This window comes from Nicotiana tabacum, chromosome 17 (genome assembly GCF_000715075.1).
Source record: "Nicotiana tabacum cultivar K326 chromosome 17, ASM71507v2, whole genome shotgun sequence".
In the NCBI taxonomy this organism is placed as follows: Eukaryota; Viridiplantae; Streptophyta; class Magnoliopsida; order Solanales; family Solanaceae; genus Nicotiana; species Nicotiana tabacum.
Window position 1 is genome coordinate 49,448,969 of NC_134096.1, and position 72,089 is coordinate 49,521,057.

Below are 72,089 nucleotides of genomic sequence, written 5' to 3' on the forward strand. Positions count from 1 at the left end.
TACCAGATGGGTGTTCAGAAATAAGTTGGATGAGCAAGGAAATATCACAAGGAACAAGGCCAGACTTATGGTTCGGGGATACAATCTAGAATAAGGCATTGACTATGATGAGACATTTGTACCTGTAGCTAGAATGGAAGCTATAAGAATGCTAATACCTTTTGCTACACACATGGAGTTCACCCTGTATCAGATCGACGTAACAAGTACATTATTTAATGGTTACCTGGAGGAGGAAGTGTTTGTTAAAAAACCTCCTGGGTGTGAGAGTGATGAATTTCTTGACTATGTGTTCATATTAGAGAAAGCCATGTATGGACTGAAACAAGCTCCAAGAGCTTGGTATGAGAGGCTCTCAAAATTCGTCTTAATCAAAAAGATTATAAGAGGAAAAGTTGACAACACACTATTTTTGAATAGTAAAAGGAAAAATATTCTCATTGTACAAGTATATATGGATGATATTATCTTTGGGGCTACTAGTGAAGCAATGTGCAAGGAATTTGCTGAGATGATGGGGAATGAATTTGAAATGAGCATTGTGGGAGAAGTGATTTTCTTCTTGGCGTTGTAAACCAAGTAAACACCTACTGGAACCATGATACATCAACAAAAATACAACAAGGAACTGCTGAGGAAATTTAACATGGACTCTTCTAAGTCCATAGACACTCCTATTGCCATTGTCCACAAAGTTGGACCTTGATGAAGAAGGAAAAAGTGTGGAACATAAGCTATATAGAGGAATGATTGGGTCACTGTTGTATCTCATAACAAGCAGGCTTGATACTGTGTGCAAGATTTCAAAGAAAGCAGGCAAGATTGTGTACAGGATTTCAGGAAAATCCCAAAGAGTCTTATCTGAAGGTTGTCAAAAGGATACTCAGATATCTTAAAGGGACTTTTGATCTGTGTCTGTGGTATCCTAGAGGGTACAATTTTGATCTAGTTGGTTATGCTAATGCTGACTATGTAGATTTTTATGTAGATAGGAAAAACACTTCAGGAACAACATACTTTCTTGGTTCTTTCCTGGTGTCTTGGGGAACAAAGAAGCAAAACTCAATGGCTTTGTCTACAGCTGAAGCAGAATATGTGGTAGCAACATCTTGTTGTGCTCAATTGTTGTGGATACGACAATAGCTAAGAGACTATAATATTTTTATTGATTGTGTTCCTATTTTTTGTGATAACACTAGTGCCATAAACATTGCTAAAAGTCCCTGCCAACACAAGATAACCAAGCACATTAACATTAGACATCACTTTCTCAGAGACAATGCTGAAAAGGAAAATATCTCTATTAACTTTCTGTAAAACTGAAGACCAAATTGCTGATATTTTTACTAAAACTCTAAGTAGGAATCACTTTGAAAAGAACAAACTAGAGCTGGGTCTAATTAATACTTCCAACTAGGTAGAACCCAAATGATTGGCTAGAAAACTTTATGATTAGATGTAGATAGTTGAGTATAGTGTGTTTGATTCAGTCTCGTGCTTGTCCTGAGTACATACATAGTGTGTTTGATTCAGTCTCATTCTTATCTTGAGCACATACACTCGCCAAGAAAAGCCTAGTTGATAACTATTACTTATGATACTAATCTATTGTGTTGAAGCTTTATTGCAGAAATGAGTAAGGAGTTTCTAAGGAGCTGGTTCTTTGACTCAGGTAAGTGCCATCTTGTCTTAATTTATTGGGGCTTAATATCTGAAATTACTGCTATACTCAAACTCTCTAATCATGTTAGCATCACTCATATTTGTCATCTAGTCAAAGATTAATGGGGAATCCTAGAGCAATTAGAGTCTAATTACTCCTAAAAGTTTAATAGTCAAAAGTAACTATTATTAGAATCCCGTTAGAACTCAAATTTAGTTCCTCTCTTCTTCCAGTCAAATCAGGATTATCCTCTTTAAAAGCTCTCGTGTGATCCATTTCACATACCTCATTGTTCCTCTCAAACCCTAAGCAAGAATCAAGAAAAATTTCTCTCGTTCCTTAATCAATTTCACTCTCTCATCACCATGCATAAATCAAGCCAAAAATTTTCATACAATATTGAAGCCAAACCCAAGAACATGAAGCCCAAATCAAAGAAAAACGCAAAACCAACAGGTGAACCTGCACCCACACCTGTTCCTTCTCCACCTTTACCCTCTACTATACCCACACCATCATCCCTTGTTCTTGTTGAAACCACTATTCCCACCTCTACTAGACCTTCACTCCCAAAATCACCTTCTCATGCACCTGTGTTTGCTTTGAAAAACACTTCTAATCCCACTAAGATCCAATCTATATCAAGAAAATGTGCTACGATTGACAAGGTGGCGATTGATGATGCTGCTAAGGAGTACACAATGGTTAAGGAAGTTATGGCTCAGGGGGCATTAGTAGGCATTTCATCAAGTAGAGGTGCTTAAATGGGAAACTCCTAAGTTCATTTACATGATTGACAATTGGGTGCAAGTTTAGGTGGCCCGGAGGCTATTTTGCCAACAACATTTTCTGCGCAAGTTTTTACTAGGAAACTTTTGTGAGCTATTATAATAAAATTCTAAGCTGCAATCTTTTATTGAAAGCAAGAAAATATCGGGAATGGCGTACCCTGGAAAAAAATCATGATTCGTCGTGGACAATGTACCCTTATTGTCAAAATGATGCCTCAACTAAGGACTGATGTACCTTAAATTGGGCAAAATACGGTGTCGCAACCCACAATCCAGCCATTCGTGATGGAACCTAACCCAATCCAATAGGTAAGCTAAATGATAGACAACCCAACTCAAAAAGGATAACAAAAATATACAAAATCCTAAGGATTGGTAGTACAAGTCATGAGCTTCTAAGACTAAGAATTTACAAAGTCGGTACGAAATAAATACATCATCTATTCGAAATATACACAAGCAGATTTATAAATGTAAAGCTACCAAGAACAAGAGGCATCTATAACCGAAATGCAGGTACATCTTCAATGTCAGCTCCCGCCGTACACAGCAACATCAGCTCCAAAATCTGCACGCAAGGTGCGGAAGTGTAGTATGAGTACAACCGACCCCATTACTCAATAAGTAACAAGCCTAACCTTAGGTTGAAAGCAGTGATGAGCTCGGAAGAAGGTCACTGTCCCACACCAATAGCCAATATTAACTCATAATAATATAATAGAGGCGGTAAAAGTGATAGCTCAAAAGATATTATTCTCAGCTCATTCACAGTTATAGAAAAGTAGACATGTTTTCCAGGTATAACAGTCAAGCCCAGATATTACAACTGAAAAGCAACTAAACATGAGTTTATCAATAGAACTATATTTCCAATTCACAACACCAGATAAGAATTTTCATTTACCAATTAGCAAGAGGAAAATACGTCTCTATGCCTACATGTCAATATACATGTCAAGTCATCAATTACCATATACCGTCTAGCATGAGAAATATACATCTCTATGCCTACGTGTTAAATGTACATGTCAAATCATAAATGTCACAGTACCATCTAGCATGAGGAAAGATACATCTCTATGCCTACATGCCAAGCATGCATGTCAAATGAATGATTTCACGGTGAAATTCTCAGGTACTGTCACCCTCAACATACTCAAGTTGTTTGTTTCAAATTCCCACTTCATCACACACACACACACATACACAATCACTCAGCATTGTATGGGTGCCTAGCTCATAAGCCCCTCACCAAAGCACGTGTATATATATCATTGGGCCTGCTCTCTCTGCTGGTATGTCATACTTCTGAGGGACAGATCCTGCCCAACCGCTAATCAAAAGCCTATAAGGCCTCCTGCGGCGTGCAACCCGATCCATAATAATAAATAAGCCAATAAGGCATACTGCGGCATGCAACCCGATCCACAATAACACTCACAACAAGGCTCTTAGGCCCACCTCAGTCATCAATCTCTCAAGTCCCTAGGGCTCACAATCTCGTACCACTTAGCCCAAAGAAGATAACATGTGATGTAATAGTGAATAATGAACAGAGACTGAGATATGATATGAAAATAAAGAATCATGACTGAATATATAATTACAATTAGAGCAGAAAACTCAAAATAATAGAAATAGCCTCTTTAGGTCTCAATCAAATAAGCACATAGCCTAAACATGATTTCTAACATGAATCACAACTCAATTACTCTAACAAGTAGGAATTACATAGATAGAACAAGATATAACATCAAAACAAGTTTGATCATAGTTTAATAGTTAACTTGAATCATGATTACCTCGGTGCACGCCCATACGCTTATCACCTAGCATGTGCGTCACCCCAATACATCTCTTATAACATAGTTCCCAGGGTTAAATACTATCAAGTCCAAGTTTAGATATGTTACTCACCTCGAACCAGTCAAATCCAATACCAAGCAAGCCAAACAATACTCTAGAAACTCCATATCGTGCGTATCAACCTCCGTACGATTCGAAACTAGCCAAAAAGAAACTCTAAAACATCAAATAATGAATAAGGAAACAATCCCAAATGATAAAGGTCGAATCTTTACGCATTTACTCAAAGTCAAAAAAGAGTCAAATGGGGGCCCGCACCTCGAAACCCGATAAAACTCACAAAATTCGACGACCCATTCATTTACGAGTCCAACCATACAAATCTCACTCAAATCCAACTCCTAATTGACGTTCAAAACGCAAAAATTCACTTTAGGAAAGTTTAGACAAAACCCCCTAATTCCTCTTTTGAAATCATCAATCAAATGCCAAAAACGAAGATGAAATCATGAAATATAATCAAAATCGAGTAGAAAATACTTACCCCAATCCATGTGGCGAAAATCGCCTAAACTTCACCCAAATTCGAGCTCTATATCTCAAAATATAATAAAATGTCTAAAACCTTCGAAATAGAGTACTTATAATCACTGAATAGTAATAACCATCGCGATCGCGGGATTTCCTTCGCGATCGTGAAGAACAAATGCAACTGCCACCAAAAATGCTCTATGCGTCCGTGATACTGTCCACATGAACTCAATGACCATGGACACCAACGCTCTAGGAATGCGACCTAGCTTACGCTAACGTGTTGAAGAAATCCCCAGTTCTCAGCTATGCTCTATGCGAACGCGATGCCACATACGCGAACGCGAACAATAACCAATACAAACCTACGCGAACACGTTCTTGATGTCACGAACGTGAAGAAGAAAAATAACCAGCTCCAGAATTCCTCTACGCAATCGCGAGCCTAGCTCCGTGATCGCGATGCTCTGTAGACGTACTAGCAATCAGCAATAATAAAACCATCCGAAATTATCTGAACCACGCCTAAAAGTCACTCGAGCCCCTCGGAATCCCGTCCGAACATACCAACAAGTCCCAAAACATAACACGGACCTACTCAAGGCCTCAAATCACACATAAAAACATCAAAACCACGAATTGCACTACAAATCAAACTTAATGAACTTTCAACTTTCAAAACTTGTGCTGAACCAAATCAAATCAAGTCAGAATGACCTCAAATTATGCACACAAGTTCCAAATAACATAGAGAACCTATTCCATCTCGCGGAACAACAATCCGAACCTGATATCATCAAGGTCAACTCCCGGTCAAACTTATGAATTTTTCAAACCCTCAAATTGCCAATTTTCGCCAAATAGTGTCGAAACCTTCTAGAGACATCCAAATGCATATCCCAATATACGCCCAAGTCCAACATCACCATATGGACCTAACATAACCATCAAAACTTCGATCCTAGGTCAAGTAAACAAAAGTCAATCTTGGTCAACTCTTTCAACTTAAAGCTTTCTAGTTGAGAAGCATTCTTCCAAATCAATCTCGAATCACTTGAAAACCAAAATCGATGATTTAAACAAGTCATAATACATCAAATGAAGCTACTCAAGACTTCAAACAACTGAACGGAAGGCAAATGCTCAAAACGACCGATTAGGTTGACAAACCACATGTGGAGAAACCTACTGTAGAAACAGATACTGTAACTCAGGAGAAAAGGGTAGATACCACAAAGGTTATACCTATGGTTGAGGGGGAAGGTGAGAAATAACCAGTGAATAAAGAGGCTTTTGATGGTCTCTTTTTTAGCTGGACTGAGGATGAGGGTGATGATGAAGGTGAGGAAGAAGGAGGAATGATGGCTAGTCATAAGGACCATCAGGCTCAGGACATGGCTCTTGATATTGATGAGAAAAAAATGAGACTGAGGAGAAAACTGGAGAGGAAAGGGAAAGTGAGGCAGAAGATAAGTTAGATGACCAAGTGGGGGACTCTAGAGAGGAAGAAAAAGAAAGAGAGAGAGAGAGAGGAAGAAGGTGACTCTGAGAGTGAAGGTGAGGAAGAATAAAAGAGAAGTGTAAGTTAGAGTACTGAACGAGAGAGAGAGAAAGAGAATGAAAGTGGGGAATCTAGAGGCTCCATAGATATTGGGAACACTGTCATAGACCCTTTAGAAGAAGCAAGTGGAGAGAAACATGCTCAAGAAACTGGGCCTTTGTTAACTCCTTTTACTGGAGATGAGGAGGTCAGCAGTGATGAGGATGATTTACCCATGTCTGCAGTAAGGAAGAAGAGCAAGAAGGCCCATGTGAAAGAGACAAAGTCAGTTGTCCCTGCAAGAAAAGAAGCGGCTCCTCTCACAAGGAGTAAAAGAAAGGTTGTAGATGAACAGATCATTAAGGAGTCCAGAGGTGCCAAGAAGGCAAGAAAGCAAGTACTAGTTGTTGAACTTGTAGTTGAGTTAGATGAAGAGGATGAGTCCGACTCTACTCTGCATGAAAAGATATCAACACAAAAGAGGAAGGTTGTTAAACCTACCAGGGCATCTACCACATCTAAGAAAGCCAATAAAGGAAAGAGAAAGAAGGTTATGCCTCTTGTGGTTGATAACCTTACTGAATTAAGGAACATGAAAGTGCTGAAGGGAAGATTCTTACAATCGATGATGAGAAAGGTATGGGTCAGTTAGTTGAAAAACTTGAGCTACAGGTATGGAGACACATGTTTTCTAAGGCATTCCCTTCTTTGTGTGTGCCTGCTGTGGTGGAGTTCTATGCAAACTTCTAATTTGATGGCAAAGTGGTCAAGCGTTCAGTAAGGGGGTTTGAGATGGAGTTTGATGCTGAAGAGTTTGGTATGCTACTAAATATTCCCTCCTTAGATTTGGAAAATTACTTGAAGAAAAAATGGCCAGTCATAGACAATGATGTGGACACAAGAATTGTGGTCACAAGGAAGTTCTCTCAAAAGTTTGAGTTAGATGCTCCCCAAAAGGTGTACAAGACTGATATGACTCTCTTTCACAAGCTGTTATTTCACTTTGTGAACTCCTGCATATGGCAGAGATCTGAGAGGAGGCACTACGTTACCCTGCTAGACATGGATGTGATGGAACTACTTGATACTGATAAAGTTATCAATCTCCCTAGCTTGATGATTCAGCACATGGCAAGGGTTGCAGACACTTCCAAGCCTAAGCATCCTATGCCTTATGGCTTTATGTTAACTGAGTTGTTTGATAAGCTCAATATTGCCTTGCCTAAGCTTAAGTTCGAAAACCACAATGACGTTTTGGATGCTTTTACCTTCCAGTGTAGCTATGAGGAGATCAAGGTTAGGGGACCAATAGGTTATGCTATTCTACCTGGTAGCAACAGGGTAGCATAGCTCACTAAAAGGTTGGAGTTAGCTTTTGAGGAGAATGCCAAGCTTAGAAAAGACAATGATGAGTTGAAAAAAGAAACCAGACAGCTTAGGAAGGAGTTTAGAAGGGACAGAGAAGCTCATTCCAAACAGATTGCCACCATGGTAAACACCTTGATCCCCTCTTCCTCTCACCCTTGACCCTAGTCCTTCACCCTATGGCTTCAACTTATTTTGTTAACCCGGTGATGCTTTAGTTCTTGTTCTTTTGTTCTAGTTCTAAGTAGGTTTGCAGGATTTTACTTTATTTTGCTCTAATATTTTGAGACAAGGCCCTGGGCTTAATTTGGCACTGCTAAATGAATTCTCTTCTGATATTTTACTACTTCGCACATGGTTATATCGTCAACATAGTTTATTTGCATTGATAATTCTTGAGCTTGTGTTGTAGCCTAAATGGCCAGGAATCTTTCATAATATGTGCTTAATCTGTCTAACATTTTTTTTTTCGATGATGCCAAAACGGGAAAGATAGAGTTAGGGGTTGATGTTGATGTGCCTGATAGAGTTTGGGGTTGGTGTTGATGTGCCTGTTTTTGTGCTTGTTGCGCTTACTCTGGTCATAGTGTGGTGATATGAGGAGATTACTTAGTTTAAATATGCACAAAGTTTGTCATCATCAAAAATGGGGAATTTGTTGAGTATTGAGGTTTTGATGATTAATCTAATGACCCAACAGGTTGTTTTGAGCATTTGCATTTTGTTAGCTGCTTGAAGTCTTGAGTAGCTTCATATGATTTACTATGACTTGCGTTTATTGTCATTTTTGTTTTTCGGGTGATTCAGAATTGATTTGGAAGCATAATTCTCACTTCAAAAGCTTTAAGATGGAAGAGTTGACCAAGTTTGTCTTTTGAGTATTTGACCTCAAATCGGAGTTTTGATGGTTCGGTTAGCTCTGAATGATGATTTTGGACTTAGTTGTATGCACGAATTTGCGTTTGGAGGTTTCTAGAAGGTTTCGTCATTATTTGGCGAAAGTTAAAAATTTGAAGGTTTGGAAAGTTCATAAGTTTGACCGGGAGTTGACTTTGATGATATCGAGTTCAGATTGTTATTCTGGGAGTTGGAATATATTTTTTATGTTATTTGAATCTTGTGTGCAAAATTTGAGGTTATTCCGAGGTTATTTGATATGGTTAGACACGAGTTTTAGAAGTTGAAAGTTCAAAAGTTCATTAAGTTTGATTTGAGGTGCGATTCGTGGTTTTGATGTTGTTATATGGGATTTGAGGCCTCAATAATGTTTGTATTATGTTTTGTGACTTATTGGGATCTCGAGTGGCTCGGGTGAGTTTCGGATTGGTTTGGGTTGTGCCGCGCTTGTTTTTTATGTTTCGATGTCGTTTCTTCAAGCATAAACGGTACCATATTAAGAAAATGAGATCTAAGTGCTGTTTTGATTGAAGCATTATATCCGTATCATAATTGAGGAGCCATAGCAAAATAAATCATCAAATTCGGATATCATATGAGGGAGTTATGCCCATTTTAGTGTTGGGGAAGAAAGCCGGTGTCGGTGCTTCGCAAATGCGAAGTTGGGTCCGCATCTGCGACCCCACAAGTGCGAAAAATAATCCGCAAATGCGGAAATTACAGATGGCAGAATGCAGGTGCAGATATTTGGGCGCAGAAGCGAAATTCCTTGTGCATTAAAAATCAGACTGCGTTTATTTAGTATTTTGAGTATATCTGGAGTTCTAGAGCTCCGTTTAAGATGATTTTCGCGGCATTATTCTCGTTTTTCATGACGGGTAGTATATAACCTCAACGTTTGTATTTTAACATTATTATGCTAGTTCATTTATGAATTAATCCATATTTTTATTGGGGATTTGTGGGTTCCACCACCCCTAAAACTTAAGAGGATGAAATTTATGAATTTAGATGTCGATTTGAAGTCGGAATTGAATTGAGATAATTATTTTTGACTAGGTTTTAATTATTTTATATGATTCCATCTTTGATTTTGGTATTTAAATGATGAATCTAAAAGTGAAAGGGGGGATTGTCTAAACTTTTCTAAAGTGAATTTTTGAGTTCTGAACATCGATTCAGAGTCGGATTTGAGTTAAATTAGTATGGTTGGACTCATATTCAAATGGTTTATCGAAATTTGTGAGTTTCGTCGGGTTCCAAGGTGCGGGCTCGGGTTTGACGTTTTGGTTGACTTGAGTAATTGAGTAAAGATTCGACCTTTATCATTTGAGTTTGTTTCATTTGGCATCATTGGAAGTATTTAAGTTCCTTTTGGATAGTGTCGAGCCATTTGGAGGTTGATTTACGCGGGATAAAATTTCTAGAGTGTTGTTTGGCTTGCTCGGTATTTATTTTGGCATGTTTGAGGTAAGCATCTTATCTAAACTTGGTTAAAGCACTAGTTACTTGAATTATTTATGATAGCTACATACTATGGGTGCGCACATGTGTGGGATTGGAGCGATGTGCTAACATCGAGGATATTTATCCATGCTCGGGTTGTGCTTGGGCTATGATAAGCCTAGAATTGACTGTTAAGCTTTAAGCTATGATATTTCTCATATTAGTAATATTGTGTGAACTATTTGAGCCATGTTTGAGGCTACATAGAGGTTTAATCCCTGAATGAACGTGATAAATTCTATTCTGTGATGAAAATGCTGATTTGATCTATGATAGCATACTTTTCACATGCCTACACTTTATACTAGTCCAAGAGTATGAGATTTGTTATTCATTCATCATATACATATATTCTTGTTTATTTTCTCATGTGTGATATGATTGGACTGGATGCATGTGACCACGCCGGCGAATTGTGTTGTTATGCCTGTGACCATGCCAGGCAGATTGTGTTGTTATGCATGTGATCACACGCGGACAAATTATGTTGTTATGCTTGTGACCATGCGCGGGCGGATTGTGTTGTTATGCATGTGACCATGCCAGGCGAATTATGATGATATGTCTGTGACTACACCGAGCGGATTGTGATATAGCCTGTGACCACGCTAGGCGGATCCATCACATTGAGCTTGTGACCACGCCGAGCAGATTATGATATGGAGTCTGTGACCACGTCGGGATGGTAGCACGTTGAATTGGGCATGCTTGCGTGTGGATAAGGATCCATCCCCCTAGGGTCACCCTCTCATGTTTCTCTCTTGATGGTGTACATGTGGATTGTAAGAAACCGACGAGTTTCTGGTTGATGTGAGATCTTGGAGAGCTGGTTGTTGTTATTTTGATCCAGTTGCACGCCGTAATAAGCCTTATTGGCTTATTATTAGTTGGATTAGGTTGCGTGCCACAACAGACTGATATTTAGTTATTGCATTACATCTTTAACTTATAATTTCCTTGACTGTTTACCTGATTTATTTGCATACCTTTCTTAAATATTGGACTGTTGATTGAGTAGTTTTACCTGTATTTTCTTGATTTAATCATATATCTTTTCTATACCTGTTGGATTTAAGTACTTGTACAGGTGACTGGTGAGTATCATTTATAATTCTAACTACTATTACCTCGCCGAGGTTAGTTTGGATACTTATTGAGTACATGGGATCGATTGAACTCATACTACACTTCTGCACCTTGCGTGCACATCTTGGAGCTGACGTTGCGGTGTACGGCAGAAGCTGGCATTAAAGATGTATCGGCATTCCGGTTATAGCTGCCACTTGTCCCTGGGTAGCTTTAGATTTGCAAATCGATTTATATATATTCTAAATAGATGATGTACTTATTTCGTACTAGCTATTTAAATTCTAAATTTTCGAAGCTCATGATTTGTACTACCAGTCCTTAGGAGTTATGTAGAAATTCAGTTATTTTACTCATTTACTCTTATTATTCTCATTTGAGTTGTGTTGAATGTTACTTGGCTTACCTAGCGGGTTGGATCGGGTGCCATCACGACTAGATGGCTTTTGGGTTATGAAAATTAACAAAATTTGTTCAGAGGAAATGCTCTAAGAACCAGGTCCTTAACGTCGCTGCTTAACTGCTCTAAGAACCAGCTCCTCGTGGTTGATGATTGCACGCTTTTGCAAGACAGTAACTTTATCTCAAAGTTACCCAAGTCTGAGTTTGTTGGAAGAGGACTGTTAAACATGTTAAGGGTGTTGCCCAAGAAGATATGTTTGCATAAGTGAGAGACAAGAGTCTCAAGAATTGTGGAGTCCTTGGAAAAGTAGGAGTCCTATCAAACGAGAAGCTGACTACGCATAGGACTCCTAAAAGATCGCGGAGTCGAGAAAATTTAAATACTATCTTTTTGGGACTGCTGAGATTATCCTTTTACACATCAATTGAAGAACTGCATTTTATATACTCAAGTCGAGTACCAGTGGTGTGTTCTTCTTGTATCAGTCTAGTAAATGTGTTTTAGGAAATCGAGTTGTAATCAAAGTGTTATATACAATTAGTGAGTTGGAGTGAGTGTTTGATTTTGCAAGTTAGAGTAACTTGTAAGTCAAATAGTTGAAGTAGGAGAACTGGAGAGTATTGATTTATAGATTTGTAATCGATACATTTGGCTCATTGTTCTAGTGAAGTTGAAGCTAAATTCCTGCGAGGTCGTGGTTTTTGCACCTTTTGAGCCGGGTAATTTTCCATGTAAAAATGAATGTGGCTACTTTACTGTTTATATTTGCTTACGCTTAAGGAGTAAGGTAACAAACCAAGTTCTTTAGTAATCCATTAAGGCACTCAAATTGACATTTTCAATTCCATCTGCCTTGAGTTAATAATTTTCAGCAGCCGTACTAATCAGAAGCTAAGCTGGAGGGGAGAAGCAACGGCAGCAGCAGAAAATGTTGCCCCTGTTAGTTGTTCAGGCCATGGAAGGGCTTATTTGGATGGTTTAGTAACTCAAAATGGCATAAAAACATATTTGTGAGTGCACTGCATGCTTTATAGGCCCTGATTGCTCACTCTTTATACCCAATTGTTCCGTTGATGCAGACATGTAATTAAATTCTACAGCACTTGATCCCAATGTCACCAACTTCACCAGAAATTAAGACTACATACTGTAGGGTGACGACTCCTACGTTACTTAGGAATCACCAATATGTTGCACTTCTACTAAAACCCGTTTAAATTGGGGTGCAACACGTACAGTTAGTCATAATTAAATGGCACAAATGCTTTACAGGCCCTTGTTGCTCACTCTTAATTTCTATTTTATTTGTTTTTATTTTTTTTATTTTTTGCAGTGGGAATCCAATGTTTTTAGAGCCATTCTAGAAGCAAAATGATGTTTACCGGGTGGCATAGTAAGGGATATGCGAATTTGAGGATAGTTCTCTCATCTCTAAGCAGTTGTAGAATTAATGAAATCCACAAGTAGGAAATGCAAACACATCCAATATATATAGAGAGAGGGAGTATTTGCCTATTTGGTCCTGGCTCAACTCAGCTTCTTAATGCAGCGATTTACGCTCTTTCATAATCCTATTTATCTTCAAGATTACTTAGCGAAGTTGTTTCTTCGGCTTCTTACTACCCTGTTTACAAATCATAAACGGAGCTTTTGGCGATACATCCGCATGGAAAAACAAAACAAGCAAGAAATGTGGGAACTTCATTGAGTTTGTAACTTCTCCAAACAATCCAGATAGACAACTAAAGTCACGGACGGATCTACGTACTAAATTTGGGTGTTGAACCTTATCACATGGTCTGTATTAGCTATATAGAAAATTTGAAGCGTTTGAACCAGGAAGCACCCAAGAAACAAAAAGGTTGATGGGTGCTTTGGTAGTGTGAGGGGGTGGGAGTTCGAAACTCACTCATAACATGCTCAATTTTACTTTATTACTTCACCTCATTTACGTCTCCTTTTTAAATTTTTATCCAGCAGCTTATTTTTTATCCAATACTACTACTTTATTTATTTCCAATCCAGACTACTCTTTCCCTGAATTTTATTTTATCTCCCCCTTTTTTATAAAATTTCTCCTTTTGTATTTTACCTAGTAATTCTCTATAACAAAGAAAGAAAGAAACTCCAAAGTTCGACCCTTCTAAAAATAAATAGTTCCTCTAAAGTTACAAAAATTCTCGCCAATTGCATATTTTGTTACACGCGTTTATAATATTAATACGAGCTTTTATTAACTTTTTTGACCGTCATATTCAAATAGTTATGCACTTATATTATGTGATTGATAGTAACTGTACGTCAAGAAAAGTTAAGCGCCCACGAATCCAAAATCCTGAATCCTTCGATGCAAATTGGCAAGGCATGTTTATGATTTAGCTTACTGTTGGCCACATTACACGACAATTCCGGCCCCTTTAAATGAAGACCTCATGTTATTTACACTTTGTAAGCTCACTGGTCATGCCGGTAGCAGATTTGGGTAACAACATAACAAATTATATCACTCATGTTTATGTTCTAATAATGGTTTAATCCTCCAAGCCATGAAGAAACAGAGGCCTCACAATCATAGTTTCTGGTGTCTCTCCGACACCGCTAACTGGAGCCAGGGGTGGAGTTAGAGAGCGAGTTACGGGTTCGGCCGAACCAAATAACTTTAGTTCAAACTTAGTATTTATTTGATGAAATTCATTAAACATGTACAAATTATTAATATAAAATCCAGTAACTTAAAAATAATTAGAATCCTGAACCCATAAGTTTCAAATATTGGCTCCGCCGCTGAGTCAAAGACGAAGTTGTCTATGAAAGAATGGTGGAATACATAGATTTAAACACTTATGGTATTCCGGGTGAAACTCAGTTGAGAGCTTTAAGGCTCTTAAACGGTGCAATAGAAGAGAAATGTTCCGATTTGCACATACAACGATGAAGTCTCGATGGGAAAAGCTAACTGAAATCTTGTCCACGTCAAAACGCTTCTCAATGGAACAACGTAACTCCCCTCGCAATATTGTGCATTTTCAAAACAAGTTGGGCCACCTTCTCCAGGTAATTTAAATTCTCTACCGCCTACTTTGTCAAGTCAATCAATAAGTTCACTACAAACTAAATCCAACTTACCAATTTTTTCATCTTTTTTCGCAGCTTTTGCGTGTTTAAAATGTGAAGCGAAAGAAGATAAGGACCAGCAACAGCAACAGCAGCAACAACAACAACAACACAGTATAATCCCACTAGTGGAGTTTGGGGAGGGTAGTGCGTATGCAGACCTTACCCCTACCCTAGGGTAGAGAGGTTGTTTCCGATAGACCATCGGCTTCCTCCATCCAAAAACTCTACCTTGCTGACTCACAAACTCTTGGTTGGAAGTGGAGGGTGCTTACCACTAGATCAACCCACTCTTATCTATAATATAATGTGATGCGGGCAGCAAATATCATTGGTCGAAAAGGTGCTGCATTTGGAGTTGAAAATCGCTATGTTCAGCTTAGCGTTGTGAATAGCCTAGATGATTTCGATTTAATATTGCAGCAACGACTACAACATTTAGTGTTATTTTGTTACTTAATTATTTCCTTGTATTTTTAAAAAATTCATAATTCCTATAGGTTTAGGAAAACTCATTGTCCTAATAAATTTGAGAAAGTAAAACCTATAGTCCTTGTCAAATTAGGAAACCTTTCTCTTATAGGTTTGGGACTATTTGAGATCTATATATAGGGGTTGTAGTTGGGGATTCTATAGATAGTAGTATGTTTTTCTTCTCATTCATAGTGAAAATTCCGAGGATTAGGCTTAACCGAACCTCGTTAAATCCTTGCAGATATGTTATCTCATTTTTTATTTTCAGTTATATATCAAACCTCTCGGGCTATTAATTAAATGGTTTATTGTAAAAATAAGTCGTTAAAAATTATTTTATAATCTAATTAAACAGAAAATTCATGTAAATATATATAGCCTTCAACAAAACATACAATCATAAGGTAGCACCAGCTTTTATTCAGACATTTTCATAAATAGCATGACTTTTCGTTTATTGAAATTGGATTAATTAATAGGTGGTTCAAATTTTGCAGGACGTGGTAACGCTATTTCCTAGGGGCGCATATTAGACTTATTTTTCAATTTACCGTATGCCTTTTTTCTAATATATTTTAAATAATTTAACTTTTTTTTGTATGTGTTTTTGATTGATTTTTCTTCTCTATTTCCTTAGTGTGTGATTGTGTGCTTATTAACCTACGATCTTCAGCAACAATTGGTATCAGAACAAGGTTCGGATTTCTATATATAATCTAGGGTTAAGATGTCTTCATCATCTTCAACAAAGTACGAATTAGAGAAATTTGACGGGTGTTCTAGTTACAGTCTATGGAAGATTAGGATGAAATCGTCCCTGATGTTACAAGGGTTGTGGAAGGCAATTGATGAGGATTTTTCTGAAGAGATGACAGAGACAAAGAAGCCAGACCTGAAGGAGAGGGCTTTGAGTGCGATTTTCATGAGCGTTACAGATAGCGTTCTTCGGAAAATTGCTGAAGAAACTTTTGCAGCAACAACATAGAAGAAGCTGGAAGATTTGTATTCTAAGAAATCGCTAACAAACCGCCTCTACTTGAAAAAGAGGTTATATAATCTTTGTATGAACAAAGGTACACCTGTTAAAACTCACATTGATGAGTTTAATTCAATTATAATAGACCTGAAGAACGTGAATATCAAAATTGAGAGTGGGGATCACGCATTGATTGTGTTATGTTCTTTACCACCGTTTTATTATACTTTTGCCAATACGCTACTATATGGGAAAGACAGCATTTCATTGGAAGATGTTAGTAATGCACTAAAATTTAAAGAGTTGAAAAAAAGCTTTCCAAACAGCAGATTTGAGGGCGAGGGTCTTGTGATTAGAGGAAGAACACAACAAAAGGATTTTAACAAGAAAAAGTCAACTGCCAGATCAAAGTCTACCGCAAGGAAGCAAAACTATTATGAGTGCGGGGAGCAAGGTAGAGAGACGTTAACAAAGAGAATTCAAGCTAAGAGGAAGATTTGTTATTTTGTGGCTTGAATTATTTTCTTGTATTTTTAGAAATCCTACACAGTACTCTGGCCAAGCTGTCAAAAACCAGTGAGCTATTGTGAGATGTTGGTTAAATAAGTTATCCGTTGTTTGTCTTACGGAATCAGGGATGCCTTTGAGTTAAACAGTTTGTTATCCTAGTTCACGTGTTCAAACCTTGTAAGATTATTCCAAACAACCATAAATCTCAAATGGGTGTCAAAAGTTGTTGAAATAACTGCAATGCAGAAGCCGATTATAAATGAATGCTAGATAGTAAGTAATGCATAAATACAGAGCATATAATGCCTTTGACTAATATATTACCGTTAGAGCATAAAACTTACACTCTTTTCTATTTCTTCTAGCTAAAACTAAAAGGACCAAAGATCACCCAACTTATAATGCCCGCCACAATAAGATACAAAAACCCCAGCGCTCCACCTACTCAAACAAGAGAAAAGCCTGTTAAATTCAAGTCTTTCTAGGAATCATGGCCTTCAACCAGCCCAACCTTTTCTCCAGTTTCATTGTCACAAAATTTTTCCTCCAGATTGGATTTTCTAACAAGTCCACAGCAGCTTTATATAGACTCCCAATTAACTCCTGGCGTGTTGTTCAGAGCCACAACAGAATTAGCTGTTGAATATGGATCATCATCATTCAGTGTTGCCTTCTTTTGAATTATCAGGACCAACACTATTGTCACCTGAGTTGCTTGTGTCTGTTCCAGGATTGGTGTTGTGGAGCCTGTATCCAGTAGAAGAAACAGCAAATTCCCCAGTAGCTTTTCTATATGGTATTTATTTGCAATAAATTCAGAGAAAAATAAAACTGCAATCACAAACAACAATAAAAAAAAAAGATTTTATTGATAAACATTGCGGGTTACAACTCTGTATATCCTTTGATTCTTCCTTCTGATTTGTTCTACATGATTCGAGGGCCTTAGCGGCATATTTCTCGAACGTAGGACTTTGAGCAAGACATATTTGACATGAATATTCCAAGAGTTTCATGGAATTTCAGAGATCTCTTATTTGATCTTTTTATGCATATTTCGGAAGTTTATGGAATTGCTGAGATCGTCTTTGAAGGGCGTATGTACCCTTATTTATATGCATGAATTAGAGTTTGGATGGAGTAGCCACCAAGTAACTCTAATAGACTCCTAATATTTCAATAGTCGTCTTGAATTTAGGATTGATAAAATTACAGTGTCTACAATGTCATCTGAGGATGTACCTACAAAAAGATTATTTCACTAGGAAACTGATATAAAATATTGGATGAAGCAGTGATAAAATGGAACTCAAAAGGCAAAACCTCAATGTACTCAGCCCACACGCGATCATCAACGTCAACCATATTTCTCCGATTATCCAAACCAAATCCACCATGTTTGTAAAGTGGTTTCACAGTCTGATAACGTTTTCGCAAAATAGACAGATGTTTCTTCAACTCTGTCTTATCAAAATTCAAACCACTGCATTGATTGAAGTCACTGACAACTTTATTCCATGTGTGATCATTGAAACTAGTTGGATCACATCCAGTTGGTATTTCATTTCCTCAATCAATGAATCAACAAATATTTTTTTCTACATGTGGAGGCCAATTTGGTATTGACCATACATCTTCAGCTGGATCTTGGCTGCAACCGCCCATCTAAATTATGCAGAACAAAAAATTCAATTTCAAGAATTAAATAAAAGGACAGAAGCGGCCAGTTACAAGAAAATCGAATGTACATTGTGTATTCCCACGTACGATCGAGTTCAAGTGGTAAGAAGTCGGAGTGGGATTTTGGGAGTGAGCTCTGAAATCAGTACTAACGAGTTTCGAGTCCGAAGGCTGCTCGAGGAGTCAGCTCGATAACCTTATCGAGCCTGTGACCGAATCGATCCGCAAGGCATTGCTTCGAGGTCGGAAATGCACGACGCCCATCTCGAAGGTCGAACTCGAGCCAAGACCGAAGGGCTCGACCCAGTAACGAGTTCGAGCCAATATCGAGCTCACAGACAAGAGTCGTTGCAACCGCACCAAGAGAGAGAATCTTGTCGGGAATCGAGCAAGAGACAAATCATCATGGGTCCTCCACTATATGCTTTATTTTATTATATTTTGCAATGACCCTCTACTATAAAAGGGGGAATCCTTGTAAGCTACAGAGAGACGGAATACACGGAATAGAGGGGAACAAAAAGATCTTTTCTCATATACAAAGATATCTCCTTGTGCTGGTTTTACTTCATCTTATTCATTCTTTCTATTCATCATTCTCATTCTCATAATCAAAATACTTGCATTGTTATCTTTATATTAAAGGGTATTACGTATCCTTAGAACCATACATAAATTTAACATTATCCGATTTTTCGAGTAAATAGTTTGGCGCCCACCGTGGGGCTAAGGATAACAGTGATTGTTTGGTATAAATCCACAGTACACACCAGCTTACAACTTCAAATCAGCAATGGCTTTACCTATTGACCATGAAGCCGACCTTCAAGATGAAACCAACAACTTGGCACCCGGGGCCGGAAGGCCACTTGACGATGGCACTGAGGCTCGAATCGAAGTACCCGAAATTCGAGCAGAAGTACCATTGGATGTCAATTCACAAATAGCTCTGGAGGCGAATCAGCGTTCCGAACTGGAAAGACGCATTCAGGGCGGTACTCGTTTCGTAGCCCGAGACACCCATAACGCGGGGGAAATCGGGTCCAGCTTGCGTATGATCTTCGAGATGCTACAAGCCCAACAAATAGCGATAGCTCAGTTACAGAGCCAAACTCATATACAAAGCAGGCCGGATTCCAATCCGTTTCGAGAAATCACCCCCAGAACGGAGCCTGCCATAGTGAAATCAAACGAGCAAGAATCGGGGACCACTCCCGAAATTACTAAATTGCTCGAGGAACTCACAAAACGAGTCGAAGCCAACGACAAAAGAGTGGAAACATACAATGCTAGGGTCTATCAAATCCCGTGGGCTCCACCAATGATAAAAGGGCTTGATTCGAAAAAATTCATACAAAAGCCTTTTCCCTCGAGTGCGCCCCCAAAACCAATCCCCAAAAAATTATGTATGCCCAAAATTCCCAAATATAACGGTACGATCGATCCTAACGAACATGTTACCTCTTACACATGTGCCATCAAAGGTAACGATTTGGAGGACGATGAGATCGAATCCGTATTGTTGAAAATGTTCGGGGAGACCCTCTCGAAGGGAGTAATGATCTGGTATCACAATTTATCACCAAATTCCATCGATTCTTCTGCCATGTTAGCAGATTCGTTCGTAACGGCACATGCTGGTACCATAAAGATTGCGACAAGGAAGTCAGACCTCTTCAAAGTAAAACAAAGGGGTAATGAAATGCTGAGGGAATTCGTATCCCTATTTCAAATGGAATGCATGGAATTGCCACCAGTCACAGACGATTGGGCCGTACAAGCTTTCACCCAAGGGTTGAATGAGTTATGTTCGACAGCATCACGTCGGCTGAAACAAAATTTGATCGAGTATCCAGCAATAACTTGGGCAGATATACACAACCGATATCAATCAAAAATTAGGGTCGAGGATGATCAGTTGGGAGCTCTGTATGGACCCGTGCATCAGAACAAGATAGCTACTAAAAATCAAAGGGAGATCGACAGAGAACAAAGGTCGAACATAGACCGATATCAACCGTACGTCGCAGATCGGATGAACAACGGTTCAGCACGCAATACAGTTCGGAACAATTGAAGGATTAATCGAGGGCAAAATTCTCGGGGACTTATGAGCAAGAGCGGCTTTGATAAATATGCTGATCCTATAGAAGCACCTCGATTATCAGAATATAATTTCAGCGTTGGTGCATCAACCATCGTGTCGGCTATCAGATGCATCAAAGACTCTAAATGGCCTCGACCCATGTAGACCGATCCTGCCCAAAGGAATCCCAATCAAATGTGCGAATATCATGGCACCCATGTCTATAGAGCGGAAGATTGCAGGCAACTAAGAGAGGAAGTAGCCCTCTTATTTAACAAAGGGCACCTTCAAGAATTTATGAGTGATAGAGCGAAGAACCATTTTAGAAACAGATATTTCAACAAGCAAAACGAGCAAGAAGAACCGCAGCACATCATTCACCTGATCATCGGCGGCGTCGATACCCCTCAGGGACCGGTGCTTAAACGCACTAAAACATCGATTGTGAGGGAAAAACGATCTCGGACTCAAGATTACGCACCCATAGGATCTTTGTCCTTCGATGATAAAGATGCAGAAGGAGTCATCCAACCTCATAACGATGCATTGGTAATATCCTTACTCATGAATAAAACTAAAATTAAGCGTGTGTTAATCGATCCAGGTAGCTCGGCCAACATCATCAGATTGAAGGTCGTAGAACAGCTCTGCCTGCAGGACCAGATCGTACCCGCAACTCTGGTTCTAAATGGATTCAATATGGCATGTGAAACCACCAAAGGCGATATAATCCTACCAATAAACGTGGCCGGAACCATCCAGGAAACAAAGTTTCATGTGATCGAAGGCGATATGAGATACAACGCCCTTTTCGGAAGGACAAGGATCCACAACAAGCGAGTTGTACCTTCGACCCTACACCAGGTCCTCAAATTCCCAACATCGAAAGGTGTCAAAATAGTGTACGGAGAACAACCGGCCGCAAAGGAAATGTTCGTCGTCGAGGAATAAAAATCAATATCCTCACCTTCGCCGATAAAGGGATCAGGCTCAGAAGGAGAACAGAACACCAAATAGCAATCACAGATGTCGGCTTCGACCCAGCCAGATAACCAGAAGATCGAAGAAGATGATGATTAGAGGATCCCTCGATCCTTCGTGATCCCCGATGATTCCGACGCCACCAAATCAAGAATTGAGGAACTGGAGAAAGTCATACTAATCGAGCACTGGCCCGAACGAAAGGTATACCTGGGAACGGGGTTGAGCCCCGAACTCAGGAAGAAACTTGTTCGATTTCTTATCGATAACATTGATTGTTTTGCCTGGTCCCATTTAGATATAACAGGGATCCCACCGGACATAACGATGCATCGGCTAAACCTGGACCCTAGGTTCAGACCGGTAAAGCAAAAAAGGAGACCCCAGTCCGAGAAAAAGCACGCATTCATAAAGGACGAGGTAACCAAACTTCTAAAGATAGGGTCCATTCGGGAGGTAAAATATCCTGAATGGTTAGGCAATGTGGTTGTAGTGCCTAAAAAGGGAACAAACTTAGAATGTGTGTGGACTATAAGGATTTGAACAAAGAATGCCCCAAAGATTCCTTTCCGCTGCCCAACATCAATCGCATGATCGATGCCACGGCCGGCCACGAGATCCTCACTTTTCTCGATGCCTATTCCGGGTATAATCAAATCCAGATGAACCCGGAGGACCAGGAAAGACTTCATTTGTCACCAAATATGAAACATATTGTTATAATGTGATGCCCTTCGGGCTAAAAAATGCAGGGGCTACTTACCAATGCCTAGTAAATAAAATATTCGAAGAACAAATTGGTAAATCAATGGAAGTTTATATTGATGACATACTAGTTAAGTCCCTGCGTGCAGAGGACCATTTGGCCCATTTGCAGAAAACATTCAAGATTTTGTGAAAGTACAACATGAAGCTCAACCCCGAAAAATATGCTTACGGGTCAGTTCGGGCAAGTTCCTCGGCTTCATGGTGTCAAATCGGGGAATCGAGATTAATCCCGACAAAATCAAGGCCATCGAAGACATCACCGTCGTGGACAGCGTGAAAGTTGTACAAAGGCTAACGGGACGGATTGCAGCCTTAGGTCGATTCATTTCGAGATCATCAGATCGAAGTCACAAATTTTTCTCTCTACTCAAAAAGAAGAACGATTTCGCTTGGACACCGGAATGCCAACAAGCATTAGAGGAACTAAAATGATATCTATCGAGCCCACCACTACTTCACATACCAAAAACAGACAAAAAACTTTGCTTGTACTTGGCAGTATCGGAAGTCACCATAAGCAGTGTCCTAGTTCGAGAAGAACAAGGTACGCAATTTCCCGTTTATTACATAAGTCGGACCTTAGGAGAAGCGGAAACTAGGTATCCGCACCTAGAAATATTGGCACTTGCACTGATAAGCACTTCTAGAAAGTTAAGATTGTACTTTTAATGTCACCCCATATGCGTATTAACCACCTACCCACTTCGAAATATTTTGCACAAGCCCAAACTATCAGGTCGATTGACCAAATGGGCCGTCAAACTCAGTAGATACGATATCGAATATCAACCCCGTACGGCCATCAAGTCTCAAATTTTAGCAAACTCCGTGGCCGATTTCGCGCCAACCCTCGTACCCAAAGTCGAAAAAGAACTCCTGTTGAAATTGGGTACATCATCGGGGGTATGGATCATTTTTATGAACGGGGATTCGAACGTGAAGGGGTCCGGGCTAGGCATAGTTTTGAAACCACCCACGGGTAACACTATTAGGCAATCTATTAAAACTCTCAGGTTGATTAACAATGAGGCCGAGTATGAATCCATGATTGCAGGTCTCGAGCTAGCTAGAAACTTGGGAGCAGAAGTCATTGAAGCCAATTGTGACTCTTTGCTGATGGTGAGCCAAGTAAACAAAACCTTCAAAGTTCGAGAAGGTAGAATGCAAAGGTATTTAGACAAACTTCATGTCACTTTGCACTATTTAAAACAATAGACTTTACGGCATGTTCCACGAGAACAGAATAATGAGGCCAATGCGCTTACGAATTTGGGATCGTCGGTCGAGGTAGATGAATTGAGCTCAGGGACTGTTGTTCAACTTTCGAGATCGGTAATCGAAGAAGGTCACGCCGAGGTAAATTCTACAAGCTTAACCTGGGATTGGAGAAATAAGTATATTGAATACTTAAAGAGCGAAAAGCTCCCATCGGACCCTAAAGATTCTAGGGCCCTACGGACTAAAGCTACTCGATTCACGTTGGCTTCGGACGGATCGCTATATCGAAGGACATTCGATGGACCGTTGGCAGTATGCTTGGGTCCGGGAGATACCGATTACATCCTACGGGAAGTGCACGAGGGCACTTGCGGGAATCACTCTGATGCCGATACATTAGTTCGAAAAATAATCAGAGCAGGGTATTATTGGATCGATATGGGCAAAGATGCGAAGGAATTTGTTCGTAAATATGACAAATGTCAAATGTTTGCGCCAATGATCCATCAACCCGAAGAGCAAATTCACTCAGTCCTATCCCCATGGCCATTCATGAAATGGGGAATGGACATCGTCGACCCTCTGCCATCGACCCTAGGTAAAGCCAAATTCATTTTATTTATGACTGACTATTTTTCTAATGGGTTGAAGCACAGGCATTCGAGAAAATAAGAGAGAAAGAAGTTATAGACTTTATTTGGGATCATATCGTATGCCGATTTGGGATACCCGCCGAAATAGTATGTGACAATGGGAAACAATTCGTTAACAACAAAGTAATAAAACTCCTCGAAGATCACAAAATAAGAAGGATACTATCAATACCATACCACCACAGTGGGAACGGACAGGCCGAATCAACGAACAAAACTATCATTCAAAACCTAAAGAAGAGGTTGAACTACACTAAAGGAAAATGGAGAGAAATCCTGCCCGAAGTCCTTTGGGCGTATCGAACAATGTCAAAATCCAGTACGGGGGTGACCCCATTCTCCTTAGAATATGGGTCCGAAGAAATGATACCAGTCGAATTCGGTGAACCCAGTACCAGATTTCAATTCACGATGGAAGAATCAAATAACGAGGCTATGAATACCAACCTCGAATTATCGGACAAAAGAAGAAAAGCTGCTCTCGTCCGATTGGCCGCCCAAAAGTAGCGAATCGAAAGATATTATAACCGAAGAACCAAGCTCCGCCATTTCAAGTCCAGGGACTTAGTGTTAAGAAAAGTCACCATCAATACTCGAAATCCGAACGAAGGAAAACTAGGACCAAATTGGGAAGGACCATATTAGGTTCTCAAGAACGTCGGAAAAGGATCGTACAGGCTCGGCATTATAAACAGCAAATAGCTATCAAGCAGTTGGAATGTGTTACATCTAAAACGATACTACTGCTAAGGTATGACCATTCCATATTCATTTATATTTTCAAAACTGACCCCTGCAGAAGTCCAAACAAGAGCTAAGATGGACCCATCGCTTGAAAGTACGCGTTGCACTCTTTTTCCCTTAGACCGTTTTTATCCCAAATGGATTTTTCGGTAAGGTTTTTAATGAGGCAACAATGACCGTGCTGCACTTACAACAAGTATCCGAGGCCTCCGTACAATCGACCTCGAATATTGTGGGGGCATTAGCCCTCAAATATATCAAGTTCTGATACAAGAAAGTTATTTCGCAACAACGGAGTTCCAGTAGGAAAAGTTGTAAGAGCCAAAATGGTCAAAACGAACCATGCTCATGTAGTTGTCCCGAACCCAGATGCGAAACATGAACACATGTATAACGACTTATATCCAAGAAAAAATCCTCTATTTGGAGATTTATTATGCAATCAGAATTAAGATAAACTCGACCATTACGCCCTTGGGCTACATTATTTCGAGTTCGAATCATTCACTCGACGACTAAAGCCTACGGGCTACTTTCATTTTGGGTTCGAGCAAGCACTCACTTGACCATTACGCCCACGGGCTATATTACATAGAGTTTGAATCACTCACTCGACAACTAAAGCCTACGGTCTACTTTCATTTCGAGTTTGAGCAAGCACTCACTCGACCATTACGCCCACGGGCTACATTACTTCGAGTTCGAATCATTCACTCGATGACTAAAGCCTACGGTCTACTTCCATTTCGAGTTCAAGGAAACACTCACTCGACCATTATGCCCACGGGCTACGTTACTTCGAGTTCGAATCATTCACTCGACGACTAAAGCCTATGGGCTGCTTTTATTTCGAGTTCGATCAAGCACTCACTCGACCATTATGCGCACGAGCTACATTACTTCGAGTTTGAATCATTCACTCGACGACTAAAGCCTACGGGCTACTTCCATTTCGAGTTCAAGCAAACACTCACTCGACCATTACGCCCATGGGCCACGTTACTTCGAGTTCGAATCATTCACTCGACGACTAAAGCCTACGGGATACTTTTATTTTGAGTTCGAGCAAGCACTCACTCGACCATTACACCCACGGGCTACATTACTTCGAGTTAGAATTATTCACTCGACGACTAAAGCCTACGGGCTACTTCCATTTCAAGTTCAAGCAAGCACTCACTCGAACATTACGCCCACAGGCTACATTACTTCGAGTTCGAATCATTCACTCGACGACTAAAGCCTATGTGCTACTTTTATTTCGAGTTCGAGCAAGCACCCACTCGACCATTACTCCCACAGGCTACATTACTTCGAATTCAAATCATTCACTCGACGACTAAAGCCTACGGGCTACTTTCATTTCGAGTTCAAGCAAGCACTCACTCGACTATTACGCCTACGTATTATATTTCTTCAAGTTCGAATCATTGACTCAACTAGTAAGCCTAAGGGCTACGTCACTTCGAATAATCAATCATAGAGACTATAAAGTCCAAATTTGATTGAATTGTTAGGATCCTTGTGAAAACATTTGTAAGGCACATATACAGTCTTCACAAATCGGCCAAGTTGTCTATATACAAACATTTCTACATGATTGATTACAAACGTAAAAAAATATGAACTAAGCTTCCTGATCATCCTCAAGGGCATTTGGTTCTCTGTCAGGCTCTTCCCTATCCTCGGATCCGCTCTTGCTACCGTCATCATCATCATCATCGCCATCAGAAGCCAAGTCTTCAGCTTCAGCTTCGAGCTCTTTAGACTTTTTTATTTCTTCAGTAAGGTCGAAACCTCGAGCGTGTATCTCCTCGAGGGTCTCCCTCCGAGACCTACATTTAGCAAGTTCGGCAATCCAATGTGCTCGAGTGTCGGCAGTATCCGCCGCCTTTCGTGCCTCTTTCTGAGCAGCCCTAGCATCAGCCCGATACACGACAATGGACTTATCCGCCAAGATTTTTGACTACTCAACCTCCGCTTTGGCTTCAGCAAGCCGAGCTTCAAGATCCTCGATCCTCTTAGCTTTAGCCGAACCCTTTTGCTTAACGTTTCGAAGCTGAACATCGACCGATAATAAGTTGGTCAAAATGATCTCTTTTTCCGCAGCCAGGCGGTCGATAGTCTCTTTCCACCGATTACATTGAGCTTTGATTTGATCGACTTCTTCCCGAAGTGACCTGATCTTTTCAACCTTTTGTTGCAGCTGAGACAACTAAGGGTTAACTTCCGCAGTCGAGTCAAACCCATACTTTAACAGAACGAGGCTCACCTGTTTATCAAGTTCAGCCTCTTCTTCACGAGCCTTAGCCAAATCCGCTTAGAGGTCCTTTATAACCTCGTCCTTTTGGCTGCAAAGAAGCCGCATGGCGTCTCTCTCCCCCGAGACCTTCTGAAGTTCGACCTCACACTGGCTAAGGTCGACTCAAAACCTACTAATGGCCTGCACAGTAGGGAAAGAACATGAGTCAAGTTTGGAAAAGAACAAAGAAACCAAGTATAGTAAAATCATTACCCGAGTAATGAAACGTTGGGCCTCTTCTAGTAGAAGAGAAGCGTCCCCAATATTGGAAGCATCATCGACTCCAGTAAAGCAATCCCAAAAGGGATCCCCTACACTAGAGCTCCGCCCATATCGGGGGGTCTTCAATTCTCGAGCTTACTTTAATGCCTCCTCAGAAAAGGTAGGAAGGGAAGGCGAATGACCCACTGCCATAGCCCCAAGCGAATCACTCGGGGAGTTCCGATCAAGACTCGGGATCCCGGGGCCAACCCTGACCGATATAGTCACTATCGGCTTAGGAGATTTGATGACCTCAATAGCTCTCGCAGATCAGATCACCAAAGTCGAGGCATCGCCTTCTTCTTCTTCTTCTTCTTCTTCTTCTTCTCTCAGTCGTTGGACCGAGTCAATCGGAAGAGCAATTGCCTTCCTCCTCACCCTTCGAGTTTTGGGCTTGGGGCCCTCTGACCGAGAGACAGCTTTTCGCTTCTTGTCTTTCCCCGGTTTCAGGACCGGGGACTTGGTTCCTTCTTCACCGCTCGAAGGCCTCAAAGCGGCATCCTTGGTTACACCTACATGAAAGGAAATAGGTAACGAGTGGAGCAGAAAGAACACTTCGAAGGAAACGAGAAGTAAAACCTTACCGTGGTTCTTGACCTCCCATCTATCTTTTGCCAAATCACGCCAAACGCGTTCGGCATAAGAGGAAGTCGAGGCTAACTTTCGAACCCAATCCTCGAGGTCGGGCACCGCTTGTGGCATCCAAGGGGCAGCTGTATATTTGGAAGAGACATCAGAAAAAATCGGGAAAGAATACGAAAAGCAACGTCTTATGAGAACCACTTACGGTCAAAATTTCATTCATCGGGGAACGGCATCTTCTCTTTAGGAATAAGGTCACGGGTCCTCACTCGAATATAATGCCCCATCCAACCCCGATCCTTGTCTTCATCGATGCTCGACATCAAAGCCTTTGATGCCCGACGATGAAGTCTGATTAATCCTCGAAATATTTGAGGCCGATACAACCGTATGAGGTGATTCAGGGGAAAATCCACCCCCCCCCCCAACTTTGATGGAGAAGAAGCAAAGTAGGATTACTATACGCCATAGAGAGGGATGAATTTGACCGAGGGTGACCTGATATCTTTTGCAAAAATCAATGATCACCGGGTCGACTTGACCCAATGTGAAGAGATAAGTGTAAACACTTAAAAACCCATCCACATGGGTGATGACGCTCTCTTCGAGGGATGGAATTTGCAACACAACCTCGGAACCCCAGTTGCAGTATTTTTTAACGGCCTCGAGATGACCCTATGTTATAGAGCACATGTACATCGACACGTGCTCGCATCGACCCGAGACAGATGAAGGATTCTCAACCTTAAAATCGATCTTCAGAGTTCACGGGCCGGGAACGTAGTCATAGATGAATGGCTTCATCGGCGCCTTATCGTCGGACGACCGCGAAGAAGAAGTTTTCTCTTTCTAAGGTACAGTTTTCGAAGTTTTGGCCATTGATATGAGAGGAAGAAAGACAAAGGAAAGTGAAAAATTGACGACACCAAAACTCTGGTGTAGATGGCTCTACAAGCGACGAGATAGAAAGAAAAGATAAGAAAATTTGGGGGAGTCAATGCGTAAAAGTGGTGAATGTAAGATGGAAGAGTTATTTATAGGCTCGCATCATGACGGTTCAATATCAGAGGTGGTCGACCACCATCTGACAAGCATTAAATACCTTGAAAGGTTAAATCGATGGGACAGCTATCACATATGTCATTATCGATCCTTGTTAAAACGTCAGCTTATAACCCGATCGAACCGCCGAAAATCACATCTATTCTCACCGCATCCTTCGTGAGAAACGAGGGGACTATCTGTATACGGTCGAAATAGATTTCGGTCTTCCCACGTTCGATCGAGTTCAAGTGGTAAGAAGTCGAAGTGGGATTTTGGGAGTGAGCTCCGAAGTCAGTACTAACGAGCCTCGAGTCCGAAGGCTGCTCGAGGAGTCGGCTCGATAACCTTATCGAGCCCGTGACAGAATCGATCTGCAAGGCATTGCTTCGAGGTCAGAAATGCACGACGCCCATCCCGAAGGTCGAACTTGAGCCAAGACCGAAGGGCTCGATCCAGTAACGAGTTCGAGCCAGTATCGAGCTCACAGACAAGAGCCGTTGCAACCGCACCAAGAGAGAGAATCTTGGCGGGAATCGAGGAAGAGACAAATCATCATGGGTCCTCCACTATATGCTTTATTTTATTATTTTTTGTAATGACCCTCTACTATAAAAGGGGGAATCCTTGTAAGCTACAGAAAGACGGAGTACACGAAATAGAGGGGAACAAAAAGATCTTTTCTCATATACAAAGATATCTCCTTGTGCTGATTTTACTTGATCTTATTCATTCTTTCTATTCATCATTTTCATTCTCATAATCAAAATACTTGTATTATTATCTTTATATCAAAGGGTATTACGTATCCTTAGAACAATACATAAATTTAACATTATCCGATTTTTCGGGTAAACACATTGCATTGAAGCTTGAAAGTAATTTTACATGCTACACATCAACAAATGTTGGGGAGAAAAAGTTGCAATAGATAAAATATGACAAACCTTTAGGCACCTAAATGCAAGTATTTGGTTACTTTCTTATCTTTTTTAAGCTCTCAACCAGTCAAACCAGGCAATGCATAAAAGGACAGTCATAGTAAAAGATTGTACTCCCTCCGTTTCAATTTATGTGAATCTATTTTTTTTTTAGTCTGTGTCAAAAAGAATGACTTATTTCCTTATTTGGAAACAATTTACTTTTATGCAATGATTTATAGCCACACAAAATATATGTGCCTCATTTTACACCACAAATTTAAAAGTCTTCACTATTTTTTTAAATTTCGTGTCCAGTTAAACGGGTTCACATAAATTGAAACGGAGGGAGTATGATATTCGCTAGTCTAAACCTATCATAGCTCAGTACAATGATATTACACCAATCAGCATTTCAAGCAGTCATCATAATCCATGATCAATCAAGATACAGAAGCAATTAATAGTTGTCTTACCACATGCACTGTGCTATCGATATTTACCAAAATACTTCAATTTATTTCCCCTTTTTGGCAAGTCAACTAGTCAAGTAAAACCATATACAACCGAATAGCGTTAATTGCATAGACGAACACCTTGTATATTATAGTTTGCAAAATCCAAGGACTTCATTTAGGAGCTCTTTGCATTTTGCACCCCCTAACTTATATTAGTACTATTTTTTTCCCACTTTACACCTTATATTCTTCTTTTTTGTTGACAATTTGTTCCCTAATGAATCAATCGTTTTTCATTTGCACCCCTATCTTTTGTTCTTGATCAATTCCCCTAAAGGGCAGTCCGGTGCACTAAGCTCGCGCTATGCGCGGGATCCAGGGAAGGGTCGGACTACAAGGGTCTATCATACGCAGTCTTATCCTGTATTTTTACAAGAAGCTGTTTACACGGCTCAATTCCCCTAATATATGCAAAACATATTATTTGCATCTTATCCTTTACATTGGATAGGGAAAATAGGAATAATTAAAGCAATTTAAAAGCACTACGGACTGCTATTAAAACTATAGCAATATATGCATCTTCAACTCCTTTTTCAACAAAAAAACAGATGCCGTTCTAGGAGTTCTCTACCAAGGACTATGCTAAATATTCTGTTTTTCAAGGGATTACTATATTCGAATCATACCATTCCTATTTACCTTATTCAGAAATGAAGTGTTTAATGATTTAGCAAATAACAGAGTGAAAATTGAGAACAATGAAGCATATATTAGATGAGAAATCCAAAAACAACAAGAATAAGATACAAATCAAGAAATGACTCATATAAGACAATAGCAAAACATAAGAAATGAAAGATATTATGAAAACAATTTTTAAAAAAAAGTTTCACTTGGGAACTGAAAGAAGATATTTGCGATAATCAACAGACTAACTCAACAAAAATGATTAAAACGCAGAGAACACCAAAATCGAAGAGAATGACAGTGTTCCGGCTTGTTTGGTGCTTGATAATGCAAACAAAAAAAACTTGATCTATAAAAGATCAATCCAAATTAAAAGTGATCATTTGTTAAAAACAATTGATCATTTAATGCACCCAAGGGTGTAGCGATAATATAAAAACATGTTTCCTTTGATAGATAGTATTACCTGAGACAATTATCTAAAAAAAAGTAAGTTGATCATTTAACAATAAAGAAGTGTAAAATTATGGATTAAGCAGAAATAGTTCGTGATCTCGCAATTATAAAGAGTGAAATGACGAACCGTGATCAGCTACGTAGCTCGACGATTCTTCTGGCTGCTTTTTCAGCTACAGATGAGTAAACTATTTTGAAGCGAAGGATAGTCAAAATGATATACTTATATCAGTTGCATCATACGCTCAAACCCCTAGATTACAGGACGAGGAATTCGGACGTCGAATACTCAAACTTGCGCCTCTTAAAGTTACTTCTAAAACTTTTGGCAATTTTGTTTTCACCCCTTTTCATTTCAACTATTTCTTTTCTTTTTTTCTTTTTTTTTTTGTAAAATCTGATATTTTTTGTGTGTTTGGTTGAAAAAAAATGCAAAAAGAAAAAGAAAATAAAGTTCCAAAACAAGTTTTAATTTAAGTTAATTTTTTGTGATATGAAGGTGTATTATAACTTGCACTTATAAAATCTTCAATCTTCCGTTACAAATCTTTAACTTTCAAAAATAATATTTCCATTTAAAATGTTGAAATTAGGTTTTGCAAATAATAATTTGTCAAATACTGAACTTTAGTATTTGAAATATTGGTATTTGAAAAACTTATTTAAGGAGTATTTCGAGTTACTTGTATAGACTTTATATATGCTTATGCAAATATTGAACTCTTTTTTTTTTAGTTTAACGCATTATTTTTATGAGATTATGAGTTTTTTTTTTTTTTTAAAATTAGAATCCAAAATATAAATACATGGAGAGGGGGGGCATGAAGCCTAACCTCCTAAAATCCTGTCTTAGAATTGGACACCCCCAATTCTGTACAATGATTGTTTTCCAACAATAGGGGTGTAATGCTATTAACTGATCCTTATTTTCTCCTATAACTAGTAGTCCAAAATATGCAAAAAAGCACCACGACGATAGACCCGCCATATCATTTGTATTATGAAGCATAATGAATTAGTCATTGCTTTTTTTTTTTCTAATCTTGAATATGGGGAGCTGCATTATATCCATTCTGAATGGACCCCTCACTTCTCTTGGCAAGTCTTTCACGGTTCCGTATAGCATAGCATTTTCATGTTGAGATTCTGCTCCAATTTTAGATAATGCATCTGCGACTGCATTTTCCTCTCTGTAGCAATGAACTACATGTGCTTGAAGTTGTTGTAACATGTCTTTCAATGTCTCCATCTTATTCATAAGTTCCCAGGGAACTTTGTACTTTCCTTTAATCATATTGACTACAATCAAAGAGTCCATTTCAAGGATAATATTCCCAAAGTTGAGATCTTTACAGAGTTTCATTACACACAAAGCGGCATGCACCTCAGCACTATTGTTAGTGCATAATTGGACATTTTGAGCATAGGCTACAATAAGTTGTCCGTTTCTATTTCTAACAATACCTCCAGCTCTTCTCTTGAGAATGTTACTACTGCCATCAGAGTTAATTTTAAGCCAGTTGTCAGGGGGTTTGTCCCAAATGACAGGCCTGCAACTTATAATTGGCGTAATAGTCTCCATTTCCTTCCAGAGTTTTTCCCAAGTCCAACTAATATTCACCCTCTCATCCAATCTTTTAAGATCATTCTTCAATAGGTACAAAACTTGTTGACATATTCTGCTTCTATTGGTTCTTCTATTACCATATACGTAGTTGCATCTAGCTTTCCAAAGCTCCCAACAAATAAGGTTAGGAAGGATAATAGTGGTTCTTCTTTGTAATCTCCCTTTTCCTTTTTAGCTCCACCAGTTGTTAAGCATTAACCTGATAGAAAAAACAAAAGTGTTAATACCAAAAGGAATAGCAAAAAATTTCCATACCTGAGTTGCAATTTCTCCAGTGATGTAAACATGTTCTATGGATTCATCTTTTGGTTGGGCACAACAATGACATATGGACACCATATTCTGTCCAAATCTTTGTACAACTTCATTTAGAGGTAATTTCCTCTTAATGATTCTCCATAGCAAAATATTGCTCTTGAAAGGAATATTCCTACTCCACACATTTTACCATAATTCCTGCTTGCGTTTTTCTCTGTCTAAGCATATCAAATGCAGATGAGCAAGTGAAAATTCCACTAGTGGTGGCTTTCCAAATAGATTAATCCTTACTATTTCTATCTCCAATTCTTGTGTTTGCAATGTCTCTAGAAATATTAGCATTAACTAAGTTAGCAATCATATGAGTGTTCCATTGTCATTCCAAAAGACAGACCTTCACCTTCATAGCCCTTGGCTTGTTATTTAAGTGTGTGACATTAGCAATAGGACCTGATCCTATCCAATTGTCCCGCCAAAAATCAATTGAACCTTCATTAATCTTCCAAAGTATATGAGGTTCAACGTCCTTCCTAATCTTCTTTAAATCACACCAAGCACTAGATTGAGACTTATCCCATGCCTTAACTACTGGATGACTTCTCTGACAGTATTTAGAATTCATGAAATTAGACCAAAGATTGTCAGTGGTCCGCAGTCTCCACCATCTTTTGGAGCTAAAGGTCTTACTAATATCCTCCATCTATTTGAGGCCTACACCTCCCTCCTCATATGGATAACATAAGTTTTCCAAGAGCTCCAATGATATTTCTTCTTGGTATCAAATTTGCCCCAGAAACAATCAGTGTAACAACCCGACTTGTCATTTTAAGAATTAACACCCCGTTCAGTGACTTAAGGTCTCGAATAGCTTCGTAATATGTATTATGACCCGCGAGTGTGGTCGAGTTTGATTTTTGAAAAATTCAGAATTTAATTAAAAGAACAATTTTCATTTTTGAAGCTTAAATGAAAAAAAATTGACCGGAGATTTGACTTATGTGTAAACGACCTCAGATTCAAATTCTGATGATTTCAATAGCCCTGTATGGTGATTTTGGACTTAGGAGCGTGTCCGGAAAATTATTTGGAGGTCCGTAGTGGAATTAGGCTTGAAATGCCGAAAGTTGAATTTTTGGGAAGTTTGACCGAGGGGTTGACTTTTTGATATCAAGGTCGGAATTCGATTCTGGAAATTGGAATAGTTTTGTTATGTCATTTATGACTTGTGTGCAAAATTTAAAGTCATTCCGGATTGGTTTGATGTATTTCGGCAAAAGATATAGAATTTGAAAGTTCAAAGTTCATTAGGCTTGAATTGAGGTGTGATTCGTGGTTTTAGCATTGTTTGATGTGATTCGAGCTTCGACTAAGTTCGTATGATGTTTTAGGACTTGTTGGTATATTTGATTGAGATCTCGAGGGGCTCGGTTGAGTTTCGGGGTGGTTTCAGGCCATTTCTAGGCCATTTTTAATTGATGGTTTTTGCCTACAGAGGTGTGCATCGCGATCGCGAACTTTTGGTCGCATTCGCGAAGAGCAAACAGCAGTTTGGGGTCTTGTGAATCACGATCGCGTAGAACAAATCTTTGTTGCACTGATCCGACTTTGGAAGCTTATATCTCGCAATCTATAAGGAATTTGGAGATGATCCAGAAATAAAAGTTGCAGCCCTTGATGTCTAGTTTTTAGAAAAGTAAACCATTTTTTATTTGGAGTTGTGTACAAAGAGTTATGATCGATATACTATAGGCTGTCTGGGAAGAGTTGGGAAATCTCTGTTGCATAGGGCTAATTTTGGAAGCTTATATCTAGAAATATATAAGGAATTGGGAGATAAGCAATAAATAAAAGTTATAGCCCTTGGTGTTTAGTTTTCAGAAAATTAAACCATTTGCAATTTGGAGTTTTGTACAAAATATTATGACTATTATACTAGAGGCTGTCTGGAAGAGTAGGGGAGTTTGTTCTTCGCGATCGCGAAGAGCAATTTTAGGGCTGAAAATTTTTGTGCTTCGCGATCGCGAAGAGTAAATACCTCGGCAATAGCTATATTTCGAGGTTTCAGCCATTTTTGACATATTGGGAGCTCTGGAGCTCGGATTGAAGCGATGTTTGAGGCAATTTTCACCATATGGATTAGGGTAAGTGTTCTATATCCTAAAGTGTTTATATTTCATGAATCTATGATTATATTCATCGTTTAATTCGGATTTTAATAGAAGAAATCAAGATTTTTGTAAAATCTTTCAAAAACAAAAATTTAAGATTTGGAGGTCGAGTTTTTATTGGAATTCAATAAAATTGTTATGATTGAACTCGTATCGGAATGGGTGTTCGGATTTTATGAAAATTATGTCGGATTCCGAGGGGCGGGTCCCATGTTGACTTTAGTTGACTTTTTGGAATAAACTTTTAAGTCGACATATTATTATCCGAAATTATTTCCGATAAATTTTAATGAAGTTGTCCAATTAATTTGGATAGATTTGAGTTGTCCGGAGGTCAATTCAAGCAATAAGGTTATTTTAAAATATCGGCCTAACTTCAAAAAGGTAAGTGTCTTGCCTAACCTCGAGTGGGGGAATTACCCCTTAGGCATCGAGTCTTATGTGCCGTTTGTGATATGTGAAAAGCTGTGTACGCAAGGTGACGAGTACGTACTCGGGCTTGTATGTGCAAAATATATTGGGTTTAAGTCTTAGGCATATTGTGTAGTAAATTGGATAATTGTTCGCATTTGTTGGTTGAACTTGTTTTTATATAACAATTTGATGTGATTTTTATTTGAATATTTATATAATTCTGTGAGTTTGTTGGTTTGATATTTCTGGGAATTTAATTTCATTTTGAATTTTTCCTATGCAAATAATTAATTAAGTAAGTTTAAGAAGAAGCGTTAATATAATTATTTAAATTTGCATTAATGAAGGCTTTTGCTTTATGCTGAGTAATTTCTATTTCTATTGATTGTTTTGGGTGTTATATATATTGTGTGTAACCTTGGGCTATTTGTTATGAAATTAATTGATTTTGTTATATCTTTGAAATTTGGTTGTGGTCATTGGGCAAATTGTGATATGAATTGATTTTATTATGTTACCATGTTAATATTTCGTGTAAATTGTTGTGTTATGTGAATTATTATTTTGGGGAGATAAGGGTGGCATTTCACCGTTGATATTATATGGGTATAAGGGTGGCATTTCACTGTTGTTGTGTTTGTTGGAATATTATCTGGGCGGAGCGATAAGGGTGGCTATAAGAGCAATACGGGTGGCAATAGGAGCGATAAGGGTGGCTATTGATATTGTGTGGGCGGAGTGATAAGAGTGGCTATAGGAGTGATAAGGGTGGCAATAGGAGCGTTATGGGTGGCTATTATCAGGGACGATATGTGATGATGTGGGGTTGTAGTGTTGATGATTTTTATGTGATGTGATTTTTCTTGTGTTTATTTTTATGCCTTGTGCAATTGGTCTTGCTGATAGTAAATTGATAACAATCTATTTTATGTTGAAATTGAGAATTTGTGGCTATTGCCAGGCGGATTATAAAATAAAATGTGGGCACGAGGTGCCGTGAGTAAATAATGAGGATATTTGGCACGTGAATTATCCGTGCAATTGTGATATGAAATGTGGGAACGATATCGGAGTTGAAATCCAGTTCTGAAAATTTCTATAGATCCGTTATGTCATTTATGACTTTGTGTGCAAAATTTGAGGTCAATCGGAATTGATTTGATAGGTTTCGGCATCAAATGTAGAAGTTGAAAATTCTTAAGTTCATTAAGCTTGAATTGGGGTATGATTCGTGCTTTTAGCGTTGTTTTATGTGATTTGAGGTTTCAATTAAGTTCGTATGATATTTTAGGACTTATTGGTGCATTGAGTTGAGGTTCCGAGGGCCTCGGGTGAGTTTCAGAGTGGTTTCGGATCATTTTTAACTGTTGGTTTTTTTTACAGCAATGTGCGGAATTTCTAATGCGCATAGCTGATTTTGGAAGCTTATATATCGAAATCTATAAGGAATCTAGAAATTTTCAAAACATGAAAGTTGTAGGCCTTTGATTCTAGTTTCCAGAATGATAAACCATTAATCATTCGGATATTTGTACTAAAAGTTATAATTGATTGATTGAAGCTGGTACTGTAAATTTTGGCTTACAGCAGTGTGCATCGCCAGAAATTTCTGCTGCATAGGGCTAACTTTGAGAGTTTATATCTCGCAATCTATAAGGAGTTGAGAGATAAGCAAAACATGAAAGTTGTAGTCCTTTGTATCTAGTTTGCAGAAATATAAACCGTTTGGTTGTTGGAGTTGAGTATAAGAAGTTATGGTTGATATACTACATGCTCTCGTGGAAGAGTTTTGAAAGAGTTTGATGTTTTCAGCATAAGCATGTAATGATCCAAAGGTCCATTTTTAGTTCTAAAGATCGAAATTCGATTTCGAAACTTCCGAAATTTTGATAATGAATTATAGGAGTGATCTGCGCTGTGATGAAATGATAATGATAATTGGCACGTGAATTGTTCGTGCAGCTGTGATATGAAATGAGAGCACGAGGTGCCGGAAAAATATGATGATTTAATTATGGGCACGAGGTGCCGTGGAAATATGAAAATGGGCTGAAACCCGTGTTTAAGAAAAATATAAAAATAGGCTGAAACCCGTATTTTTATGATTATGAAATGAGGTGTCACATGGTGACTTTTTAATTGAAAAAACTATATTCAAAATATTTATTTGGAAGGATTTTTACTTAGAAAGTATTATATGAAAGAATTATATTTGAAAGATATTTATTTGAGGAAATTATATTTGAAAAGATTTATTGAAAGAATTATATTTGAAAAATAATTATTTGAGAAAATTATATTTAAAAGAGAGTTATCTGAAAGAATTATATATGAAAGACATTTATTTGAAGGACTTGATTTAATTTGGTGTAATTGTATTTATTAATTGTTGAGTGATATTAATAATATTCTTGTTGTTTGTTGTGCATATAACTGGTTATTTTATCCTGACCTTATTATTATTATTATTTATTTCCTATTATTTTGTATATTATATTGCACAGATTATTAGACTAGTGAGTGTCTTGATTGTACCTCGTCTCTACTCCATTGAGGTTAGTCTTGATACTTACTGGGTACCGACTGTGGTGTACTCATACTACACTTCTGCATATTTTTTTGCATAGCCAGGTATTGGAGATATCGGACTTGAGCATAGTTAAAGTGGGATCGTAAGGATTCAAGGTAGAGCTGCTTGGTCGTCGCAGTCCCTTGGAGTCTTTTTATTTCATTGTACTGTTAGTTTGTAATCAAACAGTATTGTATATTCGGTCCTCGTGATCATTTCATGTATTCAGTTAGAGTTCATGACTCAGTACTGCCAGTCTTGGGAGGTTGTATATCGTAATTATTTCCGTTGTTAGTTTTGATTATTTATAAAAATAAAAATAGCTTCAAAATATAATTGAAATCGGCTTACCTAGTCTTAGAGATTAGGTGACATTACGACGCCTGTGGTGGGATTTTGGGTCGTGGCAATCAGCAAACACTTTCTCTAACTGTTTCAAGACAGTTTTGGGAGGTGATATTGCTGCAAGAGTGTGTAAAGCTTGAGATTGGAGGACATGCTTTATCAATATAACTTTGCCTCCTATAGATAATAAATTACCTTGCCAGCTATTCAGCTTGTTAATAACAACTTTTCCTATCTCAGAGAAGTATGCAATCTTCTTTCTCCCTTCATAAATAGGACAACCAAGGTATTTGAAAGGGAAGTGTTGATGGCTAAAACCTGTCACTCTTTTAATCATATCTCTTCTGATAACAGAGGAATGTGTAGCAGTGAGAAAACAACTTTTCTCTATGTTCACTTTTTGGCCAGAAGCCTCTTCATACTGATTAATTTTTTTCATAATCATTTGAATAGATTTCTTATTTCCGGAGGCGAATATCACGATGTCATCTGCATAACATAAGTGGTTTGTCTTTGGTCCTCTAAGATTCATAGAGAAACCTATGAATTGATCTTTCTCGTATAAATGATTGAGTGCTCTTGAGAGAGAATCTGCAGCAATAATGAACAAACTAGGTGATAGAGGATCACCTTGTTTAATACCCCTTGTTGAATGAAAGAAACCATGTCCCTCCCGTTTGATAATGCCATACATCAGCAAGAAGCCTATATACCATATCCACAAAGTTATCAGAGAAGCCAATCTTTCTTAAAACAGAGATAAGAAAAACCCAAGATAACCTGTCATAAGCTTTAGCCATATCTAACCTTTTCAACTTTTGATGGAAAATCCAGTATGGATTCCCTCTGACCTCCTCATCCCAACTGTCTTGGACTATTTGCATAAATTGAGGTTGCTCAGTCCAAAAGTCTAAGAATTTGAAGTATTTGATAGGTTTGTCATTACCAGTAGCACACCTCATCAATAAGACATTATGATCAGATCCTGTCTTAGGTAGGTGTCTAACGGTGACTATGAAAAACATTTCAGACCAATCATCATTATAAAACACCCTATCTAATCTTTTTGCAACTCGGTGTCTTCTTCTTCTCCCATTATGCCAGGTAAAAGAGTTCCCCACATATCCTGCATCCATCATTCCGCATTCATTAGCACAATTAATGAAATCCATGCTTCTACTAAGTCTATGAAGAATCCCTCCTTTCTTCTCACTGGCATCCATTATTGCATTGAAGTCTCCTAAAATAGCCCATGGACCATGTACATGTTGATTGATGTTGCACAAAGATTCCCATAAATGTTTTCTTTCTTGTGCTTTAGACTTTGCATAAACAATTGTCACCCATAAGTCATTAGGCGAGCTGTTGTGTTTGATTCTCAAAGTGAGTTGCTGTTCATGATCTTTAATAATAGTGCAATTATAATTATCATCCCAAAAGCACCAAACTTTGTTACTACAGTTAGTTGCAGCCATTTGAAATCCAAGCTTTCTTCTGAAAGATTCCAACTGATTGATATCCACGAAAGGTTCTTGTAAGGCCACAAAGGAAACTTTGTCGATTCTGACCAGCTTTTTGAGCCTATCAAAAGCTCCTCTGGACTTCATTCCTCTAATATTCCATATGATTGTATTAATCATGGAATATTATTGGGATTGTTTTTTACCTCTTCATCTCCCTCTTGTCAAAGGAGGATTTGAAGTGTTGGATTTGTTTTGTTTGAGTTGGGTGCCTCTTGGAGATAGACCTTCCTTTTTTCACAATCTCATTCATCTGTTGACAAACAGTTTCAATTTGAGGATAGGGTGTAATAGATTGATTAATACTATTCGCCATCCCTTTCTCTTCATTTTCGGAAGATGAATCCACATAAGAGCTTTCCTCTGCGGATTCGTGATCCCTGCCTTCATAGTCTTTTTCTTTTTCCCCCATAGATTGTTCCATGGAATCAAAGTGAGTTGAAACTGTTGGGTCCCCATCAGATGGATCCCCAAATTTCACACTAGGACTCTCTGCCTCATTGCCATCTGCTTCTATTTCAATTTGGACAAAAAGGTCTTTAGAGTTGGCTATTACATGGTGAACCCTGTGTGGCATTGCATTAATTTCATCCACAGTTTGTAGCTCATCTGTTGCTCTAAATTCTTTGTTCTTTTTCTTCTTTTTGGACCTCATTTTGTCAGGCTCACAATCATCCTTATGTTGCAGATTTTGGAAGGAATTTTGAATTTGTAAAGGCAGATTTTCAGGGGCGGAAAAAGTGTGACTACTTCCTGCTTCCTGCTTCCATCCATTGATTTTTTCTCCATTATTTCTGCTTCCATCCTAACCTCATTAGTTCCAGATGATTCAATTTCATCTTCAACTAATTGATTCTGTTCTGGAACTATGGACCCTTTCTTTTTCTTGATCACTTTTTGAATAGCTAGTCTTTTCCTTCTCTGTCTTATTTTTTCTATATCCTTCTTTCTTTTCTTTTGTTTATTCTCTTCTTCCTTCTCATTTCCTAAGACTTTCTCTTTGTGGAATTCCTCATTTCTCAAGCTATTGTCCCCCTTTTCTTCATTTTTAGTAGACACAATATCCCCAGTACATACTGCTCTAGCATCATATTCCTTCATTATGTTTTCCTTCTCCTTCTCGTCAGTCACTCTTTTCTTCTCCAGTATTCTACAATTAATCAAAGCATGTCCCATCTTTTTGCAATATTTAGGAATACATTCATATTCTAGTTTTTGGATGAAGCCTTTTAAAGGTGAATTATCATCCTCCAATCCAACCCAAACAGTTTCAGGAAGCGGTTTTAGCAAGTCGATTTCAATTCGTACCTTAGCCATGCTTGGCCTAATTCTATTTGTAGTAGCAGAATCCAATTCCAGAGGAGTTCCTATTGTTCCCAAAATTTGCTTCACATAGTGCCATGTATGCATATGAAATGGTAATTTCGGCAAAAGCACCCAAACCGGAGCTATAGGGATGCCTTCCTCTGGTTTGAAATCAAGGCTCCATTTTTGTAACCACATTTGAAGCCCCTCAATCTCTATTACCCTCCTAAACCATACAGATTTGAAATCATCCTCATTAGAAAAATCCATAAACACATTAAAGTTGTCGTATACGCCGATTTTATAGTTGAATTTTACCGGAATTCTTTCCTTGAAGCAAGACCTAATCTTTTCGATCTGGGGTCTAATTTTGAGGAATCGTCCAACAATAGTGAACTTACATTCATTAGCCATAACGCCATAGTAATCTTGTGCTTTGAAAATCACTGCCGGCATGCCGTTGTGAGTGGTTCTTCTGGCCACAACAGCTTCTCGTTCATGGCGAATAGCATTCACAGTTGAACTCTGTGGACCATTTACTGTAGAAGCATATGAGTTTTTTGTGGAAATTCCTTCATTGGCTTGAGTCGCCATAGCTGGGAGGTCATTCCAGCATTCCAGATGCGCCGATTGGCTGCCGTCCGGTGGCTCCATGGAAAGGAGCGTGAAGTAACGAGCAGAATTTGGGCTTCTTACCGTTGAGAGCTATTTCTTAGAGAGAGAAAATTTGTAACTTCATAAAAGTAAGTTTGATTTGCGTTAAATTCATAAATATTGAACTTTAATATTTGAAATATTGGTATTTAAAAAACTTATTTAAGGAGTATATCGAGTTGCTTATATAGACTTTATATATGCATATGCTAATTTGGGAATAATGGTGCCAGGTCTAAGAGGTTATCACTACTATTTAGTGATTTCACAATATCTGTAGATTTATTTTTTCCTTTCCATGGAGTCGCTATTTTCAGAAACGTTTGTTATTCATGTGGTCCATATGTTCCTCACTATTTTACCTCAAAATTCAATTCGTGTTGCTTGTATTTAAAATTGGAGTTATCAGATGTTCTATTGCATTACTGTTAATTTTATAATTTTACATTTAGCTACACTTGTTTTTAATCATTCAGTATTCGTAGTCTACTAGCTTGATTGATTCGGATTAGTGCTAGAAAGGTTCATTAATGGAATTGGAGGTCTCTACCAAAAAGCTTTTCAAAGGGCTCGAACACTGCTCATTAAGGATACATAAAGAAATCTCAATCATCACATCCCACTTGTCTATGTTATATTAGTAACACCTATTATTTCAACATTTATTATTTCTCTATAGTCTCTGTATACATTTTAAGACTGTCATTTTGAACGTAGTTCATCAGCGTTCTCATTAAAGCTGCAACATGTTCCTTAGGCAACTACTAGTTTAATCCAGATTGTCTTCATCATCCATCTAATTTTTCTTTTTCTTTTTGAACAAATGTCTCCTGCAAAACATTACTGGCACGCCACTACATTTTGAAAAAATGGAAGATGAAATCTTTAAATGTGTCTGAAATTTCATTTTGACTGAGGAAGAAAAAAAGGTTGTGGAGATTGACATTCAAGGCGTCAAAGCAAGCATGAAGAAATGTTAAATAAGTCTTTTGGGTGAGGTAATCCCGATAAAAAGGTTAACTTTGTAGGTATGAAAAATACGATGGCCTTGTTTTGGAGAAATTCGGCTCGTTTTAAGGTCAACGAACTCGAGACCAATTTCTTTCAGTTTGAGTCTAAGAATGATGAATATCAACAAGCCATTACCTCGTGGGAAGTTGATTATATTAGGATTTGAAACAAAATGGATAAATTTAATGTACGAAAACTTACCTTATGTGTGTTGTACTATGGTATATTAGGGCATAACAAGAAGAAATGCACTCAAAGAGAAAGATGCGTGTTCCGGTGATCTTAATAGTGATCAGTTCGGGAATTAGCTAAAGGCAGAGAACCATATTGTTTCTACTGAACATCAAAGGCGTCAAAGGCAAACTGATAGACGTGTTCAACATTTGGTATAGACGGCAACGGTTCTACAGAAATAACCTGGTTAGATAGATATCATTTGTATTTGTATTTGTATTTGTATTCTTGAACTTAGGCTTGTATAGTTTGGGTCTTGTTAAGTGTCTTGGTGATCAAGATTCTCTTGTATATATACAATTGTTGTATGCGATGCCAAATCAATAAGAGAAAGGCCCGATCCGGTTTTCCATTTTCGCACGAAGCATATGGAAATTGACTTTCATTTTGTTCGAGACAAGGTTCACGTAAGCAGCTTTAAGTTAAGTATGTTAGCTCATTTGATCAGGTGGCTGATGTTCTCACAAAGGCCCTTCGCAAAGCACGTTTTCAAACACTATGCAGCAAGTTGAGTGTGTTTCCAAACCCGGTTCAACTTGCTGGGGCGTGTAACGGATAAGTCTAGCTAGTTTGAGTATTAGATAGATATATTTTGTATTTGTGTTCTTGTATACTTAGGCTTGTATAGTTTGGGTCTTGTTAGGTGTCTTGATGACCATTACTCTTCTTGTATATATACAACTGCTGTATGCGATGCCAAATCAATAAGAGAAAGAGGCTTCTTCGCAGGTAACATTAAAAATGGTATTCTGTAGAAAATGCATCAAGTCCTTCAATTTGTTAACGTTATTTTTAGAAACTTAATATTGTCTTTATGGGGAATTTTTAAGTTCCAATTTTCGTTTTCTTATGTCCAACTTTGAGATTTTAAGTGAAGGATCTTTATGCGACATTTTATAGAAGATGATATATTTCGTTAAAGGATATTTCTGTAACCTATAGGATAAACCACATTAATTAGTCTGATTTTACTTTTAACCTTATACTTACTGAAATATTGTTCGTTTTTTTTTACACTTTTAAAACTAGAGTTAAGACTATACAAAATAGTCTTTTAGTTATTATCCTAATATTTAGGATTTTTCATTTAATAATTTTCCTAATATTTAGGAATAGTCATTTAATTATTTTTCTAATATGTAGGGATAGTTCTTTAATTATTTTTCTAATATTTAGAACTTTAAAATTAATATGTCACGACCCAATTTCTCCTATAGGCCGTGATGACGCCCAACGTCGCCGCTAGGTAAGCCAACAGTGAACTAACCACGTGATTGCTTCTTTTAATAAGTTTTCAAGTAATTAAATTTTATTTATTAAGAAATTAAGGAGTAGAAAAATTTAGTAAATAAAACAAAGGCAACTGAGTGGCAATCATATTGATATAAATACTCCAAAAATCATAAAGTCTACTAGTATGTATACCAAGACATGGTGTTACAAGTGTATGAGCAATTAGTAAAATGTAGAAAACTCTAACAACTGTCTGAAATAAAGTAGACAGAAAAATAGATACAAAAGAGAGACTCTAGCTGCTGCAGAACGGCTCAGGAAGCAGCTCACCACTAGGCCTCGAGATAATAGGGGTGTGCGCCGATATGACCGCCAGATGCACCTGCCTCAGATCCTGCACGATTAGTGCAGAAGTGTAGCGTGAGTATATAAACAACATATACCCAGTAAGTATCTAGTCTAACCTCTACTGTGTGAAATAAAGTAGACAGAAAACTAAATACAAAAGAGAGACTCTAGGTGCTGCAGAACGTCTCAAAAAGCAGCTCACCACTAGGCATCGGGATAATGGGGGTGTGCGCCGATATGACCGCTAGATGCACCTACCTTAGATCCTGCACGATTAGTGCAAAAGTGTAGCGTGAGTACATAAACAACATGTACACAGTAACTATCTAGTCTAACCTCGAAGAAATAGTAATGAGGGGTCGACATCGACACAAACTATGGGCTAATAATAAAATACATAAATGCTAAATAGACATAGAGTATTCCTCAAGTAAGTGAAAGTCGGTCTTTTACAATTCCTCTATTATGTTCCAATATAATTTAGGCACTTTAATTAACAAATAGGGTGCAAACATTATAAGTATTTCATAATTTGGGTCCTAAACTACCCATACATAAGCATAATTAGTAGCTACGCACATACTCTTGCCACCTCGTGCGTACATATCCCCCACAATTAGAAGCAAATAGTAATTTAAATCACCTATGGGGTAAATTCTCTCTTACAAGGTTAGGCAAGAGACTTACCTTGTCTCAAAGCTCGCTTTCCGGCCTCAAATTCACTCTAAAGCCTCAATTCGGTGTCGAACAATCCAAAACTAGTCAAATATTGTGTAAATTAATCAATACATGTCCAAAAATTCATAATCAAACTATTAGAGTGATTAACCAACCTCAATTGGGAGATTCCTTAAATTTATCCCCAAGCTCACGTGTCCAGATTCCGGAAATATTTGAAGATAATTGTTACCCACAACCTCACGAACACAAATATATAATTTTCACCTCATTCCATAATTATTTTCGTGGTTAAATCCCATGTTTATCAAAACCTAGATTTTTCATCTAAACACAAAATCTTCACAATTTTATATGTTAAAATCTACCCAAAATCTATGTATTTAACTTACATTAGATAGAAATTACTTACATCATATAGCTAGGTGAAACTCTCTCTCCAAGAGCTCCAAAATCTCCCAGGAAATACAATAAATGAACCCAAAATGGCATAAGTCATGTATTAAAAGGACTTCAGTGCCTCTAGCGTTTCCGCTTCTGCGGACCTAGGGCAACATCTGTGGCGCCATACCTGCGAAAAAACCATCACGGGTACGGTCCTAGCCTAGGCTGGCTGGCTCCGCTTCTACGGACGAAATTCCGCTTCTGCGGAGGGTGGAGCGCATCTGCGGCCTCCTCGCACCTGCAGCCTTGTACATTTTGCTCCATGCCACCACTTTCACTAATGTCAGTATCCATAAACTGTGTAACTTTTCCAAATGCATCATATATCATTCCTCACATATCATCGCCCCATAGATTTGACTGGACGCGATTATTTTCTCGAGCATTGTTTGATCCCTTTAGAGACTCCCCATAACAAAATAAAGTATCATATGACGGTATAATACCATTTATTACAAGATGATCATATGTTGTAGCCCGATTTACTTGATGGATAAGCACGCACTCCGTACAAGGACATGCAATATTTTCTCCACCTTGTTTTTCAGAAAAGACATGATTTAAAAAATCCTCTACTCCGTCCAAATTTTCTTTGCTAACTCAATCACAATACATCTATCTTTAATTTTTAGGATTGTCCATGACGTTCAAGATATTCCTTTCTTTTCTATAATTACTGCAAGAGCTAAAAATTCATTAGTAAAAAGGAGGTATTAATTAAAAAGGTAATTCAAAATAAAATAACTATCCTATTAGTAGGTAATTCCATAGCACCAAGATATTATTTTAACAATTAAAACTATCAAACATAAATCTATTAACCAATTTGTTTCTATATTCTATTTTTACCAATTTGTTTCTACACTCCATTTTTACCAATTTGTTTATAACTCTTTCATTCACTGAGCGTCAATTTAATATTCTAAAACTAAATGAAATATAATTTAGTTTATATATTAAAATTACACAATTATAAATTTAAAAAAAAACTAAAGTTTAATAGATTACTTAAGTTTCATCCATCTAAAGTTTCAATTAAAGATTACTTAAACCAAACATGACAAGAAAGAGACAGAGTAAATAAACTTGAAAAATTCATCAAATTATGCAAAGCCTAAAAGGGTGTGAACTTTTTAACTATACGACAATGATTGTAGTGACATACATGGGGCTGAATCAATATGTAATATTTTTTTATTTATAAACAAATCATAGTCATCATAGAACAAACATGTAAATATGAAAAGGACATCTGGCCAAAGACAACTTGCCGATTTTCACCATATTGGTTCATAAACTTTTTAAGAATAGAATTATTAAACTTATAAATTATACAACTTTTTAAGAATGTACATTCTGATTATTACTACCAACAAACTAGTGGGTACTGATTGTCGAAGGATTCTGACTATTGCTAACATGCCAAGCTGTTTCTTAACAAACGACTAAATTACTGTGGTTGAGATGTCCTATTGGCGATTGAGCTTTTATATGGTGAAAAGTAGCCTTAGAAAATATACAGAGAAACCAATTGATAAAACAATACCAAAACAGAGGAGTAATCAATTCAATCAATCGATTATCAATCTAACAACAAACAAATATCACTAACGACTTAGCAAATACAAACAAAAAAAGCAATACTTTCACAAATTCAGAGCCTATTTAATAATCTACCGCCAAACCCGATCTCTTAAAATCAAATTTTCCTAAGCAAATATAAGTTCATAAGATGCAATGTCTATCATATCATTGTATGAATTAGAATAAGCCATCATTCCTTGCCATGATGATAGAAAAGAAACAAAAATACCACAGCTTGTGTACCTTAGTTTAGTTACTAGCTTAATGAAATTCTCTCTTAAGGATGGAATTCTGCACTACTACTCTAACTAAAACCTTAAATATTCTGGTAAGTATAGGTTCATAATCATTTACAAATTACTACAGGTATGCTATTTCTTTTAACTCAATAGTACACTAATTTATAGATTATTCATAACTGCTGCTCTAGCAAACCTCACACCCATGACATGGACCTTTAACACCGAAAAGAATAAGTCTTGGCAGTAGATAGATTTTGCAATCAAAAAGATATCTCAGCGGTACTCTATATATTTATATTCTTTATCTAAGCACTTAATAAAGTTCAATCTAATATATGAATAGCAGAGGGCCTGTTTTACACCATTTGAAGGTCATTCTTAAAGTAACAAAGGGCGTCCATGCTTATTAAAGGATCTGAAATTTTTTGTCCATGCTACATATATCGTTTCATATAGAACACGAATCCCACGTACAAGAACATTAACCTCGGCAACTATATGAGTTTCTTTCCCAAAAATTGGTTTATAACATAGGGGAAATTTAGATATAAGAGATAAACGGCAGAAACAAACTTCCTAAATCATGATTTTCTTCATCCAAATAAGAACAACCATATAACATGACTTTTACCAGATTAATGTACACAGAATCTATTGTAAATCAATCGACAAGAATCAATCCAAAATCTACTGTAAATCGATTGCAAATGACTGATTTAACAGGGGAAGAAGAGAAGTTAACAGGGGAAGAAGAGAAGTTAACATGGGAAGAAGATGGGCGGGCACTACGGCAGGCTGTTGACGCAGCAATAAGTTAGGTTTATGGCAGGCGGCAGCGACAGATCCCTTCTGATTGTTGTCTAATTGTTTTCCTATTGTTTTCTAATTAGAGGGAATCGATAATTCTTGTCCAAAAAAATTGGAGGAGTTTTACCAGATTAATGTAAACATAATCTATTGTAAATCAATCGACCAGGATCAATCCAAAATCTACTGTAAATCGACTGCAAGGAACTGATTTACTGTAAATCTACTGTAAATCGATTGGAAAAAGAGAAGTTAACAGGGGAAGAAGAGAATTTACATGGGAAGAAGATGGGCACTGCCGTTGACGCACTGTAAATCGTGGTAAATCGCACTGCCGTTGACGCAACAACGAGTTAGGTTTTTGAGGCAGTGACAGTCAATTCAACTGATTCAATTGTTTTCTAATTGTTTTCTATTTGGGGAGGGAAACGATAAAAGGTATCAAAAAAATTGGAGGGAAAGATGTTTCTCTTTTTGTGCGGAGGGAAAGTTAAAATAATAAAAGATTAATTTCAATTAGTAATTTTTAGTGGCTATTATTTTTTATTGTCGGTAAAAGAATATCTTTTACTGTTTAATGATCATATGCCGCTAATATTTAAGCTTAAAGAATTTATTAGCGACCATTGCCTTATTGCCGCTAAATAATTACCGCCTAAGGCCTTTTTTGTAGTAGTGCGGCACTTCCGTACTACTCTTATGTTGCACTTAGAAGCTTCATAGACAGGTTGTGGGTGGTGTTTGATACGGGGAATTAAACTAGAACGGTTGGTATTTGGCATACATATTTTTCATTATATCTATAAACTTGTAATATTTTGGAAATTTTGAATAAAGATGTTAATGGAAATGAAATGGGAGTTGTTAATGCAATATTTTCAGTATTTGATTAATGGAGTGTATCTCCTTTTTATTCATAGATGAGTTTGGGTAGAAGTAAATCTAACAGGTTTGCTCGACCGGGTTCACTTGGTTGAACGCCGATCGCGCTCTCCAAGTTTGGGACCTGACATTTTATCTACGATTTTACCTATATATATATATATATATATATATATATATATATATATATATATATATAGTGCTAACCTCACTAATTGAGTAATTTCAAGAACGTACTATATATAGTACTCCCTCCGTCATCGATGACAAGTACATTTTTATTGAAGCATGTACTCCATATTGACCCACCTAACCAATAAGGTGATAGTCCGTACAATATACATTGGACAGGCATCACAATTTAATTCGTGGAGCCTAGGTGTTAACCAATTTTTAACCCTCAATAATGTTGATATGGTCGGTCGTCCTCTATTGACTAGCTCGGTTATGAAGTTAAGCGTACATTGTCTTGTTGAGGCTTTTTTCCCGAAAGTGACATACTAACTTTGTTTATGACTGTGAGGTGGCCAAATGATTTAATTTCTATGATAATTGTTTCCAATATTTATTCTTATTTTAGTCACACGGTTAGGGTGGTCAATTGATTACCCTTTATCGGAAAATTACACTATTTATATAAATAAAATATTACGTTTTAGAGGTAAATAACATATATAAATAACAATTGATTACCCTTTATCGGAAAAATCCTGACTTCGCTATTGATTGAACACGTAATATTCTACCTATTACGAACATATATGACTTCATTATTTCAATTTTGCCGTTATGACTTTTTAAAAAATTCTTTTATTACATCAGAGGAGTTCCAGACAAAGGGGAAGGAATGGCAAAAAACTTATCCGCTAGGTATTTATATCAAATTATACTAATTTGCTATAGATAAATAATAAATTAAGAAGACAATATGAATTAGTTTGTTATGTAGGCTTTATACATGTTTACCCCAAAAATGAGTAATAATTAAATTTGTACGCGGTTTAAAGGATACGTGGTTTAATTCAATACGAGTAATTAAGAATAATAGATAGATGAACTGAAGACAAAATAAATAATCAAACCAATTGCAATGCGACGACCAAGCCTGATCTTAGATTGAACAGTGGAATCCATCCTCGATCGGACCCTCGGTGCAAGTTTGGTCGTGAATAAAGAAAAGAACAAGCAAGTAATGTCTTGATCAGTAGCTATAAGACAAAAGTAAATTTTCTTATTACATTGAATTACGTGTTACAATCTCCCCGACTAAAGAAAAACTTTCCCTTTATAAAGTAAGAGAATATCAGCCCTAGTATAAGTTTAAAAAAGGAAAAAATCTTCTTTTTCCGATAATTGTTGATCTGTAAGTGATACTGAACGGGATTTGCGCCGTAATATCCGGTTGAGGGCGAATATTATGGCACCATATCCTCCATGCGTAACCATTCACCATGTCTCCGAGGTCAAGAAGTTATACTCGGTTCGAGGTTCGCCGCTTTACCTGTCCGGTCTTAGATTCATCATTCACTTTCCGGGTCTCGATACAAGGGGTTTCTGGCCTCGATTATAATTTCGTCGATCCGTGCTTCCCCTTCGTTCTCTGATCGGGGAATCGGGGAAATCTTTGCTGCCGATTTTACCCGTACACAGACAGTCCATTCGTTTTCTGTAGAGTAGATTTATCGAAGCAACGATAAGCGATAAATTAACCTAGGTCCCTTCCTTCGTAAGTTACCACCGAGTTGACGAGTCAACAAAACGTCCCATCAGTCGCGCGCTTTGACTTCGGACACGTGTCGGCTGCCGGTAGACTATTCTCGAATGCGAAACGTCACGCATTGATTAGGTTCCCTCTATAAATACTCCAATCCCTTTTTAATTTTTTCACTTTCCGATTCTAAAGCTCTTTGATTTACCCTTGAATTCTCCACTTAACTCTACCCTCTTCAAATCTTCATATATCGCTTCTTAAACCTTCATATCTTCATCTTCAAATATTTATAATTCTTCTTTAAATCTTCAACCCATACCTTCATATCTTCATCCCATATTCAAATCTTCATTCTCATATCCAAACCTTCATATTTTCCAAATCTCGATGGTAAAAACTTCCAAATCCGTGCCTCAGCAAACCGCCCCTTCAACTTCCAACCCGGCCATGGATGCCGAAGTAGGCATTCCCGAGGTGGTAGTGGAGCCTCACTTGAAGAGTTTTGTTCCCGCGGGATGCTCTATTGAAAACGACTTCAAAGTTGAAAAGGCCTCCAGTCAATAAGACCGAGGCGAGGGGGCATGGAGGTACATATGCTCCGTTACCGAGGACACTCTCCCCACAGTCTAGGCGGACTGTAATTAGGAAGTAAATGAGGTGGTCATTCCTGGGCCCAACGAAGACATAACCACTCACTTTGAGGGGTATCTGAGTGTTTACACTTACCTCTTCACGCTTGACACGGTGGACCCTATCATCCTCGGCTTCTGCAAAAGGTACGAGGTCTGCCTCAGGCAGATTCACCCGTCCTTTTGGAGGATCGTAATCCTCATCCACCACTTCGTGAACAAGACCGAAGTACCTCGGCTCACCCTCGACTATTTGCTTTGTCTCTACATTCCTTGAATCTTCCGAGGGGGGTTGATCAAGCTCGTTTAGCAAGTAAAGCTCTATTATCGAGCATCAATAAAGATCGAGATTGAGGTTGGCAGGAAAGGTTCGTTACGGGTGAAAACCGAAGACCTTATTCCCCCTGAATTTCTATCTTCCCTGAAAAGTAGAACTTATCCCGTAAGTCTTTTTCTTCTTGAGTACTGGGTACTTTCTTTTGTTCTTTCTCTAATTGCTCATGTTTATCGTTGTGCATCGATCACCCAGGTTCCTAATGCAGTCCCCCACTTCAAGGAGTGGATCAAGGAGATCTACAAACATATGTCTTACTTCTAGCGTGAATGGCGCAATCTCTCGAAAGGAAAGTGGGAGGCTCGTTCCCATAATAAGACTTCCTCCCGAATAATTATACTCATATACTTGACTTGTATTTTTGCTAAGTGCCTTTCCTTCTCACAAGTTTGCCCAAGACTACCATGCTTAGACCGTTGGATGCAGACGAGGTCCCATCCTCGCTCGTTGAACGCTCCGCTTCGGGACAGCCTAGAGCTATCGCAAAGGAGGAGAAAAAGAAGAAAAATTGGAAATCCTCGAGTTCCCCGGATGCTGAAGTGAATAAGAAGAGAGTAAATGTCCGGGTCCAGAGAAGAGGGTAGATGTACTTTCATTGTTTTATATGTAGGGTATATGATCGGAGGCACGTAAGCCTTGTGTCGTGGCTAGAGTGGGCTATATGGACACTGTTCGTATGACTGTTTGACCCTTACAATGAATTCTAATCACCAAGCCTTGGCTTTTGGCATATAAAATTTTCCTTTTCTAAGTATATTAACCTAGAGGTAATGGCGCCCAATATTTGAGGCCAAAATTGTGAGGGCTCGGATACTGTTGATTTGGTGCAAACGATCATCAATTCCAATTTTAGGCCGGTATTCAAAACTAAGGTAGTATGTTTTACTATTACCTCGTTAAAAACCTTGTCGAAAACCCCGCTTAGGGACAAAATTGTTTCAAGGGAAAAAGAGTACAACACGTGCTTTCAAACCTAATTGTCACATTCGCCTCTGGCCGAGTACCTACATACGTTAGTCTGTAATGTAACTAAATTAAAAGGGAATCAAGGTCGTACCTTAGTAGTAGAACCTCTTGAAGTGTGCCACATTCTAGTTGTTCGATAGTTGTACACCGTTTCCCGATTCGAGTTTATTCGAGCCTTTGCCGATTATTCTGATGACTCTATACGGTCCTTCCCAACTCGAGCCCAGTTTCCCTCCATTTTTGGTTCCTGGTGTGTAGTGTTACCTTTCTCAATACCAAGTCCCCGACTTGAAAATATCAGAGGTTGGCTCTTCGGTTGCAGTACCTCCCTACTCGTTGCTTTCGGGCGACCAACCGGACCGGGGCCGCTTCCCGCCTTTCGTCCAATAATTCTAGACTCGTGGTCACGGCCTCGCCATTTGACTCTTCGTCACCATACTGGAACCTGAGGCTCGGTTCCCTACCTTGACTGGTATTAAGGCTTCCGCTCCTTAGACTAGAGATAACGGGGTTGCCTTGGTACTCGACTTCTAAGTCGTACGGTATGCCCACAGGACTTAGGTCAAGATTTCCTTCCACTTTTCTTTCGAACCGGTCAATCTCTTTTTCAGGTTTTGGATTATAGTTTTGTTCGTCGATTCCACTTGCATGTTCCCACTATGGTGGTAAGGCGTTTATAATATGTTCTTGATCTTGTGGTCTTCGAAAAACTTATTTACCTTACTACCGATGAATTATTTTTTGTTATCTCAAACGATCTCGGCCGGTATCCCAAATTGACAGATTATGTGATTCTAGATGAAGTCACTGAATTTTTTCTCCCAAACCTTCTTGAATGCTTAAGCCTCGATCCATTTGGAAAAATAATCGGTTATGAGTAATATATATTGGAATTTACCGGGCACCCATGGTAGGGGATCGACGATGTCCATTTCCCACTTCATAAATGGCCATGGTGACAAAACTGGGTGGAGCATCTCTCCCGATTAACGAATCATCGGGGTGTGTCGTTGGAACTTGTGGCATTTTCGTACAAAGTCTTTCACAACCTTCTCCATTTAATTCCAGTATTAGCCGGCTCTGATTAGCTTCCAAACTAAGGACTCTGTCCCCAAATGGTTCCTGCAAGTGCCCACGTGAACTTCTCTCATGGCGTACTCAGTCTCTCCCGAACTTAAGCATATAGCTCGTTGTAATGACCTGGCCAGTTGTTTCAGGAGTTATAGCCCCGTTTTTCCCATTTTTATTTCCTTTATTCTCTTAAGCTATATTAGGATATACCTGGTTAGTTGGTTCGGGTCCGGAGTGGTTTCGGAGTGGAATGAGACACTTAGTCTCTTATTTAGAACCTTAAGTTGGAAAAGTCAACTGGATGTTACCCTATGTGTAAATGATCTCGGATTTGAATTTTGATGGTTCTGTTAGCTCCGTTAGGTGATTTTGGACTTTGGAGTGCATTTGGAATGTGATTTGGAGGTCCGGAATGGAATTAGGCTTGAATTGACGAAAGCTGGAAATTTGGCGATTTCGGTCGGCAGTGGAAAATTTGATATCGGGGTCGGAATGGAATTTCGAACGTTGGAGTAGGTTCGTAGTGTCATTTGTGCGTGCAACATTTGAGGGCATTCGGACGTGGTTAGGTTGGTTTCGGCATCGGTTGCCGAATTTAAATTTTTAGAAGTTCTTAGGCTTGAATCCGAGGGTAATTTGGTGTTTTGATATTGTTTTGAGTGATTCGAAGGTTCGACTAAGTTTGTATGTTGATATATGACTTGTAGGTATTTTTGATTGAGGTCCCGAGGGCGTCAGGGTGATTCCGGGTGGTTAGCGGATTTGTCGAAGTTGGAAAATGCAGCTGAAGCTGCTGCTTCTGCTATTTCCGCACATGCGGAAGGAAAAGTCGCAGGTGCGAGGTCGCTGGTACGTTTGGGGAAGCCGCAGATGTGTAAGTGGAAGGCCAAGGCTGGGAACGCAGGTCCGAAGAATTGGCCGCATTTGCGAGCCCGAAGGTGCGAGACCTGGGGCGCAGATGCGGAAGGAAGGAAGAAGGCTGGCTTCGCAGATGCGGTGCACCTTCGCAAGTGCGCAAGCGCAAGTGTGACAGGTATGCCGTAGATGCAAAACCTGGGTGTTTAAGTGACTTGCACAGGTGCGGTTATTGGGACCGCAAGTGCGGTTGCGCGGGTGCGAGTAAAAGGCCGCAGGTGCGAGAAGCTTGGGAAAAAGGTACATATTGCACACTTCGCTAATTTTGGTGCATTCTTTACCATTTCTATTCGGTTTTGGAGCTTTTGGGAGAGATTTGAAGAGGGAATCAAGGGGGTTTTCATTTAGGTAAGTTACTTGAGCCCTAATACTCGTACATATGGTGATTTCCCGTTGTTTAATCATGTAATTAGTGAAAATGGGGGGGTTTGGGCTTGGAATTTTTGGAGAAGTAATTTAAGTATTTGAAGGACCAAATGATGTCAGATTTTGATGAATTTGGTATGGTTAGACTCGTGAGTGATTGGACTTTCTAGTTTTTTAAATTTTTTCAGATTTCGAGACGTGGGTCTGGGGCCGAGTTTGAGCCAATTTCAGGTTTTGGTCTAATTTTGTAGCTTTTCTTGTGGAATTAATTCCATTAAGCGTATATTGATGGTATTGTACTGATTGTGAATAGATTTGGAGCATTTGGAGGTCGAGTCCAGAGGAAAGAACATTGTGGCGTAGAGATTTGACCAGGTTGAGGTAAGTAATGATTGTAAATCTAGTCTTGAGGGTATGAAATCCCGAATTTCGTATCATTCTACTATTTTGAGGTGACACACATGCTAGGTGACGGGCGTGTGGGCGTGCACCGTTGGGGATTTGTGACTTGGTCCATCCCGTAGCAACTGTAAAGTTGCATATTTTGTTGCTACTATATGATACTTACATATTTTAGAAAGAGTTTATGTAAATTGGGATGAATGCCATGTTTGGGCCTTGTGCTAGTGCTGTTTGGACCCTTACAGGCCTTTTCTTACTATCCTCTCACTGTTTTCGATAGAAAATCTATACTCGGTCCTGGTTATACTTGTTTACTACATAACTCAGTTTTATGACTCTATTTTGAAGCATATAAATGTTGTTTTGGGCCGAATACCTTATTTTTACTGAAATGCCCGAGTGGCTTGAGAGGTTTGTAACTAAGTGAGGCCGAGGGCCTGATTTGTGAGGATATTTATGGGATCGGGCTTCACGCCACAACATGTTTGATATAGGCCGAGGGCTTGAGTGATTTATGCCATGATTTCGCTTGATATAGCGCTTGGGCAGAAGGAGCCCCTTTGGAGTCTGTACACCCCCAGTGAGCGCAGGTACCTACTGAGTGCGAGTGCCAAGTGACGAGTGACGAGTGACGAGTGCTGAGTGAGTGTGAGGCATGATTGATTGTGAGGTATGATCAAGTGGCTAGAGTGATGGTGAGGTATGCCCGAGTGGCAAGAGTGATTGTAAAGTATGCCCGAGTGGTACGAGCGACTGTGAGGTTTGCCCGAGGGGCTGTTTATGATTTCATCATTTTTGCTCACCTTTGCATTGAGCCTTTGTTTGAAAAACTATTGAAAAATATCTTTAAATGATTTTTTTTCTAGAGCCGGGTTTAATCTAGATGATTTGATTCAAACACTGATTGCTTTTAAAGCATGTTGTACTTTACTGAATTTTTGTGATATGAACTTGATATACTTTATTGCTCGTCACTACTACTCAGACTTTATTTATTGTTGTTACTTACTGAGTTGGCGTACTCACGTTACTTCATGCACTTTGTGTGCAGATCCAGGTGTAGCTGGGCATGGTAGCGGTTGTTGATTATTCTGGTTGCAGATTTTCTTGGAGACAGCAAGGTAGCTGTTTGGTAATCGCAGCCCCTGCTCTTCTCCCTCTTATCTTCCTCTAGTTGTATTTAGCTATTTTCCAGGCTGAGTTAGCCTTGATATTATTAGACAAATTATAGTATATGCTCATGACTAGTGATACCCCAATGTCGGGCTTTTTTTCGCATTTTTGTTTTGATTTGAACTTGAATAGTACTGAAACTTATATTTAAAATGAAAATATCGGTTTGTTTTGGAAATGAGTCGGCTTGTCTAGTTCCACGATATGCGCTATCACAATAGGGGTTAGTTTGGGTCGTGACATATTGGTATTAGAGCCTAGGTTACATAGGTCTCGCGAGTCATGAGCAGGTTTAGTAGAGTCTTGCGGATCGGTACAGAGAAGTCTATACTTATCTTCGAGAGGCTGCAGAACCTTTAGGAAGATTCCACGTTCTTGAATTCTTGTCGTGCAAATCTGTTGATTCTAGTAACTAATCATTTGTTGTTTCATTCTCTCACAGATGGTAAGGACTCGTACTACCAATCTGGAGGGCCAGCCACTAGTACCACCAGCCAGGGCCGCGAGAGGCCGAGGCCGCGGTAGAGGCCGTGGTAGGGGCAAAGGTGTAGCCCATACAGCTACTGGGGCAGTACTTACAGATCCACCAGCTGTCCCAGATCAGGACCAGATTCCAGTTGTTGGTGCACTAGCTCAGGCACCACCTGTGCCTATTGTGATTCCAAGCCTTCAGGAGGCCCTAGCTCAGATTCTGATAGCGTGTATTGGCCTTGCTCAGGCGGTATCTATCTCAACGGCCGTAGACACATCTCAGGCCAAGAAAGGCACTCAAACCCCCGTTGCCCGCACACCCAAGCAGGTTGTTCAGGGACTTCAGACACCAGAGGCACCACCAGCCCAGCCGGTTGCAGTTGCTCAGGATTATGTGGTTCCTACTATTCCTGAGGATGATCAGCGTAGGTTAGAGGGGTTTGGGAGGCTTCGGCCACCACCTTTCAATGGCACAGAGAGAGAGGATGCTTAGGACTTTTTGGACAGGTGTCAGAGGATACTCCGTACTGCAGGTATTCTGGAGACTTGTGGGGTCTCCTTCACTACTTTTCAGTTTTCTGGGGCTTCACTCAGATGATGGGAGACTTACGAGAGGTGTAGGCCTGTTGGCGCAGCACCCCTTACTTGGCTGCAGTTCTCCGTGGTCGTTTTGGAGAAGTTCGTGCCTTGATCCCGCAGAGAGGAGCTGCGCAGACAGTTCGAGCGGCTTCTCTAGGGTGATATGTCTGTGACGCAGTATGAGATATAGTTCTCTGAGTTGGCCCGTCATGCTATCTAGTTGGTTCCCACAGACAGGGAGAGGATCATGAGATTTATTGATGGTCTCACTTATCAGCTACAGTTGCTCATGACCAGAGAGAGGGTTTCGGGTGCTACTTTTGATGAGGTTGTCGACATTGCTCGGAAAGATAGAGATAGTTCGTGGTCAGGAGAGGGTTGAGAGGGAGGAAAATAGTCCTCGTGGTCAGGGTGGATTCAGCGGTGCTCCTTTTGGGGGTCACTTTCAGCACGGTAGAGGTCGTGATTTCAGACAGGCTCAGTTAGCTCTGCCATTTCACCATGGTGCATAATCTGGCCATGGTTCTCACAGTTCTCATCAGGGCCACTCATCACTTAGTGCCCTTCCAGCTCAGAGTTCATCCCGTGCTCCACCTGTTCAGGGCCATTCCATGCCAGGTTCTTCTACCAGTCATCCCAGTGCTAGGGGTTCCCTTCTGTTCCCGCCACCAACACCAGGGATTTGTTTTGAGTGTGGGGAGTTTGGGCATATGTGGAGGCATTGTCCTCGTCGTTATGGAGGTCTATCTCAGCAGAGGAGTCAGCCTCCGACTTCAGCACTAGTTACCTCACCACCCGCCCAGTCAGCTCGGGGTGGAGGTCAGTCAGTTAGGGGTCGCCCTAGAGGGGGAGGCAGATTAGGGGTGGCCAGGCCCATTTCTATGCCCTCCCTACAAGACCAGACGCTATTGTTTTAGATGCTGTGATTACAAGTATTGTCTCAGTTTGTCACCGCGATGCCTCAATATTATTTGACCCTGGATTCACGTATTCATATATTTCCTCGTATTTTGCCCATTGTTTTATGTTCCTCATGAGTATTTAGTTTCATTTATTCATGTGTCTACTCTTGTGAGCGATATTATTGTTGTGGACCGCGTATATCGGTCATGTGTGGTGACTATTTGGGGTCTGGAGACGCAAGTGGACCTTTTGTTGCTCAGTATGGTTGACTTTGATGTGATATTGGATATGGATTGGTTATCTCCATGTCATGTTGTTCTAGATTGTCAAGCTAACACAGTAACGTTGGCTATGCCGGGGTTTCCGAGGGTTGAGTGGAGCGGTGGTGTAGATTATGTACCAAGTAGGGTGATTTCATAGTTGAAGGCTTAACGTATGGTTGAGAAGGATTGCCTATCTTATTTGGCTTTTGTGAGGGATGTTAGTGTAGAGATTCCTGTCATTGATTCTGTTCCGGTGGTACGTAATTTTCCGGATGTGTTTCCTGCAGACCTGCCGGGCATGCCGCCTCACAGGGATGTTGACTTCGGTATTGATTTGGTGTCGGGCACTCAGCCCATTTCTATTCCACCGTATTGTATGGCACCAGAGGAGTTGAAGGAATTGAAAGAACAGCTTCAGGAACTCTTTATAAGGGGTTTATTCAGCCTAGTGTGTCACCTTGAGGTGTACCGGTTCTATTTGAGAAGAAGAATATATATTGATTACTGACAGTTGAACAAGTTCACAGTCAAGAACAAGTATCCTTTGTCTCGTATTGATGATTTATTTGACCAGCTTCAGGGAGCGAGGGTGTTCTCCAAGATTGATTTGAGGTCTAGTTATCACCAGCTGAAGATTCAGGATTTAGATATTCTTAAGGCAACTTTCAGACTCGATATGGCCATTATGAGTTCTTGGTGATGTCTTTTGGGCTGACCAATGCCCCAACAACGTTCATGAATTTGATGAACACTATATTCCAGCCCTATTTGGACTCATTCGTTGTTGTATTCATTGATGACATCCTGGTGTACTCTCGTAGCCAGGAAGAGCACGCTAAGCATTTGAAGATTGTATTACAAAGATTGAAGGAGGAGAAACTTTATGTAAAGTTTTCCAAATGTGAGTTTTGGCTCGGTTCAGTAGCATTCCTGGGGCACGTGGTATCCAGTGAGGGTATTTAGGTGGAGCTGAAAAAGATAGAGGCAGTGCAGAGTTGGCCTAGACCGTCCTCAGCCACGGATATTAAGAGTTTCCTTGGTTTGGTGGGTTATTACCGTCGCTTTATGGAGGGATTTTTATCTATTGCATCATTCTTGACCAAATTGACCCAAAAGGGTGCTCCATTCAGGTGAGGAGAGCTTTCAGAAGCTTAAGACCGCTTTGACCACAACTCCACTATTAGTTTTACCATCAGCTTCAAGTTCCTATACCGTGTATTGTGATGCCTCGAGGATAGGCATTGGTTATGTTTTGATGCAGGAGGGTAGGGTGATTGCCTATGCCTCGCGCCAGTTGAAGACCCATGAGAAGAACTATCATGTCCATGATCTTGAGTTAGCAGCCATTATTCACGCCTTGAAGATTTGGCGCCATTATTTGTATGGGTTTCATTGTGAGATCTATACTGATCATCGGAGTCTGCAGTATCTGTTGAAACAGAAGGATCTTAATTTGAGTCAGCGGAGATGGTTAGAGCTTCTTAAGGACTATGATATCACAATTTTGTACCATCAGGGGAAGGCCAATGTGGTGGCCGATGCTTTGAGTCGCCGGACAGAGAGTTTGGGGAGTTTAGCATATCTTTCGGCACCTTATGTGCAGCTCCAGGTGTAGCTGGACATGGTAGTGGTTGTTGATTATTCTTGTTGCAAATTTTCTCGGAGATAGCAAGGTAGTTGTTTGGCGATTGCAGCCCGTGCTCTTCTCCCTCTTATCTTCCTCTAGTTGTATTTAGCTATTTTCCAGACTGAGTTAGCCTTGATATTATTAGACAAATTGTAGTAGATGCTCATGACTAGTGACACCCCGATGTCGGGCTTTTCTTTTCCGCACTTTCGTTTTGATTTGAACTCATTTACGAAGGTTTTTATGTTGAATAGCACTGAAACTTATCTTTAAAATGAAAAGATCGGTTTATTTTTTAAATGAGCCGGCTTGCCTAGTTCCACGATAGGCGCCATCACGATAGGGGTTAGTTTGGGTCGTGACACTCGTGGGCCGAAGAAGGATCTCCTAAACAATGCCCCTTCGACTAGGCTAAATCTGGTAGCTTTGGTGCGCAAGGCTCTCGATTCCTTACGATTTGATAGAAATTTCCTGTTTTCATATAGTCTATGTATTTGTTTCTCCAATCCCAAGTCAAACTTGTTGAGTTTACTTCGGCGTGACCTTCTTCAACCACCAAGTTCATAAGTTGAACTACTTCCCTCGAGCTAAATTCATCGGAGTCTACATATGACCCCAAGTTGGTTGCAGCATCGAGGTACATGCTGCAGAGTCCATTCCTTGAATTGGTATAGGGTTACCTGCAATTTGTCCAAGTATCTCCGCATTTGTTCCTCTTTTACTTCGAACATTCCATTAACTTGATTTACGACGATAAGGGAGTTGCATTTTTCTTCGATCGCTTTGGCCCCAAGGATCTTACGCAGTTGTACACCTGCAATCAATACTTCATAATCGGCTTCATTGTTAGTCAATTTTACAGTTCTAATAAACTGTCTAATTACGCTTCCCGAATGTGGTTTTAACACAATACCGAGCCCGTAACCCTTCGTGTTGGAGGCATCGTCCGTGAATAGGGTCCAGATTCCCGAATTAGCCCCCGAAATGAGCAGTGATTCCTTTTCGACTTTGAGTATCAATGCCGGAGTAAAGTCGGTCACGAAGTCTGCCAAAATTTGAGATTTTTTGGCAGTTCGGGGTTGGTACTCGATATCGTACCCACTAATCTGCACGGCCCATTTGGCCAACCGGTCCGAGATCTCGGGCTTATGCATGATATTCCTCAGCAGGTAAGAGGTTATGACACATATGGGGTGGGATTGAAAGTACGGTTTTAGTTTCCTCGAAAAGCTTAGGAAGACGAGCGCTAACTTTTCTAAGTGAGGATACCTTGTTTCGGTATCGCCTAGGGTTCTACTAACATAATAAATAGGAAATTTTGTACCTTCTTCCTCCCGGACTAAGACACCACTTACCGCCAACTTGAAAACTGCTAAGTAGAGGTACAATTGTTCGTCTGCCTTCTGAGTGTGCAGTAAAGTGGGGCTCGACAGGTATCACTTCAGTTCTTCCAAAATTTGCTGGCATTCCGGAGTCGAAGAAAAAATATTCTTCTTTTTCATTAGTGAGAAAAACTGATGGCTCTTGTCTGACGACCTCGAGATGAATCGGCCCAATGCAGCTATATGCACGGTTAGTCTTCGAACCGCCTTGATGTTGTGGACTATGTAGATTTCCTCTATGGCCTTTATTTTGTCGGGGTTGATCTCTATCCCCCGATTAGATACCATGAAAATGAGTAATTTTTCGAAACGCCTCCAAATGCACACTTCTCCGGGTTTAGCTTCATGTTGTACTTCCTTAATATGTCGAAGGTTTCCTACAAATGTTTCAAATGATCCTCTTCTCGTAGGGACTTGACCAACATATCATCAATATAAACTTCCATTGATTTCCCTATTTGTTCTTTGAACATCCAGTTTACTAGGCATTAGTAAGTGGTATTGGTATTCTTTAATCCGAACGACATTATGTTATAGCAGTAGGTGCCGGATTGTGTTATGAAAGAAGTCTTTTCTTGATCGTCCGGGTCCATCCAAATTTGGTTGTACCTGGAGTAGGCATCGAGAAAACTGAGTATCTCGTGCCTGACCGTCACGTCGATCATTAGATTGATGTTAGGCAAAGGGAAAGAATACTTTGGGCATGCTTTGTTTAGATCTTTATAATCCATACACATCCTTAGTTTATTTTCCTTTTTAGGTACTACCACTACGTTGGCTAAACAATCCGGGTATTTAACTTCCCAGATGGATCCTATATTTAGGAGTTTGGATACCTCATCCTTGATGAACGCATGTTTGACCTCAGAATGTGGCCTTCTCTTCTGCTTAACGGGATGGAACTTCGGGTCCAAACTCAGCTTGTGAGTGGTTACCTCCGGTAGGATCCTTGTCTTGTCAAGATGGGACCAAGAAAAACAGTTAGCTTTAAGAAAATTAATAAGTTTTTTCTGAGCTTAGGGGTTAACCCCGTGCCCAGGTATACTTTTCGATCCGGTAGATGCTCAATTAATATAACTTGCTCCAACTCTTTGATCGTTGATTTAGTGGCGTCGGTGTCATCGAGACCAATGAATGAACTCAGGATGCTGTAATCGTCCTCATTGTTTGCTCCTTGTTCTTCATGTTTCTCCGGTTCAGTTGAGGTCGTTATTATTGATTGCTATTTAATCTCTTATTTTTTGGCCGGTTCCGTGCTTTTGGATGTCGAAACCGCAGGCATCGGGATCACTTCATCAACAACAAATATTTCCCTTATGGTCGACTGTCCTCCGTAGACCATTTGACTCCCCCCCCCAGTGTGGGATATTTCAGCGCCTAGTGTAAGGTCAAAGGTACCGCCCTCATGTTGTGGACCCATAGCCTTCCGAATAAAGCGTTGTACCTTATATCCCCTTCAATCACATAGAACTTCATTTCTTGGATTGCCCCAGCAATGTTTACCGGCAAAGTTATCTTTTTTTTTTTGTGGTTTTACATGCCATGTTAAATCCATTCAATACCCGAACTGTCGGTACGATGTGATCCTATATCTCCAGTTGCTCTATGACCATTGATTTAATGACTTTGGCTGAGCTACCTGGATCAATCACTACACGTTTAACCCGAGATTAATTGATAAGTACAGATATTACCAGTGCATCATTGTGAGGTTGCACGATGCCCTCGACATTTTTGTCGCTGAACGAAATAGCTCCTTCCGGAACGTAATCCCAGGTGCATTTCTCCCTCGTAATAGATATTTTAGTGTGTTTTATCATTATCCCTTAGGGGACTTAGACTCCCCTAATGATCATGTTGATCACGTGTCGAGGCTCCTCTTAGTCGACTTGTTTCTTGCCATCCCTATTTCTGAAGTGATTTTTGGCTCGCTCACTTAGGAACTCTCGGAGGTGCCCATTGTTGAACAGTCGAGCAACTTCTTCCCTTAGCTGTCAGCAATCTTCGGTTCTATGACCGTAAGTGCCGTGATATTTGCACATCAAGTTAGGATCTCTATGGGCTAGGTCAGACTACAATGGTCGGGGCCACTTGATCTCTTTGATGTGCCCTATGGCCAACACGATGCTTGCAGCGTCTACGTTGAAGTTATACTCTGATAATCTTGGTGCCTCCTTACTCCCGAGCGACATGTCGAACCCGTTCTTGCTCATCAAGCCCCGACCACTAGGCCCTCAATCGCTTCTCTTCTCGTTCCTTACCGGGTGACACCCGGATCCGTTTCTCCTTTGATCTGCGCTGTATCATTGATATCGATATTGGACCCATATTTGCTCCTTATCAATGGCTGTCTTAGATCTATCATCGGCCCAGATGGGGTAAACAGAACCATAATGGGCCCCGAGTTGGTCATCATCGACTCTGATCTTCGATTGGTACCTATTATGAACATCGTCCAGGACACCACTGGGTACTCCACCAAATTTTGTTTTAGCTGTTGAGAGGCCACGAAACTTCGTGGGTTGAGCCCCTGAGTGAATGCCTGAACGGCCCAATCATCTACAACTGGTGGCAGGTTCATCCGCTCTATCTGAAATCTTGACACTAACTCCCTGAGCATCTCGTTATCCCTTTGTTTGACCTTAAAACAATCTGACTTTCTGGTCTCGACCTTGATGGCTCCGACATAGGCCTTTACGAAAGCATATGCAAGTATAGCAAATGAGTCAATGGAATTTAGAGGCAAGTTGTGATACAATATCATTGCTCTCTTGGATAAAGTTCCCCCAAACTTTTTTAACAATACCGACTCGATTTCATCATCTTCCAAATTGTTCCCTTTGATCGCGCATGTATAGGAGGTTACATGCTCATTTGGATTCGTGGTCCCATTATATTTGGGAATGTCAGGCATACGGAACCTCTTTGGGATCGGCTTTGGTGTCGCACTCGGATGAAAGGGTTTCTGGATAAATGTTTTGGAGTCTGGTCCTTTTAATATCGGAGGTGCACCTAGGATCTGATCGATCCTGGAGTTGTATGTTTCCACATTCTTGTCGTTGGCCTCAATATTTTTCTCGCCCGACTCCACCCCTTTTATTAACGCTTCGAGCATCATCATTACCTCTGAAGTTTCTCCGGGCTCGGTTTCACCCGGTCTCATGATAATTTGTTCGTCCCTCCAAGTACTTTCCCGGGATTGTTCAGGCTCGACCCTATTAGGAGTGTGGCTTTGATTCTCCAGTTGTGCTACTGCCACTTGTTGAACTTGCAACATTTCGAAAATCAATCGTAGGCTCATCCCATCACCTTCACCTTCGGGCACTTCTCGAGCCGTTAATCGGGGTTCCGCGCGAACACTATTTTCGGGATCAATTGGCAAATTGATGTTTTTGGCCACCTACGAGTTAACATCGATTGGGTCGGCGACTGGGACACCATTGGGATCAGCAGGAAGCACATCATTACTGGGCACCACATTATTATTTTCGCCGTGATGGCCTGACTCAGCGTCAACGTTCAAGTTAGCAGACTAAGAATTTGACATTTCTAGGCTGATATGAAATTAAGACTTCGAAGAACAAGGGTAAAATAGGTTGTGTTGTGGAGATTAGTACTAAATCACCACTATTATCCTTAGCCCCACAGTGGGCGCCAAACTGTTTACCCCAAAAATGAGTAAAAACTAAATTTGTACGTGGTTTAAAGGATATGTGGTTTAATTCGATACGAGTTATTAAGACTAACAGATAGATGAACTAAAGACAAAATAAATGATCAAACCAATTGCAATATGACGACCAAGCCTGATCTTATATTGAACAGTGGAATTCGTTCTCGATCGGACCCTCGGTGCAAGCTCAGCCGCGAATAAAAAATAGAACAAGCAAGTAATGCCTTGAACAGTAGCTAGAAGACAAAAGTAAATTTTCTTATTGCTTTGAATTGCGTGTTACAATCTCCCTGACTAAAGAAAATCTTTCCTTTTATATAGTAAGAGAATTTCAACCCTAGTATAAGTATAAAAAAGGTAAAAATCTTCTTTTTCGGTAATTGTTGATCCATAAGTGATACTGAACAGGATTCGCACCGTAATATCCGGTTGGGGGCGAATATTACGGTCACCTATTCGTCATGCGTAATTGTTCACCGTGTCTCCGAGGTCCAGAAGATGTACTTGATCCGGGTGCGCCGCTTTACCGTGTCTGGTCTTAGATTCATCATTCACTTTCTGGGTCTCGATACGAGAGGTTTCTAGCCTCGATTATAATCACATCGATACGTGCTTCCCCTTCGTTCTCTGATCGGGGAACCGGGGAAAGCTTTACCCCGGTTTTACTATACACAATACATACTCTAGATACTCCGTAAGAAATTAGTGTGTAGTATTTTGAAGGGGAAAATGTTAAAAGTTAATTAATGGGGTAAATTGGGAAGTAATTAATAGTTGGCTATGCAGCGCCTTTTCCCATAATAATAATGATAATGAAAAAACATGATTAGATTCCATTTCATGTCAATACAAAGGCAGGAACGATCTACCTCAGAATCTAATAGCTAAAGGAGGTATACTTAGGTCATTCTACATTTATTTTATCTTATCAAAATCTAATCTTACTTTTTATGATAAAAAATGAAGCAAGAGATAATCGCTTCTTTTGTTAATAACACTGTTCCGATCCCATATATGTGCAACTTTGTCCCCATTACAATCAAGCTTTGTCTTCAACTAACATCCCATGGAGATTATTTATGATTTCACAAACCTAGTGATTGGAATGTCTAGGCATATACACTCATTGTGGTCCTACAAGCATGTGTCCGAAGAAAATATATCTTTAGTCACCCCATATATCGCACAGATGGAAGATACTTTGTAAAATTAATTGAAGTACGTTCAAATTGATCCAAACATCACAATTATAAAATAAAATAAAAATTGCCTCAAACATCTGGTCTAGATATCAAATTTATGAGATCAACTAACTGCTTATTTGATAATGATTGATGCATTTGTTTTTTCCGGTAATTGATGCCAAGACTACTGTGGACGATAATATGTTTGTCAAAAATACCATAGTAAAATACTTGAAAATTTGGTGCTATCTTAGCATGAATGGGAAATAAAACAGTTGATAAGTGGAAGTCGAAGTAATATGAACTATCCACTTGGTTCAACTAATTAGTAATTACTCATATAATCTCTGAATTCATTCATCATAGTTTACATCATGATTATTAGTATTTGAACACTCGGTTATCCACTCATATAATAAACAAAGGCTGGCTGAGTCAATTTTGAGCAGGTCATCTGTTTCTCTTTTATTTATTTTTCTATTTCTTATTATTCTGGTTGACCAAAATTAAAAAATAACACTTAATTGATCATCCGAATGTGAGTTGGGAAATGAATCTTTATCTTTTTCATTATTTGGGATGGGTTCGTCTTTAGGTAAGCACCATCCATTTCCAACCAAGAGGTTGTGAGTTCAATCACCCCAAGAGCAAGATGATGAGTTCTTAGAGGGAGAAAGCCGATGGTCTATCGCAAAACAGCTTCTCTACCTCAGGGTAAGGATAAAGTCTTCGTATACACTACCCTTTCCATACCCCACTAGTAAAATTATACTGAGTTGTTGTTGTTATTGTAATTGTACTTATTATGAATAATTATCTTCTATTAGGTATCTTACTTTATTATTGTGTCACAATATAGAAGTTAAAACTTAGAGAAGAATTAATCAAGAAGCCGAACACACGCAAGAACACATTGGAGATATATTTGTTAAATTTAGCTTATACTCATGAAAAATGGCACTAAGAATTTTCGACGGGCGCAAATTCAGCACCACTGAAGAGAATAAAGAGTACACGAAACCAATATAGTACAAATTTACACTTCCCCAAAAGACTTAGAGGGGTTCCTTTCTATTCACATAATTCTAGCTATTCACTTGATTCCTAGATCCGTGCCTTCTTGATCTTCGTGCGTAGCAAGACACCTTAGAGTACCATATATATATATATATATATATATATATATATATATATATATATATTATAAAGATCATCAACTTCTTTGAATTTCTTTATCTGAACATGGAAATTAGAGAGCAGAAATCATCTTCATCACAAGGAATAGTAATTCCCAAATCATGGCTAAATCCAAACTCCTCTTCAGCTCGTTGAAGCAAGCTCTGAAATCTTGGATGTGCCAACCAAGAAATTGAAATTATGTACCTGCTCCTATTTTCTCCCACATATACAACAAAATGGCCTTTTGGGACATCATGGGGCAAGCCATTCTCAATATTTTTTCCAAAGCTAGAACACTTTTTGAGGATTTGCTTGAGGGCTGCTGTTTGAGTAATGTGTTTGTTTGTTTTCTTAATTAGAGCCATTTTTTGGTTTGTTTTCTTAGGAATATGTTAGAGAGAATTGAAGGGCTTAGAAAAGAGTAGAAAATAGATCACCTGATAAGAAAGAGAAAAGTTTTGTGTTTTGGGAAAATTGTGAATGACAAGAGTGTATTTATGGGGGAAATTGAAGTGGGAGAACAAATGCATGTGGGTGAAAAGGGACAAAGAAACTATAGACAGTGGATGTTTATATGGGGGTAGTCACTTGAATAGACCACTCACCCCTCTCTTAACCTCAAAACTCGAAAGTCCAACTCTTGTTCTTTCTTTTTTTGAATATTCTTTTTTTCTTATCTCTCTCTATATATTTAAGAGGTCTTCTACGCGTATGAAATTACACTATTAAATCACATGCTAGAATTTCATTATACATTGTTTGTATAAAGATAGATTTACACGTTTTTCCATTTAATCTCATTTCCTAAATATGCAATATTAATGTGAAGGTATTTCTAATTTTATAGAAAATCCCTTGGCCGAATGTTTAGTGGATGGTCCTTTCATCCTTAATCAAAGTTTTCGAATTTCGAGCACTGAAAATAGAAAAAATTTCTAGTAAGTAACGCTTCCTAAAGAGGCTTCATGCGACGCAAATTTAGATTAGTCTAACCAAATTGAGCTCCTAGCTAGCTTTACCCCGATGGAAAATCTGTTAAGATCCGCTCATGGTTCATGGAACCATTTCTTTGCGCATCGTATAATAGTTGATTTAACAAGATAACATCAATCAGCATGTGGTTTGACCATAACCCCGGAATGATATACCACTATATAAGCAAAGATGAAACCAGAATTTGAAGCTTACAAGTTACAAGTTCGATATTTTAATTGTTGTAAGTTACTAAATTCTAAATTAATAATTTATACTTATTCAATGAATTTTTTAAGACAAATATGTAATTTAAACCATAATTATCGAATTCGGCCAACCTAGTAGCCTAAACTCTAGCTCGACCTAAGTAAGTTCGCGTAATTCCAATGACATTGTCATGGCACAAATAGGCAGAAAAGAGGATGTAATAATCTCTTTAAAGTTTTAAAATGGGGTAGGGACCCTTGACCCGAGGGAGTTGGGACGCGACGGGGGCTTGTACGTTATTCACAAGGTTGAGACTAAAGGTGAAAATTAAAACTTCTCAATCAGATATATATTTATGGGATAACATGAAGTCTGAATTGTTTAAATATACAATTGTTTTAGATATATCATGCATAAACGTAAAAATGTAGAGTGGTATGTTTTTGAGTCCTTGAATTTTTGGATAAGCTGAAATTTTAGTAACTTTTTTTATGGGTTAGAGGTATTGTAATTCCTTTCTTCTTCTTTTTGAATAGGTTTTCTAAGTAAAATTCTTGGCTTGTATTGCCTTTCTCATATTAAAGTTATTGTATATTATATCTTTTTCCCACATCAATTTTGCTTGAGTTTGCTTGCTCTTTCCGATTCAAATAAATTAAGAGGACTTTGATTGAACATTTATTTAGATTCGACATTGTGTTGAATTGTTTTGATGGTTTCTCTCCACTAGTAAATTCATGTAATGGTTCTCAAGATTAACAAATCACATATAGTCAGGTGAAATTAGGATTTTCACTTAGAGAGGATTCAAAACATAAAAAGTAGAAACACGAAAAAGTCAAGGGATGTTATATATTATACTCTCTCTGTTTCAATTTATGTGAACATATTTTTTTTTTAGTCCGTGCCAAAAAGAATGACTCATTTCCATATTTAGAAATAATTTACTTTTATGCAATAATTTATAGTCACACAAAATATACGTGTCTCATTTTACACTACAAATTCAAAAATCTTCTTTCTTTTCTTAAATTCCGTATCCAGTAAAATTAGTTCATATACTATATACACAATATAATGTTCCAGCAAAAAAGTATTAGATTGACACCCCTCAAATAAAGATGGTTCGGCCCTTCCATATAATAATAATGGAGAGTTAGGCAATAAAATAGTTAAGAAAATGGCAACTTTGAAAAGAGAAGACTTCAGGAAAAAGGATGATGAAGGGACAATGAATGAGAAAATGTCGGTTGGACAAGTGCCACTTTTGGTGATTCAAGTTCGTTAGATTTATGATGTGGATTTGATTACCTTTATGAAGTGGAACCTTATGGTTTATACTCATTAGAATGCCATTTTCCAGTTGATACGACATGTATCACTTTTCTATATGATTTGAGTACTGATGGATATTCCTGTGATATTAACAAAGTATAATATTTGACATTACCTATTGAAAAAATAATACATGATTGAACATTGTTTCGTTTCTAGTTTTTGGCTTATAAAAGAGCAAAGTTTTTAAGATTTTAAACAAAAGCTAATGATTGGAATTATTAGAAGCTTAATAGACTTCTTAAAATGTAAAAGAGTAATTATACGATTTAACATAAGTCCCCAAATTATAGATAAGTTAATACTACTGGTCTCTCCGAGACAGTCTAGTAGTCAAATGAGCACAATCCAAATGGTAATATTACGAGTTCAAATACTCCCACATGTGATAACATCTTTTTTAATTCGTTAAAAATAATAACTTTCTAAATTTGAAATTTAACTATTTTAATTTTTAATAAGAAAATTTTAAAGCCGTACAAATATTATCATATATTTAAAATAATAAATTTTAAAAGTTTTATATCCATACATAATATGATACGTTTAAAATTATAAGTTTTAACCGTCTTTTTTTTTTTTTTTTCTTCTTAACTTGGTGTCTATTCAAACTTTGTCACATAATTTACAATATTTTAGTTCCTGACTCACGTTTGAAGTGGAATCTCCTTGAATGGACAATACGAAAGCAAGTTCCAGTTTAATAAGAAGTGTTGGACCAATAAAAATAAGACTCTTAGTCAGAAGTCATACACAGAAAAACACATCAATTATCTACAGCAGTGCTCCTTCAAAGTCAAGCCCATCAATCACATTAAGTCACCAAGTCAAAAAGTTCCAACATACCTTCAAAGGTCTTTGATTTTCTGACTTTTGGTAGATTCGATTTTTTTTTCTTTTGAGATTTTCTAATCATTTT

At 38.9% G+C, this 72,089-nt stretch overlaps 2 protein-coding genes across 4 annotated transcripts; both read right to left on the reverse strand.

Annotated features, from left to right (window-relative positions):
- Positions 1-32,797: 32,797 nt before the first annotated feature.
- On the reverse strand, positions 32,798-42,362 carry LOC142171541 (uncharacterized). 3 transcript variants are annotated; one of them, XM_075234275.1, is made up of 3 exons: positions 39,691-42,362; positions 39,514-39,588; positions 32,798-33,328 (listed from the first exon to the last, which is right to left on the reverse strand). In XM_075234275.1, exon 1 carries the CDS (start codon positions 42,360-42,362, stop codon positions 41,055-41,057), a length of 1,308 nt encoding a protein of 435 aa, XP_075090376.1. In that variant the 3' UTR covers positions 32,798-33,328; positions 39,514-39,588; positions 39,691-41,054. The 3 variants fall into 3 exon arrangements, with proteins under 3 accessions (XP_075090376.1, XP_075090375.1, XP_075090374.1); XM_075234274.1 differs by adding an exon at positions 38,890-39,000 and having other exon boundaries at positions 39,079-42,362; XM_075234273.1 differs by having other exon boundaries at positions 38,890-42,362.
- LOC142171835 (uncharacterized) lies at positions 33,317-40,980 on the reverse strand. Its single transcript, XM_075235542.1, has 5 exons — positions 40,550-40,980; positions 39,597-40,494; positions 38,960-39,553; positions 33,782-33,988; positions 33,317-33,328 (listed from the first exon to the last, which is right to left on the reverse strand). The coding sequence occupies exons 1-5, from the start codon at positions 40,978-40,980 to the stop codon at positions 33,317-33,319; spliced, it is 2,142 nt and encodes a 713-aa protein (XP_075091643.1).
- Positions 42,363-72,089: the final 29,727 nt, after the last annotated feature.

Bases quoted from the DNA above. Each gene is read 5' to 3' on its own strand.
- LOC142171541 (XM_075234275.1), bottom strand. From the start codon at position 42,362: ATGGAGCCACCGGACGGCAGCCAATCGGCGCATCTGGAATGCTGGAAT.
- LOC142171835 (XM_075235542.1), bottom strand. From the start codon at position 40,980: ATGCCACACAGGGTTCACCATGTAATAGCCAACTCTAAAGACCTTTTT. The intron at 39,554-39,596 runs GTATATAGGCTT...ATCAAACGGGAG, and splicing joins CTGATAACTTTGTGGATATG to GGACATGGTTTCTTTCATTC. The intron at 33,989-38,959 runs GTGTTTGCTGAT...AAATACTGTCAG, and splicing joins TCTTGAAACAGTTAGAGAAA to AGAAGTCATCCAGTAGTTAA.